At 41.7% G+C, this 72,089-nt stretch overlaps 2 protein-coding genes across 4 annotated transcripts in view; one reads left to right on the top strand and one right to left on the bottom strand.

The window, feature by feature from the left end:
* Positions 1 to 5,795, top strand: part of LOC118562356 — an 8,790-nt gene extending 2,995 nt beyond the window's left edge. For all 3 annotated transcript variants that reach the window (XM_036134669.1, XM_036134672.1, XM_036134670.1), the window contains 11 exons: positions 788 to 896; positions 997 to 1,091; positions 1,175 to 1,447; positions 1,720 to 1,813; positions 1,945 to 2,012; positions 2,098 to 2,349; positions 2,446 to 2,508; positions 2,878 to 3,009; positions 3,381 to 3,426; positions 3,517 to 3,582; positions 4,044 to 5,795. In XM_036134669.1, the coding sequence (XP_035990562.1) occupies positions 788 to 896; positions 997 to 1,091; positions 1,175 to 1,447; positions 1,720 to 1,813; positions 1,945 to 2,012; positions 2,098 to 2,349; positions 2,446 to 2,508; positions 2,878 to 3,009; positions 3,381 to 3,426; positions 3,517 to 3,582; positions 4,044 to 4,051 (1,206 nt within the window). In that variant the 3' untranslated portion in view covers positions 4,052 to 5,795. The remainder of the gene's footprint in view (positions 1 to 787; positions 897 to 996; positions 1,092 to 1,174; positions 1,448 to 1,719; positions 1,814 to 1,944; positions 2,013 to 2,097; positions 2,350 to 2,445; positions 2,509 to 2,877; positions 3,010 to 3,380; positions 3,427 to 3,516; positions 3,583 to 4,043) is intronic.
* A 30,694-nt stretch (positions 5,796 to 36,489) lies between these two features.
* LOC118562352 lies at positions 36,490 to 50,946 on the bottom strand. The gene is made up of 3 exons (XM_036134662.1): positions 50,868 to 50,946; positions 40,989 to 41,178; positions 36,490 to 37,068 (listed from the first exon to the last, which is right to left on the bottom strand). The coding sequence occupies exons 1-3, from the start codon at positions 50,944 to 50,946 to the stop codon at positions 36,564 to 36,566; spliced, it is 774 nt and encodes a 257-aa protein (XP_035990555.1). The 3' UTR covers positions 36,490 to 36,563.
* Between the last annotated feature and the right edge of the window lie 21,143 nt (positions 50,947 to 72,089).

The raw sequence follows: 72,089 nt of genomic DNA, 5'->3' as shown, positions 1-72,089 counted from the left end.
CCCCGGCCTGTGTTTGTATTAATACCAAACCTCCCGCTGTTTTTCCTGCCAAATTAGAGGTGAACTAATACGGCCAAATATGTTGTTTGGTTGAATTCTTATTGTGCTGTATAAATCAATTAATTGTTTTTGGAGGTGAAGTTAATAGTTTACTGAGTTAAACAAATTCCATTTGTCATCAGTTTGTTAAAGGTTACATTTTTACATAAACATCTCAGAGAATTAACCTTAAGACATTCATCTTTAAAGCTTTGCTTCACACTCTCGAGCTTGTTAGTATATAGGAGAAATATTTAAGTGTGAGGATTGTGTTTAATTCGTTATCTACTAGAATTAAAGTTAAAAACGTCATTGTCCTATTTTACAGCTTTTACTCGTTTCTTTACTCATTTCTGGGATATATTTTTTGTTTTCTTTAAGTAATCAAAGTAATTGCAGGAGCTGTTTGATACAACAACAAAATAACAAATGAATTGGAGATGTTTCAGTGTGGTGAAGAAAAGCTTAAAATGTAATATTTAAGTTATTAACTTCAATTAGGACAATGCACATTCATCAACATGTCGGTTTAAAGCAACAATGTCCCCCAGTTTTACAGTGGATGGGGATTTCCTTTTTACAGTTTTTAAAACATTTAACCTCCACTTAGCTATCTGTGGTTGCAGGCCAACAGGTTGTGGTAGACTTTCAGGTACCTGTGGTTTTGGCCCATCTGCTGGCCCAGGTAGCTGCAGACTGAAGTTGTTGTAGTTTATAGTATGCTGACCTTATTTTTCTTTATTTTTAGATGCCTCGCGGCAAAGGTTTTCACCGTACACAAGCCTTTAAAAGGAAGATGGAAGACCCCAAACCACTGGATGTCGAAATCAAAGTTCAAGAAAGCACGTTTGTGGCTTGTATGTGTGTTTAATAGATACTTGTGACATTTGTGCTTTGGTTGCATACTGTTGATTTAACAAGCTTAAACCAAAATATTTGTTGTTTTCTGATTGGAAGGTCAAGGAACAGGAACGCGGCATAGACCTTGGCCGACCTCTTCTGCCAACAATACCTGCAAACTGGTCATTCCACCAGAATCAAAAGACAAGAAAGTAAGTTTATTTTACACATAAATTGACTTAATAATAATAATAATAATAAGCAGTGTTGTAATACTATTTTGTATTTCTTTTAGTTTGTCTTTCTTATAGGAGACTCTCATCTAAGGGCTATTGTGGATGGATTTGCCCCTATTAAAGAAGAGAGTCTTTACTTTGGTTTCTTGGCCGTCCCTGGAGGAGCAGCGTTGGACCTGAGAACCGAAATCTTGAATGCTGTGATACCACGAATACCTGATTTAGTCTGTTTGTTAGCTCCAAGCAACACTTTGAAGAGAAGCACCGTTGTCAGTGAAGCTGGGAAACAGTTTAAAAAGCTCCTAACAACTGTTTGCACACTTTTTCCGAAGGTAAGCTGTTGTGTTGGTTTATGATACAAATTTGTAAGCAGTAAATTAGTAACAAAAAAATACAAGTATATGTAGCACCATAAATGCATGCAAGTAAAACAATTGCTTGACATTTTTAATAAAAACATGCACTGTATATAACTAAAGTGTTTAAAAGCATGGGTATGATTTAGTGTTCTGTAAGGTTCTCATAACAATACCATAAATGTAAATGTTTATAAGATTTTTTTTAGGGACTGTTAAGTAATTTCCTACTTTATATCTTTTTAAAGGTGTTTGTGTTGGATTTCCCTCCAAGACTTAACGTGGATCCTCAGGTTCAGTCTCTTTTACGACAAGAATTTCACAGAGTATCGGTGCAATTGGGTAAATACTGACAATATAGCCTTTTGCCTTGTAAAAATATCACATTTTAAGTATTTCTAAATTAAATGCCTCAATTTGTAACTTACTATTTTAAGAAGTATTTAACATTTGTCTATTTTCTGCATTTCAAGGTGTGTCATACAAATCAGTTGCTCAGCTGTTTCCAATGAGAAAACTGCACCTGTGGAGCAGAGATGGGGTAATGAATTCAAAAAGTTTCATAAAGTATAACTTTAACAAAATTAATTGATTATTAATATGTACAGTTTTTATTTTGTTAAAAGGTACACCTAAGTGACGATGATGGGATGAAAATCCTAAATAAAGCGATATATGAGGCCTCACATGAGCAGATTCACAAGCCAACTGCAGAGACGGAGGTGATGCCCACCATGTCATGCTCTCCTCCAAAGTTGCTTGAGCAGGTTCCCAAGCCAACTGCTGAAAAAGTCTCAAAGTTGCTTTGTACACCTGAGGTTCCAGTTGTGGCCCCACAAAATCCCTTTGAATGGAACATTGTCGGATCTCACAATAAGGTAAAGTAGTTTACTGTTTTTGGCGTAACATTTGAATGTAGTATAAATATTTATTTATTAGATTTATGATTGTCATTCTTTTCTGCCAAACTATAGACCTTTACAACTTCAAGTAAACAAGAAAGCTGTACTTCGCCAAAGAGAGTACTCCATTTAAAGGTTAGTATTTGTAAAACATTTTTATTTAACCATCCATCCATCTTCTTCCTCTTATCCACGGTCGGGTCGCAGGGGTAGGAGCTTCAATAGGGCCAGCTCCTCCGGGGGAACCCCAAGGCATTCCCAGACCAGCTGAGAGACATAGTCCCTCCAGCGTGTCCTGTGTCTTCGTCTGGGTCTCCTCCCGGTGGGAGGAGCTCTATGACTGAGCTCCTCACCCTATCTCTAAGGGAGAGCCCAGACACACTACAGAGAAAACTAATTTCGGCCGCTTCTACCAAGATGCTTGTTGTAATTTTCATTTAAACTTTTTAATTATATTCTTAATAAAACCATAAGGTGGAATAAACTGTTTGCTATTGTTTACAGGTGGAAGAACAAATGGACTTTTCTGTGGAGCTCAATCCAAAGTGGCATGATGGTGAAATGCTGGAAATCTTGGGGGATGGCAACACACCAACTTTTGGAGATGCTTCTATTGCGCCATTTCAAAAAACAAAGGTAATACTGATGGGGAATGTGTTAATATGTATAATGTATAATTTTGATCCCAAACATTTTTGGCACTGTCTTTAAATGAATTGGCTATTAAAATTTGAAGGAATGCCATGTATTAAAAAAAGTATAAATTATTGACAACACTTTTATTCATTTAGAACAAGGAATATAACAAAGTAAATCATATTTTTTTTATTTGTAAAGTGAAATTCATGTCTATTTCATTTAGACATAAATACTTTAATGTTATGTGATGTATTAACTCACTATATCTATGACATGTATACATATTTTTGTTTCACTTTCTAAAGTGGCTACTAAAACATGAAATTATTCTTCACTTCTTCTTAACTTTATGCTTCTCCAACTTCAAGCCAACATCAAAGCTGTGCTTCACCAAAGAAAGCACCACGTCTACAGGCTAGTATTTGTTAACCTGTTTATTTAAGATTGTCAATTATTTCTCAATGAAATCATAATTTGTAATAAACTGTTTCCTATTATTTACAGGTGGAAGAAGAAATGCAGGAGTTTTTGGTGGAGCTGAATCCAACTGCACCGTTTCAAAAAACAAAGGTAATCCTGATACATTATATGCATAATGTATACTTTTGGTTTCAAAAGTATACAGTCAATTCATTTAAAAAATGAATTGCCTGTTAAGATTTGAAGTAATGTCATGTCTGAAAAAAGCAAATTATTGAGAAGACGTCTGAACGTCTAGATAAAATATTATAATTAAGTAAAGAATACTGTTTTTATATGTAAAGTGAAATTTGTATGTATTGGTTCATTTTGCCATAAATACTTTAAGCTTCAATCATGGGTTGTCTCACTGTATATAACATGAATACATAGTGTTTCACTTCTAAATTTTCATATTAAATCATGAAACTACTATGTGAAACGTTTTAGCTTTGTATATAGAACATGTTTAACTTGATTCACACAAAGCATACGAGCAAAGAAGTCAATTAAACATTTCTTGAATTGTACTTATCTCAAACTCTAATTGTACCCTTGTCTTTTTGTATTAGGGCTGTGACAGAGTAGTGGCTGGTGAGGAAACTGTCACCGAAAACGGTAAGAGAAGTCTTCCTGATCACACACTAATTACAAGAGGTTCATTTCACCAGGGCCATGACCACTTTGGTTCAAATAAATCAAAACACTGTGCCACCAATAGTATTACTGCTATCATGACTAATACCATTCACAATGCAAAAACCTGGTCAACAAATGATATTGATAGACTTTTGATAAAAGGTGATAAAATGTACACTTTCATGAAGCAGCATGACATGATTAGTGATGTCAATGGTAGTGGATACGTTTTTGTCAGGGAATTACCCGCAAATTACACATTGGATGGAAACGCATTCACCCTACAATATTTAGACACATTTACTGGACATGTTAACATCCAAGAATAAGATCAGGCTCTTGGCAATGTTGCTATGCCTCTAGATAAGGCTTTACAAAGAGCACTCTGTGACAACAATGCCTGCCTAATCACAATCACAATTAGGAACAACACATGCAGTTTTGAAGCATGAGTCTGGGTTTTCAGTCTTTGATCCACATGCACGTGGTGATGATGGTGGTCTGGGTATAAATGGCTCCAGTATTCTTGCACACCATGCCACAGTTGATTCATTGAACATGCACATCACAAACCTAGTTCAGTCTTTAGTCGGTGATGATGATATGCATGATACAGACCACTTGTTCCATCACTAATAACCTTAACACCAGTAACTTCAAACATCTTCTGCTAGGACTGGTGGACTGGATACTGACAGTGTAGCATTGCATGACAGTTTTGCAAGTATGGCAAGCCCAGATGTGCATGTTGTGTCTTTGGAACCAGGTCATGTAACTGATGACTCTGTGAAGATAGTGTCTCACAGTAATTGCAACAGCCTCACATTTACTCCACTGACATTGACTGAAAAAAGGAGAATCTGCACAAAGCTTAACCATGTCCCAAGTTTTCAGGAAGAGAAGACTGTTACCAGCATTACTGTAGATCAGCCTGTGCCTTGTGCAGCCACAAGTATAAAGTCAGATGGAAATTGTTTTTTCCGTGCTCTGTCCTATGTTTTTAGTGGATCTGAAGAAAAGCATATCGTTATGCTATTGTAAAACAGATGCTTGCAAATCCAGAGATGTACTCAAAAATAATTAGACCTCAGTACACATCTGTGCAACAATATGTAACTACTTCAAAAATGAAGTATGTGGGAACTTGGGCCACTGAAGTGGAAATTCGGGCTGCAGCAGATTTCTTTCATGTTGACATATACACATATAGTGCCGAAAAATGGTTAAGATATACTTCCAGCAATACAGATGTCCATTGCAAGGGACTCTACCTTAATCATTACAACAATTGTCATTATGAAACCATAACCTGTGTAACAGATAAAGTCTCTAATGAGTGTATCGGTTTGACTTCATGTCATGTAAAACACCATAGCATTAACAAAGACGAAATCGCAAGCTGTAGAAAAGTAGATACCAGAGAAAAAAGACAAAAGAGAAAGAGGTACAATTTGGATAACAGGTATGCCAATAATGCAGTGCAACAGTACGGCAAGAGCAAGTATCGCAATGATCTCGTATTTCAGGAAAAGGTCAAACAGTACAGCAAAGATAAGTACACGAATGATCCTGAGTTTCAGGAAAAAAAATCAAGAATTACAGCAAAGGTATAAATGTATATAAATATAAACATCAAACAGACTTAAGATAAGATAAGATAAGATAGTCTTTATTGATCTCACAATGGAGAAATTCACTCGTCACATCGGCTCATACAAGAAGAGTAGGGAAGGTGCATTCAATTATATACAGTGAGTCTTCATATATACAATGGATCAGAAAGAATACCAAAAAAATACAAAAAAAAAAAAAAAAAAAAAAAAAAGGAAATAGGAATGGGCATATGATGTCTCATTTACATTCTTAGTGGTCTATATATATATATATAAACATATCTATATACTTAAATATATACACATATCTATGCGCCTACTTACATACGCACCTACGCGTATGTACGTGCATATACATTGTATACATTTGTACATACATACATACATACATACATGTGGGCTGACTTATGTTCAGGTGATGATAGCAGCAGAAGTCACTACATCAGGATTATTGCACGGGTTGTAGGACAGTGTATTAAATAGATTATTGCACATTGGTTATTGCACGTTAATTATTACAGTTATGGTCACAGTTATAGTGCAGCATTGTAAAATCTTGTAGCAGCAGGAATAAATGACCTCCGGTAGCGCTCCTTTTTACAGACAGGATGTCTAAGTCTTGCACTGAAGGAGCTGCTCAGCTCCTCTACAGTCTGGTGCAGCGGGTGGAAGGTGTTGTCCATGATGGATGTGAACTTGGACAACACCCTCCTCTCAGCTACTTCCTCCACAGAGTCCAGAGGGCAGCCCAGGACAGAAGTGGCCTTCCTCACCAGCTTGTTCAGTCTCTTTCTGTCCCGCTCTGCACTGCCAGGAGCCCAGCAGACGACAGCGTAGAGGAGGGCTGAGGCCACCACAGAGTCATAAAAAGTTTTTAGCAGAGGCCGGCTCACTCCAAAGGACCTCAGCCTCCTGAGGAGGTGGAGCCGGCTCTGTCCCTTCTTATACAGGGCGTCGGTGTTATGTGTCCAGTCCAGCTTATTGTTGACGTGAACACCCAGGTATTTGAAACTCTCCACAGTTTCTATGTCCTCCCCCTGGATGTTCACAGGTGAGTGTGGTGGGGGTCTTCTCCTGAAGTCGATCACCATCTCCTTGGTCTTACTGGTGTTTAAGCACAGATGGTTCTTCTCACACCAGTCCACAAAGTCCATGATGACCGACCGGTACTCCAGCTCGTTTCCCTCAGACACACAGCCCACAATGGCCGAGTCATCAGAGAACTTCTGAAGGTGGCAGCTGTCCGTGTTGTAGGTGAAGTCCGAGGTGTAGAGGGTGAAGAGAAACGGAGACAGGACGGTGCCCTGGGGGGCCCCGGTGCTGCAGAGTGCCACCTCTGACTGACAGCCGTGCAGCCGCACGTACTGAGGGCGGTCAGTGAGGTAGTCCATGGTCCAGTCAGCCAGATGTTTGTCCACCCCAGCGTCCTCCAGCTTCCCCCCTCAGTAGCACCGGACTTTAAAGAAGCTGTCAAACAGAGAAGCAAAGACCATTATGCATCCATGAGTAAAGAATCTAAATTGGAGCTACAAGCCATGAATGTTGAAAGGTATAGAAACAATTCTCCCCATCATAAACGAATAAAACTTTACCACAAGGAATTGTATAATATCAGTATCGATCATGCTATATCTATTAAAGATGCTGTTGGTAAAAGAAGGAATACTATATTCCTCCAAAAACACAACATAGACTTTATCAATCAGTTTAAGATAAAAGTCCAGTCAGGTCCAACCTATGTCTGTTGTGTTTGCCACAAGTTATTGTTTAAACATCAAGTTGTAAAATGTAACTTAAACCAATACAAAAAAAGTGCTTTGGCAGAATCTGTAGCAAAGAAATGCATCACTTATACATATGTCCACACTTGTGGAAATTCTTGTGAAGTAAATTGCCATCTCCAAAAAACCACTGCAAGCATGTTATGGATTTGTCACAACTGCAATAACAAAATTCTTAGAGGGAGGCCAAAACGGGGTTCATGGGCCTGTGACATGTGTGCCATCAAGCAGTGATGCTGTTTGTAATATTCTTCTAAGATTAGATGATCAGGATCTGATGATTAGAGTTAAACTAAAACGTAAACTAACATTCAAGGGTCACTATGAGTATCGGTATGTGAACACGCAAAAAGTTCATAATGCTCTGAACTTTTTAAAAGCCCAGAACAAGTGGTACACTGATGTACATATCAACAACGAGTGGTCTAATCCGTTGGAAAAGGTTACAATTGAAGAGGCTGGCCAGCCTGCTTGTGGCTCTGGGCCTGGCCAGCCTGCTTGTGGCTCTGTTGATGTTCCAGAACATTACACTGATAACCAGCACCATGGAATGTATTTGGATACATGCTTGCAACCTGTTGACATCGCACAAGAAATTCTGGACAATCACTTTGAAAGTATTTTATCTGTTGCTCCTGTAAGATTGCTCAGTGACATTGCTAATGAGGCAAAGTGTTTTCCTGTCTTTTTTCCAAAAGGAACAGGCATGAGTGGAAGGGCCACGAACAGAGAGATCACTGAATTACACTTGCTAAATATCTAAAAAGCAGAATATTAAATGCAGATGGCAGGTTTGGAAAGAATTTGGAAAATATTTTCTATGCACAACACTTGTCTTAAATTAATCAAATGGTTTCCAATGTATCAATAGCTTTGAGAAAAGGATATCAGGGACAGCATAACACTGATGTTGCGTCATCTTCATCTAACAACCCAGACTTTTTGAAAGACCTCTTAAACTATGATATGGGCTACAAGTTTTTGAAACCAATTAGAGGCACACCTGTATTTTGGCAAGGTGTTCAGAAGGACTTGATGGCCATGGTGAGAACTCTTGGAATTCCCACATTCTTTGTCATTTTCTTCTGCTGATTTACGCTGGCCAGAATTTATGGAAGCATTTATGTTTGCAGACAATGTCATAGGCAATATTGCTGACATGGAATGGACCCAAAAGTGTGACTTGTTAAAAAATAATCCTGTAACAGCAGCTAGAATGTTTGACCATAGGTTTCATTGTTTGTTAAAAGAAGTCATAATGTCTCCAGCTCAACCTATTGGAAAGGTCATTGATTACTTTTACAGATTAGAATTCCAGCAACGTGGCAGTTGTCACACACACTGCCTTTTTTGGGTGGAGTCACCTAAGATTGGTGTAAACACCAATGAAGAAGTTATCACATTTATTGACAATTATGTGACATGTGAGCTTCCACCTGAAAGTGACCCCATGCATGAAGTTGTCTCTAGTGTTCAGATGCACAGCAGAAAACATTCTAAAACGTGTAAAAAGAAGGGCACACCATGTAGGTTCAATTTTCCTAGACCACCTAGTAACCAAACCTTTATTTCAAAACCACAGCCAAATGTCTCTTGTAAAAATTAAAAAAAAAACATCAGCTAAAAAACAAAACCAGCCTAACAACACAGATCAGCAACAACTACAAAGTCAAGCGCCACCAGATGAAACCGTGGTTGCCAAACAAATGATGGCCAAAGTTAAAGAAGCACTGACAAATGAAAATGCAACCTATAACACCATTGATGATCTTTTCTATTCCATTGGCATCAATCAATCAATATTTGAAAAAGCTTATCAATTAACTGCACACAAACTAAGTGTTGTCCACAAACGCAATGTAAATGATGTGTGGGTTAATCAATACAATAGAGACCTGCTTCGTTGCTGGAATGCAAATATGGACATTCAATTTGTCTGTGACGCATATGCCTGTGTGGTTTATATAATTTCATACATTTCAAAAGCTGAAAGGGAAATGGGTTTATTGTTAAAACATGCCCAGAATGAAATAAAAAATCAAGGTAATTTGGCAGCAAAAGAATCCCTAAACAAGTTGGGAAGCATATTCTTACACAACCGAGATGTTTCTGCTCAAGAAAGTGTTTACAGAGTAACAAACATGAGATTGAAAGAAGGATCAAGGTAAGTGGTTTTGGTGCCAACAGTAGACAACATTGTTAAAATGAGCCTTCCACTCAGTGTAATACAGAGCAGAACCTTGACCCAACCAATAACCAGATATGGATGACCAATATCACAGATAGATACAAAAATAGACCCAAAACACCTGAATTTAGAGACATGTGTTTAGCAACCTTTGCCTCTGAATACAGATGTGTTCTCAAAAGTCAAAAATCCTCTGTTATATCACTTGATAACAAATGTGGCTATGTTCAAAAAAGGACCAGGTCAGATGCAGCTGTTGTCAGATATGCTCGTTTCTCCCCAATACAAGATCCTGAAAAACATCATCAAAGCTTGCTTCAGTTGTTCTTGCCCTATTACTCAAATGATGAGATTAAACCATCAGATATTTTAACTTTCCAAGAGTTTTATACTGAAGGTTCCTTTACAACTGCTTCCAAACAAATACAACCTGTCAAAGATGTTGTCGAACATAACAGATCAAAATTTGAAATTAAAGCAGAGGAATTGCAACACTGTCAAGATCATGTCGAAGACCATGGATTTCAGGAGGATGGTTGGGCTAACTTGTGTCCTGAGTCTGAGTTAGATCGACTGGAATGCCAAGCAGAAAGTGCTTTAAACAACAATAAAAACCCTGATGAAAGTGAAGAAATTCCAGATCTTGAACTAGTAGAAAAAACACCTTTTGCAGTAGAGTTCAGAAAGCAAAACATCACACACGAGGAAGGCCAATCACTCATGCGTTCTTTAAATGAACAACAGGCTGAAGTGTTCTACAAGATACGACAGTGGTGCGTTGATAAGGTTAATGGAAAAAACCCTAACCCATTTCATGTTTTCATTTCTGGAGGAGCAGGTACAGGAAAGTCACATTTGATAAAGGCGGTGTATTATGAATCAAACAGAATACTTGCACGACTATCAGACTATCCAGATGATACTCATGTTTTGCTAACTGCTCCAACTGGTGTTGCTGCATTAAACATAAATGCAACCACAATACATAACAGTTTTGCAATAGGTAACCAAATTTCCCTACCATATCAACCATTAAGGGAAGAGAAAATAAATACATTGAGAGCCAACTTACACAATTTGCAGATACTAGTCATAGATGAAATCTCAATGGTTGACAACAAGATATTAACATACATTCATGGTAGACTGCGACAAATAAAACAATCATCAGACTTTTCACCTTTTGGTAATGTTTCAGTGATTGCTGTCGGAGATTTTGTTTCAGCTGCCACCTGTCAAAGGGAAGCCTCTTTACAAAGAAGAGGCTGGCTTCTGCTTATGGCATAACACTTTTACACACATTGAGTTAACTGAAATTGTTCGACAAAAGCATCAACAGTTTGCCATGACACTAAACCGCATTAGGAAACACAAAAAAGGCATGAAGCTCAATGAAAATGACGAAAAACTATTGAAACAACGTGAAACAGGTACGTCTGACTTTACAGAAGACCTTCACATTTTTGCAACAAATTCTGACGTGCATACCCATAACTTTAACATGCTGCACAAGGTTTGCACAGACATTGTTCAAATTAAAGCACAGGACTTCAAAAAAAAATCAGCAAACAGGTACTTATATTAGCTCATGGTGCTGGTTATCTCAAACACAAGCTACTCATGAAAACACATATTTGGAAAAACTACTAAGTGTTGGGACAAAAGCTAGAGTGATGCTAATCAAAAACTTGGACATTTCAGACGGTCTGGTTAATGGAGTGTTTGGTACTGTAATTCAAATCAAGTTTTCTGAAAAACGCATTGCACATACGATTTATGTATACTTTGATGACAAGAGAATAGGCAAAAAACTGAGACATAAATTCCCCTGTTCTGATCCAGAACTTAAATATGCAACTCCAATACATCAAGATGAAGACAAATTGGCATACACTGGAGGCATTAGAAGACAGTTTCCATTACAACTTGCTTGGGCATGCACAATTCACAAGGTGCAAGGCCTAACATTAGACAGAGCTGTGGTATCATTCAAAAAAATCTTTGCTGCTGGCCAAGCTTATGTAGCATTAAGTCGAGTCAAATCAGTTGACAACCTTGTCATACAAGATTTCAAACCCACTGCAATTTATGCAAAGCCTGACATAGAAGACAATCTAAAAGTAATGACTAGCTTCATTAGCCCTTCATTAAACCCAGTACCCAACAGCAATCTATCTCTCAGTCTACACAACATCCAAGGGTTATCAAATCATATAAAAGATCTTAAAAGTAACCTTAAGATGTTGGATACAGACATAATATGTCTAACAGAGACATGGCTTGAAGACAATAAACCACTCAACTTTGTAGAAATGCCAGGTTGGATATTCAAACACAAAACAAGATCCCAATCATACATTGACACAGCTAACACTTGCAGCTTGAAAAATAGAAATCATGGTGGTATTGGTGTTTTCTACAAAAATACGATTGCTTGTAATATTCTTGATGTACAGTATGACGATTTAGAAGCAATTGTATTTAATGTACAACCTCATGACTACAACGTGTTACTGTTGTACCGTCCACCATCATATAACATCTCTCATTTTAAGATGCGCTTGGGTAGTGCTTTAAGCCTTTTCGATACCCTTTCTGGACCAAAGATTGTTCTGGGTGACTTCAATAACAATGCTCTGACTTCTAATTCCATACTGGATTTCATGGGTCAAAGATTATACAATCAAATAGTAACCACACCAACAACTGACGGTGAGACTTTAATCGACCACATTTACATTAAGGACTTTGGTCCAACAACAGTCAGTGCTACAGTTATACCGACGTACTACAGCTACCACAACAGCATCTTCATGACTTTCATTTGACCAAAAATAATCTTATATTTTAAATATGCATAAAGCCCCCCCTTTTTTAGATCATTACTAAAAAGGTAAAACGCATATCATGAAGTTCTGATACATTCAACCTCAGACCCATAAAACAAAAATATAACTGTATTCACTTTTCTAATATCTTCAACAACAGTCAATATTTTTTGTGCTCCAAAAACATAAACAAATTACTAAAGTCACATTTGCTTCCACAGGTTTTGATAACTCTTGATTTTTGTTTGCTTTATTTTTGTATATTGTATTCGCATTTATGCTTTTTTTTGTAAACTTCATTTTTTTCTGCGCATTTGTGTTAATTTTTTTTACTTCAGTCTTTTTTTGCAACTTTTTTAAGTTTGCAAATGTATCGTTTTGTGCCACATTTTGCAATTTTTGATTACTTTTTAAAATTTACACTTTTTAAATCTTTTTACAGATTGAAATCTTTTGTATACTTGTTGTCATTTATTAAAGACAACTTTTGACAATCAAATTTTTTTCCCCACAATTTTTTTTATTTTTTCCACATTTTATTATTAGGGTTCCAAGCCCGCAGCGCAGGCGAACGGCTATGCCGTTCGTCTGCTCTGTGAGCAGAGAACCCTATTGTTTTTCGTGTGTTTTTAAATTATTTATTATTATTAGGGTTCCAAGCCCGCAGCGCAGACGAACGGCTATGCCGTTCGTCTGCTCTGTGAGCAGAGAACCCTATTGTTTTTCTCGTGTTTTTAAATTATTAGGGTTCCAAGCCCGCAGCGCAGGCGAACGGCTATGCCGTTCGTCTGCTCTGTGAGCAGAGAACCCTATTGTTTTTCTCATGTTTTTAAATTATTAGGGTTCCAAGCCCGCAGCGCAGGCGAACGGCTATGCTGTTCGTCTGCTCTGTGAGCAGAGAACCCTATTTATTTATCCATAAATCCTGATGAATCCAATCAATTACTTCGACTGCAGTCATGTCTTGATGACATCAAAAGCTGGATGACTTTAAATTTCCTGCATCTAAATTCTGACAAGACCGAAGTTTTAATCTTTGGGCCAGAGTCCTCAAAAAATAAACTTCTTAACCAATCACTTAATCTGGGTGGCATTAACCTGGCCTCTGGTAATAAAGTAAAAAATCTTGGTGTTATTTTTGACCAAGACATGTCATTTAAATCCCATATTAAACAGGTTTCCAGAGTTTCCTTTTTTCACCTCCGGAATATCGCCAAAATTAGAAACATTCTGTCCAGGAGTGATGCTGAAAAACTGGTCCATGCATTTGTTACTTCAAGGCTGGACTATTGTAATTCTTTACTATCAGGGAGTCCACAAAATGCAGTTCGAAGTCTTCAGCTGATTCAAAATGCTGCGGCAAGAGTTCTGATGAAAATCAACAAGAGGGATCATATTTCTCCAATTTTAGCTTCCCTTCATTGGCTTCCTGTTAAATCAAGAATAGAATTTAAAATTCTTCTTCTAACGTATAAAGCCCTTAATAATCAAGCTCCATCATATATCAGAGCTCTGATTACCCCGTATGTTCCTAACAGAGCACTTCGCTCTCAGACTGCAGGTCTGCTGGTGGTTCCTAGAGTCTCTAAAAGTAGAATGGGAGGCAGATCCTTTAGCTATCAGGCTCCTCTCCTGTGGAACCAACTCCCAGTTTTGGTCCGTGAGGCAGACACCCTGTCTACTTTTAAGACTAGGCTTAAAACTTTTCTTTTTGACAAAAATTATAACTAGTGACTCATGTTACTCTCAGCTACCTTTATAGTTTTACTGCTATAGGCTTAGGTTACTGGAGTATATCAGGATCTAATTTTCTCACTATATTGAGTTCTACTGTTCTTCAATTATGCATTATGTGTTGTCATTTCTGCTTTAACTTTCTGTTCTCTCTCTTTTCTCTTCATAGTAGGTACACCTGGTCTGGCGTTCTGTTAACTGTGACATCATCCAGAGAAGACGGCTCACCTGCTACTACCATCTAATGTAGAACAGATTACTAGATCAATGTGTGCTTCTGTGCTTTTTTGTTTCTCTTGTTGTGTCTCTGTTCTGTCTTCTGTAACCCCAGTCGGTCGAGGCAGATGACCGTTCATACTGAGCCCGGTTCTGCCGGAGGTTTTTTTTCCCGTTAATGGGTGGTTTTTCTTCCCACTGTCGCTTCATGCTTGCTCAGTATGAGGGATTGCAGCAAAGCCATGTACAATGCAGATGACTCTTCCTGTGGCTCTACGGTTCCCCAGGAGTGAATGCTGCTTGTCGGGACTTTGATGCAATCAACTGGTTTCCTTATATAGGAAATTTTTGACCAATCTGTATAATCTGACCCAATCTGTATAATATGATTGAACTTGACTTTGTAAAGTGCCTTGAGATGACATGTTTCATGATTTGGCGCTATATAAATAAAATTGAATTGAATTGAATTGAATTATTGTTTTTCGTGTGTTTTTAAATTATTTATTATTACGGGTAATTATTATTCTCTGCTAAAACGCGTTGGGCGGCCCATGCGGATTTGTAACGAATCAATTGGATCAGGTATCCAAGTACAGAATGTGCACCGCTACTCAAACCCAGAAATTCAGACCCCTCAACAACTAGGGGGCGCTATAACAAAGGACAATGCGTTTACGCCTGTAACCACCAAACTACTGGTCCTACACTCAAAAACTTGATGGCACTTTGTTTATTGGATGATTCTGCAAAATAAAGGGAATTGGCACACCCTTTGTTTCCCAGCTAGTTTTCGCGCTACATGGCTACAAAGGTTAAACCTTTCTTGTTAAACTCCTCCTACATTTTTTGTGCAATCCGCGCAAAAGTTTATATATAAGCGTGTCATGGACAAATAAAAAAAGTTATCACGGCGGATTTTTGAATTTTGACTTTTTCGAAAAGTAACGCTAAAATAAGTGATTGTTAGCTAGCTAGCTCTAAATGTAATTGCTGATTATTGTAAAACCATAACAGATTTTGACATGTCCTTCATAACCCATTGTCCAAATAAGATTTTGCACATGTGACCCACATTTGAGGATCGTCCATCACTAGGGGGCGCTGTGATGTCAAGAAATCTACTACGCAAGAATGGCTGATCGGATTTTTACAAAACCTTCTTCATTCCCTTCCAGACATTGCCCTTAACTAAAGTATTAAATATGGTATTTATTGAAACAAGTGGGCGGGGCCTATTTCCAAAAGTGTGGAAAAAAACTTGAAAATTTCAAAAATTCACCTAAAATCACTTGTGTGGTGTAACAAGCTCAGATTTTCAGGATGTATTCCTTGAATAAGGTGCAACAATTCTCTCACTGCATGTATTGAGGTTTCTGAAAGTTGCACACTCTGATTTTTTAAAAGTTTGTAAAATGGAGAAATTAATGTATTTTCCACAAATATTGGTCAATGCCAATAAAAATGGCCTCTATCTGTAAAGCACAGCCAGAATAAACATGTGTTTCAGTTTGGTAAAAATCCAGGTATATTTGACCGATTTACAAGAAATTTAAATTTACTTGTAAAGTACTGTAAAGTTTAATGTTTTTTTTCTCAGAAACCGTTTCATTAATGACCATATTAAAAATCACGTAGTTAGATAAAGCACTCTTGGACATACGTAAATATTTTCAGAATTTTAGAGCAAACCGTTGAATTTTAACAAATTTATGAAGTTTGTGATCAGTTCACAGCTCTCATATTCCAGAGCTCTGCCACGCAGAACTGTGAACAGGGCGGCCATTATGCCCATATTTGGGCACATCACCGGAAGTGACGTCACATCCTGTGTTTTTTCTAAGCGGAGCAGAGACTTGAAATGGGAGGATAGCTTTTAGAGTTTTGAGAAGAACACATAATTTAAAAAATTTAATTGAATATAAAAAAGATCAAGCAGAAGCAAGGAAAGTTATTTAGAAGGCAAAGAAGACAAAATGGAGAGATTTTTGTGATTCAATAGGCAGAACAACTTCTATAGCTGAGGTATGGGGAATGATTAAGAAAATGAAGGGAAATAGATCAGAGAGAACATATCCAGTTCTAAAACGTGAAGAAGGAACAGCATTAACAAATGAATAAAAAGTAGAAGTAATGTCAAGAACATTTGCAAAGATCCATAGTTCAGATATGGATCAGACTTATTCGAAAAGTAACGCTATAATATAATATGGATAGATAGATAGATAGACTTAGAGAGAATTAGAAAACTTTATTTGTCATTTTGTATGCACAGAGTGCGTACAGAACGAAATTCTGTTGCATACAGCTTGTAAATTGCAGTAAAATAAATTACAGTATAAGGTGCAGCAGTGATTTGAAGTAAACAATTGAAATGCAAACAAATCAGGAGAAGTCACAGTGTACAGGTGTGTATTTTTAAAAAACATTTGTATTTGCAGAATTGATTGTGCAGAGGGCAATTTGTGCAAGAATACAGCTTGTAAATTACAGTCAATTTAAATTACAGTATAAGGTGCAGCAGTGATTTAAAAGTAAACAATTGAAGTGTAAACAATGCATGAGAAAGTCACAGTGTACAGGTAAGTATTTTTAAAACCATTTGTATGTACTGAATTGATTGTGCAAAGGGCATTTGTGCGAGAATGCATTTAGAAACTGAGAGTTCGACAGCATTTGTAATGCTAGTTGGAGATGCAATGATGCAAAATGAGTAAATATGCGAATGTTGTGCAAAGTTTATGGGTTATAGTTATAGATAGCAGTGACATGCATTCAGGGGAGGGAATCTTGGAAAGAAAGAAAATATAGAATAATGATTACAATATATATTGTGATTCACTCAGTCATTTGTAATAATTATTATTTTTTTAATCTAATTTCCTTATTTTTTTATCATATTCTCTTTAAAATCGAAGACTTTTGGCTATTTTTAACGTAAATCCTTGGTGGTGCTTGATAGTGAAGCGCCACCAAGCCAGCAATCTTGGCCTCCCCTGGGATTGCGCAATCCCATGTTAACTGCGCTGACTTCCATTCCGTGAATGCATCTTCCTGTCTCTAGATCATAAATTCAATTGTTCAAACACTGATCAACTGATTTTCCACAATTTAATATATGTGGATTACGAATTGTGTTTTGGTCATTAAACTATGTGTTTTTGTGTGCTGCTGGGCGATCATAAAAGCCAAAGAGCTGGTTGTAGGTGAGGCCGGCAGTTCCTTGGCCTCTAGGCAGGGGGCGCTCAAGGGGCACCGCTCTGATCCCCAAATAGTAGAGTCAAAGCAAGTTATGGATGTGTTATAAGCGAGTTTTGCTAAACAAGTAAAGCACTAAAAAGACTCTAAACATACAGCTGGAACAGGACTGATGAAGGAAGGCTTTCCTCCCTGGCAGTGAGCTCCACTGAGACTGAGAAACTTTTAAAACTCAAGAAGATAAAAAGAACTTTTACCGGAAAGTGACCGATATTTTTGTTCAGAGAGAGCGCAGCTGGACTTCATTTCTAAGTAGAGGTAAGACAGCGATAATTATTCATGTTTTGTTTTTGTAATGAAATGTGCGTAATGTAGGTTAGTTTTTGAATGTGTTACAAATGTAGAAATCCATCATAACTCATAAACTGCTACCAATCAAATGACAAATAATTTAGTTTTATTTATTTTTTTAACAAATAATCAATATTTTTTCCATGTCTCTTGGTTAATTGATTTGGCTCAACCAGTCTCCTTCAGCACTTTGCAATGAGTCTACTCTGTAGAGTGTATATATTTGTAAATCTGACTGATGATGTCAGTGCTTCACCAGCAATGAACCCTACCGCACATCACTGATAGATAGATATATCTATCAACATCTGCATACCTTGATTCAAATGAAACAATTTTAGTCTTATTTAACACTACAAGCTACAAGGATAAGAAGAGAATATCTTGGTTGAACTTAGAATAAAAAGGTATAAGCTACGGGAAACATGTAATTCATATATTATGAGTTGTCATGAAAAGGAGTAATAGCATTAATGGTTTAAAGGGTCACTGTAAATGAAGAACATTCATTATATATATATATATATATTAGGGCTGGGCAAGTTAACGCGTTAATTTCGCGTTAATTCATTAGACTATTAACGGCGATATTTATTTTATCGCGCATTAACGCATGTTGCTCACATCATGCTTTCAGTCAGTGTCAGTCAGCACGCGCGCTGACTGCAGCGCGCTGTCACGGCAGCACTCTCCCCCTCCCCTCTCGTACATGGCTCAGCGGCGCCAGCCAATCAGCACGCAGGCTCAGCCTGGCCCGCGCACTCAGCTCTCACACAAACTTAATACACAAACAGCTGAGAGAGAACGCAGCAGCGAAAAAACATGAACAGAGGAAGTAGCACCGTTCGGCTTTATTTTAATACCGTAAATGAAATCAAGCTGTATGTTTTGTAAAAAGCCGGTTCATTTAAGTGGAAACACAACAAATTTATCTAAGCACGTGAAAAAACATGAAAACGTCGAGCCCCAGAAACGGAGAGAGGAGACGAAACTTCTCTCATTGCCCCGACAGACCCACAGACTGACGTCTCTGACTGAGGCGTTTCAGTCCTCCAGGGAACATCCAGGTAGATCAGTGGATGGATGGATGGATGGATGGATGTTACTGGAGCCCACACATAACATGTAATTAAGACCTTGAAAGAACCCAGTACATATATTAAAAAGTGTTATTTAAGATAAGATAACATTAGCTAATCCTTTTTTTATCCCACGACGGGGAAATTTATAGGATTAAAGCAACAGGCAGGTGCACACAACACAGACAAAATTACATAAGGATTGAAATATATAAGAGGTGGATTAGCGAAAAAACACTGAACATAACATTATTATTATTATTATTATTATTATTATTATTATTAAATTGTAATAATAAAATAAAAACCACAAAACCCAAAAGGTCAACAGTTTCATGATACATCAAGCTTAGGGACTGGCTAATATACAGCAGGTCAAAAAAGGCCATATTTTGGCTGCAGTGCTTGCTGTTCTCTTATGAAGAAAAGATCAACTAGTGCACTAAATTCAATAGATGGGTTGAAAATATCCAGTATAAAATAAGTGCTACAAATGTTACAACACTTTTGTTCATATGGCAGCAGAACATTAAAATAAAAGTGCTCTTTACACTACTTTTGAATTCATTCTTGGAGTTTGTAAATACAATGCGATTAATCGCGATTAATCGCGATTAATCAGGGCGATTAATCGCGATTAAATATTTTAATCGTTGCCCAGCCCTAATATATATATATATATATATATATATATATATATATATATATATATATATATATATATATATATATATAATTTCGCGTTAACTCATTAGACTATTAACGGCGATATTTTCTTTAACGCGCATTAACGCATGTTGCTCACATGCTTTTATTTTGTGAAGGTCTGTTGCTGCGGTGTAGGGGTTTGAATCAGAACAGTAGGTGGCGATAATGCGCCAATAACCTCGCTGTCAGCCAAGCCTCGGATTCAGAGGAAGAAAGGTGCTGGCCGGAAAAAAACAAAGCCGACATGCGGAAGGAGGTGTTTCCCGCAGGAATCTGCTTAGGCGAGGCGGTGAGTTGGCGGCCGGAACAACTTTTGTGCGGAGCGGAGCGGGGGGGTCTGCATCGACGCCGTCGGTGAAGTCGCTTCTCGTTTCAAAGTATCCATGTGTTTTTACCTGTTTTTTCCCTGCCATTCACTATATGCACGCGAGAAAGCAACAACAAAAAACCGCGTGTTAACGTCAAATAAACATACAAGCATATCGAGTTAGCAAGCATTTCAGTTTAAAGTTCTTCCAGCATCGAATATGACAGAAACAAGTTAGTTGTAACCACTGCCAAGTTAAACTTTGGTATTGAACATAAAATGGTAATGCTGCTCCCTGCTGTTACCTCAGAAATTGCCTGTTTTTGGTAGATTTTTTCCCCATTAAGAGAATTCCCTGTCAGTGGCAATAAGCTTTAATTTATTATTATTGCTATTTTTTGTTTTACATGTTTAAGTTGAGCTTTACACTAAATATGTGTTACTGATAAGTGCTACAAATGTTACAACACTTTTGTTCATATGGCAGCAGAACATTAAAATAAAAGTGTTCTTTACACTACTTTTGAATTAATTCTTGGAGTTTGTAAATACAATGCGATTAATCGCGATTAATCGCGATTAATCAGGGCGATTAATCGCGATTAAATATTTTAATCGTTGCCCAGCCCTAATATATATATATATATATATATATATATATATATATATATATATATGGGGAACAGTTCATGGTGGGGGTTTGAGGGTCTCTGTTGATGCTATGGGCTGGGGACATGCAGCGCTGGGATGAAATGTCCTTAATAGAGGTTAGAGGAGCCCCTATGATCCCTTCTGCTGTCCCCACCACTCTCCTCATTTTCCACCAGTCGGAGGTGCTGCAGCCTCCACACCACACAGAGAGACAGCTGGTCAGAATGCTCTCTATGGTACTTCTGTAGAAGGTTGTGAGAATGTGTGGGGACAGGTGGGCTCTCCTCATCCTCTGCAGGAAGTACAAGCGCTTCTGTGCCCTCTTCACCAGTGACGTGGTGTTCACAGACCAGGTGAGGTTGACCGGGATGTGCACCCCCAGGAACTTGGTGCTGCTAACCACCTCCATAGCTGAACTGTTGATGAGTTTGTGTCATCTGCGAACTTCATGATGTGATTGGGGGTGAACCTGGGGGTGCAGTCGTGTGTCATCAGAGTAAACAACAGGGGGGCTGCTGACGCAGCCCTAAGGGGAGCCCGTGCTGAGGGTGATGACATCAGAGGTGGTCTGTCAGACCCGGACTGACAGTGGTCAGGAGGTGAGGAAGTGTTGAGGGGTGTGCTGAAGCCCAGATGTTCCAGTTTTTCCACCAGATGCTGTGGGATGAGGGTGTTGAACGCTAAAGTCCAGGAACATGCTCAAAGGGGGCGCGGCGTAGGTGGGCTTGGATGAGGGTGTTGAATGCTGAAGTCCAGGAACATGCTCAAAGGGGGCGGTGCGTGGGCTTGGAACCCGTTAATAACTGCTTGCAGTTCTAGTTTTATTTTTTCAATTGAAAACTTAAATCCCCATTACAATGCCCATTTCTCTATTTCAATAATAACCTCTTGCAATTTCTTTACAATAAAATCCACATTTTTCCCTCTTTTCCAAACAGCTCCATCATCTGCAAAAAGTGAACACCCCATTCCTGTTTCAATATCTTTAAATACATCATTTATCATAATTGAAAACAATAACGGACTTATAATACTCCCTTGTGGAGTTCCATTCTCTACTGTATATTTTCCTGAGATCACGTCACCAATTCTAACTTGTATTTTCCTATTTGTTAAAAAGTCTTTAATCCATTAAATATTTTCCCTTTAATATCCAACATATATAATTTAATTAATAATCCCTCAACCCACATCATATCATACGCTTTTTCTATATCAAAAAACACTGCCACTACACTTTCTTTATTTACTTTTGCTTTTCTAATTTCATGTTCTAGACATAGCGTTGGATCATTAGTACTCCTCCCTTTTCTAAAACCACTTTGATATTTTGACATATATCCTTTATTATTTAAATAATATACTAGTCTATTATTAATCATTTTTTCCATTATTTTACATAGATTTGATGTTAAAGCTATTGGTCTGTAATTGTGTGGGTTTGAATTATCTTTTCCTGGTTTGGCTATTGGTACTATAATTGATTCCTTCCAGTTAATCGGTAATTTTCCCTCCTCCCAAATTTTATTATATAATTGCAATATTATATATTTTGATTTTTCACTAAGTTGACTTATCATTCTATACCAAATTTCATCTTTACCTGGTGCTTTATTTTTTGTCTTTCTAAGTGCATCATTCAGTTCAGCTTTTGTAAACTCGACGTTTAATAAATTATTTGTTTCTTCAACACTCTCTAATAAATCTTTATATTTACATTTAGTATTTTCTCTTCCTTTTCTTCCCTCTTCACTAATATTATTTGAACTGTGGATTTTACTAAATGTTTTTGCCAATATTTCAACTTTGTCTTCATCTTTTATTATATTTATGTTATCTATTTTTAATAGATAACAGATGTGCATCTCCCTGCTCTCATATTGTAATGATAAAATTCTTAATATTCATCTGAACCTCAGCTGTGCTGTTCCTCCTACGCTGTCTTTCGAGCCCCCTCCCATCTCTTATAATCATCCTTTCTCCTTCCCAACATGGCCGCCATCTTAAATAGCATCCCCAGCTCTAAATTCTCCCCGTCTCCTTGATCCCCTTCCCACTGTCCTTGTTAAATCCTGCCTTTCCTCTGCTCCCTCACTTTACAATCATTATTCAGTCCTTGATACCTGGAAATATTCCCACTGTCTTTAAAATTGGAGTGATGACCTTAAAGAAACCTGGCTCTGACCCTAATAATTTCATATCAAACCTTTCATTTATCTCAAAAATCCTTGAAAAAATAGTTGCCTCTCAACTTCACGCCCATTTTACCACCAATAATTTATATGAGCAGTTCCAGTCTGGCTCCCGCCACCCTTTCCTGCCAACCATCTGTGCCATTACCCCCCTCTCACCTCTCCTCTTGCCTGTCTGCTATTAACTTCTGGTTCACTGCAAACCTTCTTAAACTAAATTCTGATAAAACAGAAATTCTTCTAATTGGTACCATTTTAACCCTCTCTAAAGTCAACTATTGGCAATTCCTGAATCTCCCCTTCTCTCCAGGTAAAAAGTCGCAGTGTCATCTTTGATAGCACCCTTTCCTTTCAGTCCCACATTAATAACAATATTCCCACTGCTTATTTCCAAATTTGCTCCATTAACCGCCTCCATCCTTCCCTCAAATCCCCACTTCACTTCTGTCCTTATTCATAGCCTAGTCACCCCCCGTCTTGACTATTATAACTCTCTCCTCTACATCCTCCCACAGAAAACCCTCAATAAACTTTGTCATGGTTTAGTTTTGGTTTGGCTTCTGTTTTTGTAGTAGATTAACCTCTCACAGTACTTGTATTTTCTTGTCACATTAGTTAAAGGGTGTGCTTATATATCTCACAATAAATGTATTCCTATCACTATGATTAAAAGTGTGCCTTAACATGTATCTGAGGGAAATGTGTGTGTCAGTCTTGAGGTCAAGCTGAGAGTTAGACGCACACAGGCAAGGCCAGTCAGACATACATGGTGCACCATGGAAACATCATGATCAGAAATCAAATTATGTTGTATTGTGAACAAAAGATGTATGGTAAAGGTCCAGGAAGAGGAAACGATGTGCAACTGTTTAGCATGGCCACATGATGTTAATACAATGGAGTGTTGTCATCAGCAAGAAGATAATGATGGGGAGCCAGTTTGCAATTGAGGTTAACATAATGAGGAGGGGCCATGTGGAAGGAGGCAGGACAATAAAGTGTTTTAAAAAATATGCACCCTCGGGAAGTTTCCACTGATATGTAACAAAATAATAAAGCTATCCGTGGAAAAGTGATAGAAAATACGTAATAAAAAGGTGGAGCTCAAAGGAGGAGCTCCAAGACATAGGGAATGTATATAAACAGCCCATTTTCTGTATGTTGTCAGATGATGTTGATGTTGTCCGGAGCTCATCTCACGTGTGGTTGTCTTGTGTTGTTGCAATAAACCGCCCTGGACCGAAACTCAGCTACTTTTGTTCACTTTTTGACCACTGTTGGATATTCTTAACTGCCTTATCAAGAACTTAGAATTTTTGAAGGACTTTGTACAAATTATTACGTTGTGGGAAGAACGTTCCACGACATTTTGGCGAGCCGAGCCAGGAGGAAGCTTGATCCCGGACGACTGCTGCCACCGGTTGGAGGCCAGGACTCCCAGGGCCCGATAATCCACCAATACAGGTGAGAAACTAATTTGTTATAATTGTCTAAATTTGTGGGGAACCGGCCTCCGACAGGCGGCTGGTGGACGTCAGGTATCACACAAGCTCTCCTAAAAGAACCTAGAAGTCTAAATTTAGTAACATATACAAAACACTAACATACAAGAAGAACATATATAAAAATAACATACAAGAAGAACAGAAATAGGCTGTGTGTGTGTGTGTGTGAATGTATGGCTATTGTACGTGGCTGCATTATCGTTTTAATGTGTATGAGTGAAAATATGGCTGTTGTTGTTTAAGGTGTGTACGTGAATGGATGGCTAGTGTATGTGGCTGCATGTTTGTGTAAAGTGTTGAATATATGTCTAATGTAAACTGCTGCAATTTTGTTTAAGGTATCAATTGATGCAAAAATATATGTGCATGAATACATGGCTGATATGAACTGATGCATTTTTGTGTAAAGTATTGATTGATGCATGAAATATCCTGTGCACAGCTGAGATAATCATAACAAGCGATGTTATGCATTTTTGCTTAGGATATTGAGTAGTGCAAGAACTGTTTTGTGTCTGAATAGACAATTGTTAGGGAAATAGGGACAGACCGGTCAAAGCGATTGACAGTCTGATGACACAGCCGCTCGGAGCAGTGGATGCACTTAGTGTGTGGTTCATATCTGTGGCATGGTAAGGATATTGGTGACTAAGTGATAGTCAAAGAGTTCTATAAAGTTGTGTTAGGTATTGGTGATTGAGGCCTGGCTAAGTGATAGTCCAGAGTAAAAAGTACCGCTCGAAGGAGACGTCCGTCACAGCCTACCGAGGGGTGACGCCAGACAGCTGGGAAAAACGCGTGTGCCACTGTAAGAGACAGTGAGGAGAGTTATTGTAAGAATAATATAGGCCTGCAGAGTAAAGCACAAGAAGTGCATAGGTGAGAGCTAAAGCTTAAGCAAAACATAAAATATATGTCTGTCTGTTTTTGGTTTGTGTAGAGTGTAGATTAAGTGTTAAAGGGGAAATAAGGGGAAGGGGAACTATAACAATAATACATAGAAGTAAAATAATAATAAATAATAAATCGGCAGTGATAAGGATATATATATATATTCGTAAGAAACAAAGTGTAGAATAAAAACAAACTATAGCAAGAAAACATAGAAGGTAAGATAATAATAGATAAAAGGTTGGTAGTAGTAAAGTATATAATAAAAATTATAAAACAAAGGATAAAACAAAGAAGTCTAGCATATCAGAAATACCCTGACCCTAAATTGTTGAAATATAACAGATTGGAAAAGATAAAACGTCTAAATTGTTGAAATATAACAGATTGAAAAAGACAAAACGTTAAAAAATAGGAAAAATCTATATTGGAAAGAGCAGGACCCAATAAAATCAGATACATAGGGACTAAAAGGTTAGCAAATAGCAGGGCTGAACAATTAATAGCAGTCTTAATATAAACGCAATTTCCAAAATCACAGCGTCATGAGTTGTAACTACTAACAATTAGAGAAGTAGAGTGTCCATTAGGTGTTGGTAAAACGTAAAAAGTGGGGTTGCCTCCACACAAAAGGAAAGGCAGTAGCAGCTGTGAGATAATCTAATTTTATTGCTGAATCTGGAAGCCTCTATAATCATACGTAGCATAAAAAATACAGGTCAATTAATTTAAAGCTAAAATTGCCTGTAGGCTGCATGTTAAGTTTAACAAAAAATTAAATGTCCAAATCAACTAAAGGCTGGTCTCTTGAATAACATTCTAATTGTCTTGGATAATATTCTGATCTTAAAAAATATTTTGATAAATAGAAGCAATAAAGGCTCTAGTTGTAATCAGTTCTTGTGTACAAACATCTTTAGTTATAGGCCATTCTTTCTTTACTTACGATTCATGTAAAAGAAAGTCAAAAAGTGCAACCTAGGTTAAAATATATTTAGGCTAAAACACAATCATTGTTGCTCTGAATTTAGATGCTGTGAGTCCTGTAGCAACTGAGCAGCAGCAGGGAGAAACATAATTAGATTATTTCCAAAGTCGTTCAGCCCTAAGTAAAAGACACAGGCCACAGTGTCTGCTGACTGCTGAGTGCCATGGGAACCAACGGGAGCAAACAGACTAAGGAACTGACGCCTGCTAAATTAGTAATGGTAACACATCCTTCTAATAAACGCAAAATTCAAAAATGTATGATAGAATGGCATAAGATTACATCTGGAAAAAATCGCTGGCCTATAGAAGGTAGCTTTGACCCGTTATGCTATGATGAAGTAGAAGAGAAGCTGCGGCATAACGAGGTGAGAAATGACCAAATGCAGCTGCGTAAAAAACAGAAACATGCTGAACAGAGAGATATCTTGCGATATTTTAAAGCTGACAGTAATAAAAGTCCAACAGCACCTGTATATACGGATCATAAACCACCACCTTATCGCCAGGCAACAGCAGGACAATATCCAGTATTTACAGACCAAAATAGTAGGGGTAAAATCACAGGAAGATTAAAAATAGTAATGGATAATGAGGGGGGGGGGAGAAAGAGGAAATAGAGATAGACAGCAGGAAAAGTGGGAACAGATAAGCCAAGAAGAAAGACTAAGCTGCTCAGTAGATGAAAAGGAAGATAGTGCATGCTTCAGCCCATCAACACCTCCCAGGTCTCGGTGGCCCACATCAGTAGAAAGGCCCACAACTCTCCCTCAGACACTTAAGGAATCAAGTCTAAAAGAAAATTCAAAACTGCTGGAAAAAAGAAAAACCGCAGAGCTGGAGGAATTGAAAGAATGCTCTGCATCAGTCCACAGCTGGGAGAAAGAGAAGGAACACAATGAGAGAAAAAGGGAAGCAGAAAGGCGTAAAAAAGAGGAGGAAAATATAGAGAAATTACGAAGGGGCGTAAGAAAGCAACGAGAAGAAAAGAGAAAAATGGAGATTGAGCTGCGTATGAAAGAAGCAGCCCTAAGTGACTTCACAGACTACCCTGACCAGCACATCAAAACTATGCTCACAGAAGCAGAGAAGGAGGAAGAGGACGAAATAGAAAGAGATATGGAACTGTGGGACACAGCTGAACGTCCAGACGATGGAGAAGATCTAATATCTCCATATTATTTCAGCGGGTCCAGACAGAGCGGGGAGGGCCCAGCTGTAAGACCTCGGGAAGTCATGGAAAGGAGAGCGATGTTTTCAGGTGTGAAAAAACAACTCTCAACTGAATTTGAGGTGGATTTAGAGGTGGAAAAGCACCACAATCACGCAATGGAAACAAGATCGCAGGCACAGATACGTGCAGCAACACAGGGACAGGAGGCGAAGATAATGCCTTTAATTTCCAAGGGGCCTGATGACGACAGGTACATGCCATGGTCATTTATGGACATGATAACGCTTGCAGGAAGACTGACTCCGCTGGCAGACAGAGCAGACAGATGGATAGAAAAGCTAGAGGAAATCACGGGGGGCATCAACTTGGCAGCAGGAGACATCAAAGCACTGCTAATAAAAATGGCAGGATACTCGGCAGCCAAAGAAGTGTTTGTGGAGGCCAGGCTTCCAGGGGTCATGTGCGGACACCGGTGTGACGGGTTACCCTTCAACCATATGAGAACCCGAGTATGGGAAGCCCTGAGAAACAAATACACCTCACGCAGAGACCCAACCAAGCTGAAAGAAGAATGTCTGAAAGATGATGAGAGCCCAGCCCAGTTTCTGCACAAGTTTCAACAAATGTGGAAAGCAGAGACAGGAAGTGAATGGGATGAACAAGAGTCAACCAAGGCACTATTCAAGATGTACGTTAAAGGTGCCATGCCCAGAGAGGTACAGACCAGGCTGGATGGAGTGGTGGGACTCATAAAAATGGACTGGCCTGCATTCTCTGAGCATGTGATACACTATGTCAACATGCACCGAGCTGAAAAACAAGCGCTTGAGGACCAGAGCAAGATGCTGGCCACAAAGTTGGCCCAACTGCAAATTGGAGAATTAACAAAAGCAAAGAAAGAGAGAGAAAAGCCCAAACATCAAGCGGCACTGACAGTGGCAGCCTCTCCCACAGCTGAGAGTGGACCAGCTGGAGGTGATGTCATACAAGCCCCTGTGATATCTCCCACTATCCCTCCACCCACACAGCAGATACAGTATCCAACAGCACCACCTGCAGGAGGGGCCCAAACTCAACAGGTCCTAGCTGTGTACTCTGCTACCCGTCTATGAGAAGTTGTGTTCTCTCTCACCTGCCAGTCAGCTCCTGCATCCTTCACCTCTGCCCGGTAACAAACTCTGGTTCCACTTGCCATCATCACCCACTACCTGCAGTAAACTCTCTTAAAACCTACACTGTGTGTGTGTGTGTGTGTGTGTGTGTATGTGTGCGTGTGCTGTGTCCGGGTACATCCTAGACAAAATCATCACAAACTTCAGTTGGTTCATAATCCTGCTGCCTGTATCATCATCCTAACCTCTTCTTTCCAACACATTACCCCTGTTCTTCAACAGCTACACCGACTTCCCATCCAATTCAGGATCCAGGTTAAGTTACTCCTTTCTGGGCCATCCATAACCTGCTAACTGACTTGTCTGAATATCTCCTTATTCACACCCCCTCTCGCTCTCTCTGGACTTCCTCTTCTGTTTGTCTCTCTGTCCTCTCTATCCGCCTCAAGATGATGGGTGCCAGAGCTTTTTCCTATTCTGCCCCCAGCTCAGGAATCAACTGCCTCCTGACATCTGCAATGTCTACTCCCTTCCCCATTTTAAAAGTCGCCTCAAATGTACATTTTTGGGGGATCACGTGGGCTCTTGGCGAAGATGGCTGCTTGAAAAGTTGCTCCGCAACCCCAAGCCAAATATATTGAAATCGATACTTTATTCCGGCTATCATTGTTGAAAGAATTGCATTTTTGTGAGACTAACACTTACGAAGTCGAACTGAATCAGCAATACCAATGCCTGGACACGGCACTGCAAGGATACAACGCCCCAATCCCCCGGCCAAGCAACAGGCTAAAGCTAACTGGAGGATGGATGCATATGTTAGCAAAGCCCTGAGCAACCTGCATCAGCCCAATGCTAATGCTACACCCAATGCTACGCCAGGAGCTACAGCCAAGGGTAAAGGGACAATAACGCTAGAGTTTCTGGCTCTTCAGATACAGGCAATACGTGACTCGACTACGAACATAGAAAAAGACACGAGAAATATTACATCGTCAATAGGGGAGATCGAAGCAAAACTTGGAACATTGACAACACGCGTGGACGACATGGAGGAAAGAGTGGTGTCACTGTAAGAAAGCAGAGGCCCATCAGAGACCGAGCTGATGACTTTTCGTGAGGAACTAGAAAAAGTGAGAGCCCATTTGGATAATTTAGACAACAGAGGGAGACACTGTAATATTAAAATTGCGGGCCTGCCAGAATCCAAAGAAGGGAAGGACATGATAAAGTTCCTGCAGCACGAGCTTCCAGTGATGCTGGACCACACGTTTGGGGAGCTGGAGATACAGCGTGCACATCGAGTGGGAGCGTCGAGGAGCGCCCAGGGAGAGAGGGAGCACCCACAGCCCGTGATGGTCTATATGCTCCACTATCGAGACAAAGAAGAAATACTCCGTGTCGCCAGAGAGAAAGGTCAGATCATTTGGCAGGGAGTTAAAATTATGTTTTTCCCCGACTACTCAAGGGAAACAACGGATCGCCGAATGTCTTTCAACCAAGTCAAAGCCGCACTGAGAGAGAGGCAGGTGGAATATGCTCTTCGTTTCCCGCAATTCTCGAAATAAAACACAACGGATTTCGTCACAGACTCACTTCACCGGGGGACGCAGCGGAATTTATTGCAAAGAAATTCCCAAAAGACAACTGATCAGTGAACAGAAACCTCCTCCTGTGTGAGTGCTGAAACCCATCCTATCTGCCGTACTTGCTGAAACTTATAATTTGTAGTTTGACTTGACTTTTGGAGAAAGTAAAACAATTATTTTATTTATTTTCATGATTGAAAAACGGCAGATAGAAGAATTTTACTTATGATTAAAACACATATTATTATTTTGTTTATTATCGAGATACAGGATGGAGGGAAAAGGGAGAGAAACAAAAAAGTAAGTTGTCTCTTACTCTGCAGTGCTATTATAAGTACTGTTCTTTCTATTCATTTATGTTTAGACTATGAAAATTCACAAGGAGGCAATATTTTGTTGGTGAGGGACTGCGAAGTTGAGAGCCTGTGATCGCTCAAGGTTTTCCACTTTTTCAGCATGGCCATGCCTTGCTTTTTTTTTTGTTTCACCCCATTCCTGTTCTAAGGGGTGCGTTCAAGTTCTGTTTTTATGTGTTATATTTTTATATTCTACTGTATTGTTTATCTTATGCCACACCCGAGCAGCCTTAATCTTTATCCTTGTATGCAAATGTAATATACATGTTACATTTTATCTAACTTGATGGAAGGTACAATTGACCTGAAGTTGGCCAGCTGGAAGGTAAAGGGTTTGAATAATGTAGTTAAGATAAAAAAGATTTTGACATATTTAAAGTCCTCTAAAGTTGATATAGCTTATGTTCAGGAGACGCATTTAACCAAATCGGAGTCAATTAAATTTAAAGGTTCTTGGATACCAAAAGTGTTTTCGAGCACTGGAACAAGCAATAGTAGAGGGCTGTCTATCATTATTCACAAGGCCATTAATTTTACTAAAACTGATGTATTGCGAGACCAAGATGGTAGATATGTTGTTGTCATAGGACAATTATTGGACACGCCAGTAATTCTTTGCAATTTATATGCACCAAATTCAGACAGACCAGAATTTTTTCATAATCTATCACAAATTCTTCTGGATTCAGATTGTGCTAAAATAATCATGGCTGGAGATTTTAACGAAATCTGGGACAGAGATTTAGACTGGTCGCAACCACGCACTAATACAGAAAGCCGATCAGCAATGGCCATCAGGCAGTTATGCTCTGATAATGGCCTTCGGGATATCTGGAGACTGATGCACCCCGATAGCAGAGATTATTCTTTCTTTTCACCCGTGCATAGCGTTTATACAAGGAGGATAGATTATTTTTTAATATCAGAAACAATAGTAAACAACTCAGTTGACTCAAGCATAGGAAACATTGCAATCTCAGACCATGCACCGGTTTTTCTCTGCGTAAAAAAAATTCTCACAAACTCAGAAAAGCCGTAGGTGGCGGCTGAATGTATCATTTCTTAGGGACAAATCATTCACTAAACTGATTAAACAGGAAATTAAATTTTTTAAGGAATGGAATAAAATGGGTGATACATCTTTAAGTACCTGGTGGGATGCACTGAAAGCCTATTTAAGAGGGAGAATAATATCGTATGCAGCTTTCAAGAAAAAAAAAACTCTAATGAAAAGGTGACTTCTCTAGAAGCAGAGCTTAAAGTTCTTGAGTCACTACACTCCCAAACTAAGAGCAGGACCACTTTGAATAAAATTGTGAATGTGAAATATAACTTAAACACCTTATATACCAAAAATGCTAAGTACGCCTTATTCCAAACTAAACAGGCATACTGGGAAATGGGAGAAAAGCCCGGCCGCCTTCTAGCTTACCGTCTCAAACAGCTTAACAGTATGAACCACATTCCAGGAGTTAGACAATCAGATGGCACTGTCACAATGTCATCCCAACAGATAAATGATAGATTCTGAACTTTTTATAACAATTTATACTCTTCCCAAGGTAAGTTAGGCGATCAAAAATTTTAAACATTTCTTGCGGATCTCAACCTCCCTCAACTCACAGAACAGGATAGGGAATATTTAGAGGCTCCTTTAAATACACAGGAGATCTCTCGGGCCATTAAGAGCATGCCACTGAACAAGGCACCAGGTTTAGATGGTATTCCCTTGGACTTCTGCCAATCATTTGAAGATATTTTAAGTCCTTTGTTATTAGATATCTATAATGAAGCCTTTCATAATGGCTCCCTACCACAATCAATGCATTCTGCACTTAAAACGAAGAAAGGTAAAGATGCTCTAGATTCCAATGGATATCGATCAATTTCTTTACTTAACTGTGACCAAAAAATCCTAGCAAAAGTACTTGCTACTCGATTAAAAAAGGTTATTGGTAGCATAATACATATAGATCAGTCTGGATTCATCCCTAACAGATATGGCTCAGATAATATCAGGAGACTAGTGAATTTACAATATCATGTATATGATTCAACACAACCAACTATTGCTTTATCATTGGATGCAGCTAAGGCATTTGATTGCGTGGAATGGGAGTTCCTTTTTAAGATTCTGGGAAAATTTGGCTTTGGGAGCAATTTCATCACATGGATAAAAACCTTATATCAGTGGTCCCCATTCCTGGTCCTCGAGGGCCGGTGTCCTGCAACTTTTATTTGTTACTCTGCTTCAACACACCTGAGTCAAAAAATTAGGTCATTAGGAGGACTCTGGAGAACTTGACAGCACACTGGGGAAGTAAGTCAGGTGTGTTGGATCAGGGATACATGTAAAACCTGCAGGGACACCGGCCCTCGAGGACCAGGATTGGGGACCACTGCCTTATATGGTAAGCCCCCTGCTTGTGTATTAACTAACGGTCTCATATCTAGTCTATTTCAGTTACAAAGGTCAACGAGACAAGGTTGCCCGCTGAGCCCCAGCTTATTCGTGATTGCAATTGAACCTCTGGCTCAAAAAATTTGCTGCCATACAGCCATATATGGTATTAATGTGGGTAGCATACATCACAAGGTTGTTCTGTACGCAGATGATATGTTGGTTCTTCTAACCAAACCTGAAGAATCTGTTTCCATTTTATTAGATTGTATTTAAGAGTTCACATTATTGTCTGGATACAAAGTAAATTGGGATAAGTCCGAAGCTATGCCCATGTCTGTACACTGCCCCTCCTCTCTATATAAAAACTGGAGATTCCGTTGGTCTCCCAAAACTATTAAATATTTGGGCATACAGATCACCTCTGATTATAACAATATGGTTAAAATTAATACAGGTCCCTTGATTGGAAAAATAACAACTGACTTTGGTAGATGGTCAAATTAATTTGTCCCGATGGGGAAAAATTAACTCTATTAAGATGATGACAGCACCAGTTGTTTTCTATCTCCTCTGTAATATTCCTTTGCATATACAAGACTCTTTTTTTCAAAAAGCTAAATGTCTTAATATTGGATTTTCTATGGGGTAAATCCCATCACCGTCTGAGTCTTAAACAGTTACAAGCAAGTGTTGACAGAGGTGGTTTTTCCCTAATTCAATTCAATTTTATTTATATAGCGCCAATTCATGAAACATGTCATCTCGAGGCACTTTACAAAGTCAAAATCAGTCAAATTATACAGATTGGTCAAAAATGTCCTATATAAGGGAACCAGTTGATTGCTTCAAAGTCCCGACAAGCAGCATTCACTCCTGAAGAAGCGTAGAGCTACAGGAAGAGTCGTCTGCATTGTCCATGGCTTTGCAGCAATCCCTCATACTGAGCAAGCATGAAGCGACAGTGGAAAGAAAAAAACCCCATTAGCAGGAAGGAAAAACCTCCAGCAGAACCGGGCTCAGTATGAACGGTCATCTGCCTCGACCGACTGGGGGTTACAGACGACAGAGCAGAGACACAACAAGACAGACAAAAAAGCACAGAAGCACACATTGATCCAGTAATCGGTTCTACATTAGATGGTAGTAGCGGGTGAGCCGTCTTCTCTGGATGATGTCACAGTTTAACAGAACGTCAGACCAGGTGTGCCTACTATGAAGAAAAAGAGAGAGAGCAAAGAGTTAAAAGCTGAAAGGACGACAGTCATTTCAATGTAATACAATGCAAAACTGGAGAACAGTAGACTGAAGAACAGTAGAAATCAGTAGAGTGAGAAAATTTTAGACCCTGATGTCCTCCAGTAGCCTATGCCTATCACAGCACAACTATAGAGGTAGCTCAGGGTAACATGAGCCACTCGAACTATAAGCTTTGTCAAAAAGGAAAGTTTTAAGGTTAGTCTTAAAAGTAGACAGGGTGTCTGCCTCACGGACCAAACCTGGGAGTTGGTTCCACAGGAGAGGAGCCTGATAGCTAAAGGATCTGCCTCCCATTCTACTTTTAGAGACTCTAGGAACCACCAGCAGACCTGCAGTCTGAGAGCGAAGTGCTCTGTTAGGAATATACGGGGTAATCAGAGCTCTGATATATGATGGAGCTTGATTATTAAGGGCTTTATACATTAGAAGGAGAATTTTAAATTCTATTCTTGATTTAACAGGAAGCCAATGAAGGTAAGCTAAAATTGGAGAAATATGATCCCTTTTGTTGATTTTCATCAGAACTCTTGCCGCAGCATTTTGGATCAGCTGAAGACTTCGAACTGCATTTTGTGGACTTCCTGATAGTAAAGAATTACAATAGTCCAGCCTTGAAGTAACAAATGCATGGACTAGTTTTTCAGCATCACCCCTGGACAGAATGTTTCTAATTTTGGTGATATTCCTGAGGTGAAAAAAGGAAACTCTGGAAACCTGTTTAATATGGGATTTAAATGACATGTCTTGGTCGAAAACAATACCAAGATTTTTAACTTTATTACCAGAGGCCAAGTTAATGCCATCCAGATTAAGTGATTGATTAAGAACTTTATTTTTTGAGGACTCTGGCCCAAAGATTACAACTTCTGTCTTGTCAGAATTTAAATGCAGGAAATTTAAAGTCATCCAGGATTTATGGATATATTTAGCTGAGTGTCATCAGCATAACAGTGGAAATTAATCCCATGCTGTCCTATAATTTTGCCAATCGGAAGCATATATATAGTAAATAGAATTGGTCCAAGGACTGAACCCTGTGGTACTCCACAAGTGACCCTAGAGTTTGAGGAAGATTTATTATTAACATGAACAAACTGGAATCTGTCCGACAGATAAGATTTAAACCAGCCAAATGCTTTCCCCTTAATCCCTACAGTATGCTCAAGTCTTTGTAGGAGAATATTGTGGTCAACTGTATCAAATGCAGCACTGAGATCTAACAGGACAAGTATAGACACAAGTCCATTATCTGAGGCCATTTGAATGTCAATAGTGACCTTCACCAGAGCTGTTTCAGTGCTATGATGAGCTCTAAAGCCTGACTGAAACTCCTCAAGTAGGTCATTACTTTGTAAATGTTCACATAGTTGATTAGCAACTACTTTCTCAAGAATTTTAGATAAGAAAAGAAGATTAGATATAGGTCTGTAATTTACTAACTCATCTTGATCAAGAGATGGTTTCTTAAAGGCATACTATGCAACATTTTTCAGTTAATTAATATGTTCCATACCGTTTTGTATGATTGAATGAGTCATTTCAGGTTGAACTAAGGTTTTCTCGGCCGCCCTGGTGGTCTGTGGGGGAAATACCGCACTTGCAATTGCAGGAGCAGTCGGCCCGCACTCACAGGCTCAGTAGTCTCATGTGCATCGCGAGAGTCGGTCTTGCTTTACGGCGAGAACTGCTACACGCCCGCAGTGAAAGGTGTGCTCGTTGGTAGCGCAGTGGCGATATTTGTGCAGTTATCATGGCGGAACCAGCGAGAAAACAGCGAAAGCCCATGTTGGAGCAGGCAAGAAAGAGGAAAAGGGCTCTGGACAGAGAGAGGAGTCGTACACGGGTGAACATAGAAGGCTGCAAGGCTGACGCGGACCTCGCATTTCTGCTGATGCGATTGTAAGTAACATTGTAGGGTTTCCCTCACGCTACCGCCTCGCCGACATTCCAAAAAAATAATAATAAAAAAATAAAACTAACTCGATATGCGCGCCGCTCCGCTCAGCCGGTCAGCGGCGCAAAGTTTGTCTCCCCCCCCGCTCCGCTCAGCCGGTCAGCGGTGCAAAGTTTGTCTCCCCTCCGCTCCGCTCTGCCGGTCAGCGGTGCAAAGTTTGTCACCCCCCCCCCCGCTCCGCCGGTCGTCCCAAATTCCCAGGGGAAACACTGCATTGGAATGGTTTCTCTCTCTGTCATGATTTGTCTTTGGATGAACCCGGACACAGCACGCACACACAGAGCTGTTCTTGAAGTGAGTTTTATTGTACAGAATGATGGGTGAATGATGAGAGGAACCAGAGTCTTTATGGACGGAGGTGAAGGGTGCGGAAGCTGGCTAGCAGGAGGAACACGGGGAGACTGACTCGGGAGCGAAGGACTTGAACGCGTTGAGCAGAGTTACAGAGCTGAAGACCGTGGAGCGGAGTTGCTGAGCTGAAGATCGTGGAGCGGGGTTGCAGAGCTGAAGATCGTGAAGCGGGGTTGCAGAGCTGAAGACCGTGGAGCTGAGTTGCTGAGCTGAAGATCGTGGAGCGTGGTTGCAGAGCTGAAGACCGTGGAGCTGAGTTGCTGAGCTGAAGATCGTGGAGCGGGGTAGCAGAGCTGAAGATCGTGAAGCGGGGTTGCAGAGCTGAAGACCGTGGAGCTGAGTGCAGAGTTGAAGATCGTTGAGCTGAGTGGCGGAACTGAAGAACGTGGAACCGAGAGCTGGAGAACGTGGAACTGAGTTGCTGGAGTGAAGAACGTTGAGCTGAGTGGCGGAACTGAAGAACGTGGAACCGAGAGCTGGAGAACGTGGAACTGAGTTGCTGGAGTGAAGAACGTTGAGCTGAGTGGCGGAACTGAAGACAGACTGAGACTGAGAGTCAAACTGAGAGACCAAAGAGCCAGCAAGCACCAAAGGGACCAGAGAACACTAGGGGAACCAAAGGGACCAGAGAACACTAGGGGAACCAAAGGGACCAGAGAACACTAGGAGAACCAAAGGGGTCAGAGAACACTAGTGGACCCAAAGGGGCCAGAGAACACTAGGGGAACCAAAGGGGCCAGAGAACACTAGGGGAACCAAAGGGGCCAGAGAACACTAGGGGAACCAAAGGGGCCAGAGAACACTAGGGGAACCAAAGGGGCCAGAGAACACTAGGGGACCAAGGAGCTAGAGAACACTAGGGGACCAAGGAGCTAGAGAACGCTAGGGGACCAAGGAGCTAGAGAACACGGGGGAACCCAAGGAGCTAGAGAACACTGATGTGCCAGAGCACAACTAGGGCGCGGCACATCAGGGAAAGGTACGAGCGCTTGACAGCGCCGGGGGAAAGAGCGAGCGCTTGACAGCGCCGGGGGAAAGAGCGAGCGCTTGACAGCGCCAAAGGGAAGGAACGGGTGCAACACAGCGCCAAAGGGGAGGAACGGGCGCAACACAGCGCCAAAGGGGAGGAACGGGCGCACACAGCGCCAAAGGGAAAGAACGGGCGTTCACAAGGCCAAAAGGGAAGGATCGGGCGTACACAACGCCAAAAGGGAAGGATCGGGCGTACGGAAACGCCAAGGGACGGGCGTACGGAAACGCCAAGGAACGGGCGTACGGAAACGCCAAAGGGAAGGAACGGGCGTATGGAAACGCCAAGGAACAGGCGCACACAACGCCAAAGGGGAAGGAACGGGCGCACACAACGCCAAAGGGGAAGGAACGGGCCAACAGCAGCGCTAAGGAAGGTAACGGGCGTATGAAACGCCAAGGGGGAAAGGACAGGCGGGCTGACACGTCAGAGCTCAACAGCGCAAGAAAACACTGGAGCACAATAACGTACAGAGACACCGGGGGAAAGGAGAGGGCGTGCGAAAACGCCAAAGGCAAGGAACGGGCGTATGGGAACGCCAAGGGCAAGGAACGGGCGTATGGGAACGCCAAGGGCAAGGAACGGGCGTATGGGAACGCCAAGGGCAAGGAACGGGCGTATGGGAACGCCAAGGGCAAGGAACGGGCGTATGGGAACGCCAAGGGCAAGGAACGGGCGTATGGGAACGCCAAGGGGGAAAGGACAGGCGGACTGACACGTCGGAGCTCAACAGCGCAAGGAAACGCTGGAGCACCACTAACGTACAGAGACGCCGGGGGTAAGGAACGGGCGTGCGAAAACGCCAAGAGCAAGGAACGGGCGTATGGGAACGCCAAGGGGAAGGAACGGGCGTATGGGAACGCCAAGGGGAAGGAACGGGCGTATGGGAACGCCAAGGGGGAAAGGACAGGCGGACTGACACGTCGGAGCTCAACAGCGCAAGGAAACGCTGGAGCACCACTAACGTACAGAGACGCCGGGGGTAAGGAACGGGCGTGCGAAAACGCCAAGAGCAAGGAGCGGGCGTATGGGAACGCCAAGGGGAAGGTACGCCGGAGGGTGAGGGAAGCGCTGGGGCCCAAGGGACGAGATCGCCGGGGCGTGAGGGAAACGCCGAGGCACAAGGGAGAAGTTCGCCAGGGCGTGAGGGAAACGCCGGGGCGCAAGGGAAGTAACTCGCCGGGGCGTGAGGAAAACGCCGGGGCGCGAGGCAAGCAACTCGCCGGGGCGTGAGGGAAACGCCGGGGCGCAAAGGTAAGTAACTCGCCGGGGCGTGAGGGAAACGCCGGGGCGCAAAAGAGAGGTTGCCGGGGCGTGAAGAAAACGCCGGGGCGCAAAGGTAAGTAACTCGCCGGGGCGTGAGGGAAACGCCGGGGCGCAAGGAGAGATCGCCGGGGCGTGAGGGAAACGCCGGGGCGCAAGGAGAGATTGCCGGGGCGTGAGGAAAACGCCGAGGCAGAACGGGCGCACGGCAGCGCCAAGGGGTAAGTACAGGCGTACTGATATGCTAGGGCTCAACAGCGTACGGAAACGGTGGAGCACAACTAGCATACAGAAAAGCCAGGGAAGAGGACGGGCGTATGGAAACGCCAGGGAAAGAACTGGCGTATGGAAACGCCAGAGAAAGGTACAGGCGGACCATAACACTAGGGCTCAACAGCGTATAGAAACGCTGGAGCACAACTGGTGTATGGTAACGCCTGGGGAAAGAACTGACGTATGGGAACGCCAGGGGAAGCAAGAACGGAGGGCGTCCTAACACGCCGGAAACACGAACGGATGGCGTCCTAACACGCCAGAAAACACGAACAGAGGGCGTCCTAACACGCCAGAAAACACGAACAGAGGGCGTCCTAACACGCCAGAATCAGGGAATGCGCCGAGCAGCAACTGGCCGATCGCACCAAAGGCTCAGCCGGCGACATGGGAGCGCCGGAGGGCTCTGGTGGCGGCTTGCATGCACTGGGCAGCAACAGGCGGGTGCGCCAGAGGGCTCAGCCGGTGACTAGAAGTGCCGGAGGGCTCTGGCAGCGCCTAAACACAGAAGAAGACATGACAGGAGGACTAGGCCAGGGAAAACAATGGACTACTATACTAAGACAGGGACTACTAGACTAGGACGGTGGCTACAAGACTAGGACGGGGGCTACAAGACTAAGACGGAGGCAACAAGACTAAGACAGGACTCGAGGGGAACTACAGAGGCTAAACGAAAAAAAACCAAAATAAACCAGAAAACTAGGAGGGGGACCGAAACCCAGAACCAAACCACAAAACCAATCAAAACAAGGAGACGAGGGCAGGTTCAACCAAACTGATGAAAAACTAGATAACTACAGCTAAAAATAGGAACACGAGCAAAACAGGAACTCTAAGGTGAAAACTAAAATTCAGAACCAAAATTCGAAAGCCCAAAGGGAAACCTAGAACACTTGAACCGAACTGAAAATAAACCCAAAGCAAAACAGAAACTCAAATACTTTTAAAGAAAACGGAAAAAACCTCCTAAATATTTCCGAAACACAAAATTCCTAGATAAACCAAACTAAGGCTAAACCTATATAAATTATCAGAAAGCTGAACAACTAACCAACCTAAGAACTCTAAAGGAACACTAGAAGACTGTAAAACCAAAGAATGCTAAGTAACTCAAAACCTCGGGACCAAAATAACTCAAAAACAACAACTGAAACTAGAGAACTGGATGTCTAACTAAAAAAAAAACGAGAATCTGGAAAAATAAAGCTGAACTAGGTAACTAAGATCTAAGGTGGGAACTTGAGACACGCAGACAGGAACTTGAGCACGCAGACGGGAAGTTGGGCACGCAGACAGGAACTGAGGCGGGGCGGATCCTACCAGCTTCCGCACCTAGGCTCTGTGCGTGCTCGGGTTCATCCTTGGGCCGGCCCGTAACTGTCATGATTTGTCTTTGGATGAACCCGGACACAGCACGCACACACAGAGCTGTTCTTGAAGTGAGTTTTATTGTACAGAATGATGGGTGAATGATGAGAGGAACCAGAGTCTTTATGGACGGAGGTGAAGGGTGCGGAAGCTGGCTAGCAGGAGGAACACGGGGAGACTGACCCGGAGGAGACTCGGGAGCGAAGGACTTGAACGCGTTGAGCAGAGTTACAGAGCTGAAGACCGTGGAGCGGAGTTGCTGAGCTGAAGATCGTGGAGCGGGGTTGCAGAGCTGAAGATCGTGAAGCGGGGTTGCAGAGCTGAAGACCGTGGAGCTGAGTTGCTGAGCTGAAGATCGTGGAGCGGGGTTGCAGAGCTGAAGACCGTGGAGCTGAGTTGCTGAGCTGAAGATCGTGGAGCGGGGTAGCAGAGCTGAAGATCGTGAAGCGGGGTTGCAGAGCTGAAGACCGTGGAGCTGAGTGCAGAGTTGAAGATCGTTGAGCTGAGTGGCGGAACTGAAGAACGTGGAACCGAGAGCTGGAGAACGTGGAACTGAGTTGCTGGAGTGAAGAACGTTGAGCTGAGTGGCGGAACTGAAGAACGTGGAACCGAGAGCTGGAGAACGTGGAACTGAGTTGCTGGAGTGAAGAACGTTGAGCTGAGTGGCGGAACTGAAGACAGACTGAGACTGAGCTGGAGTGAACACTACGGGCCGGCAACGAGAGCAGAAAGAGGTATGTTTAAATAAGGGTGGGACCAGGTGGAGGCAGTTGCGGGTTAATTGCAGCCTGACAGGTGGAACCCATCAGGCTGCGCAGTAACGAGAGAGAGAGGGAGAGAGGCTCAGCATGCAGCCCTCACGCTGCATCCTGACACTCTCTCTGTGTGCATGTTCATACTTTCACTGTGTTAGTCATTGTTTGTACTGCAGTTTTTTCGACTTTTGTATTCGTTGCGTTCGCCTGTCTGCTAAGCTCAAAACAACCGCGCCTGGCTTGACGGACAAACCAGGAGAACAGCTGAGCATATTTACGACAGTGCACTTTTACTTTCGCCTTCTGGGGGGAGCCTCGCTGGAAAATCAACCCCGGTTGCATAGTATACCTTTAAGTAAAGGTTTAATAACAGCTACTTTAAAAGCCTGTGGTACATATCCATTTACCAAGGATAGATTAATCATGTCTAAAATAGGACCACTGATCAGAGGGAATACCTCCTTAAACAACTTGGTTGGGATTGGGTCTAACATAAAGGTAGAAGATTTAGATGAAGCTAAAATTTTAGATAGCTCAGAAAGCTCTACTGGTTCTAAACAGTTCAGACACTGCGCAGGTTCTAAAGATTCCTCCAATGCTGCCTCACTTACTGAGGATGAGGTAATCATGTTTGGGAGGATGCCAATTATTTTATTTTTAATGGAATCAATTTTATTTATGAAGAATTCCATAAAATCATTACTGCTAAGAGCTAAGGGAATGGATGGATCAACAGAGCTATGACTCTGTGTAAATTTGGCAACTGTACTGAAGAGAAATCTAGGATTATTCTTATTCTCCTCAATTAATGATGAAAATTATGCTGCTCTAACTCTGCGAAGGGTCTTGTTATACAACAATAGACTGTCCCTCCAGATTAGGTAGGATTCCTCTTGGTGTGTAGAGTGCCATTTTCTCTCCAATTTCCTAACATTGTGCTTCAAGGAACGCAGCTCTGAATTAAACCAAGAAGCAAGCTTCCTGTGAATAATCACCTTCTTTTTCAAGGGAGCTACATTGTCTAATGCAGAACGCAATGACGAAGTCATACCGTTTACAAAGACATCTATTTGTGAATTGGTTCCTTTTAGATAAGTTTTTGATCTGTTAAGTTTTGTCCGTGTGAAAGACACCGTCCCAATAGGATAATGGATGGGTAACAGTACAGAAGCTGCAGAGAGGTGTGTTAAACTATGGCTCTGCTTCCTGGTCTGGACCCTGGGTTGTCAGCATTTAGCATTTTACCTGATTTTAAATGGTATTATTGGGCTTTACGTGCAAAACAACTTAGAGTTTGGTTACCCACTTTCAATTCCTTTGATAAACCTTCCTGGTCTCAGCTGGAGTCTGATGCAAATGGAGGTGAATCTCCATGGGCTACTTTATTAGGTGTCAAAACAAGAATGCATAGAGATCACCCTATTATTACAGCAGCCAAATTAATTTGGAATAAATTACACAGAGCAGGTCGCTGGGATTTCATTAAGTCATCACTAGGTCCTCTATGGAATAATAACAACATTCTTATTGGGGGAAAATCAGTCAACTGGCCACAGTGGTTTGAGGTGGGAATCTCCTGTGTATTCCATTTGTTTGATGCAAAAACCAAAAGCTATCTGAGCTTCGATGAGGTTGTTGATAGATATAATTTGCCTCGCAATCAATTTTGGAGATATGTCCAACTACGCACTTGACTGTCTAAATGACTGGGAAGCCCTCTCAGATGCCCTTCAGGCAGCCCTGTAGAATTCTTGCTTTCCAAGCTAGCCAAATGCAAAGGTATTACCTCTAACATATACAAGATGTTACTTATTCAAATGGGCGATCCATTATCAAAGGTTAAAAAACACTGGACTGAAGACATGGCCATGGACATCTCTGAGGTTGATTGGCACTCATGTTTACAAAATGTAAACACAATGTATAAAGAAATGGGTAACAAGTTTATCCAATTAAAAATCATTCACAGATGGCACAGAACTCCTCAACAACTTCATAAATGGAACTTGATTCCCAAAGACACTTGCTGGAGATGCAATGAGGAGGGAGCATCTATTCTACATATTCCCTGGACCTGCCCTGCTCTTCAAGATTCGTGGAAGAATATTATGGAAGTAATTTTCGAAGTACTGGAAAGAAGGTTTAATATCGCTGCCAAGCTTGCAGTTTTAGGCTCCACAGTAGAACTCCCAGACTCATATTTGTCACCTTTTGACAAGAGGTGGCTTGTTCTGGCTCTGACTACAGCAAAAAGGATCCTATTAAGATACTGGATGAAAAATAACTCTCCTCCTCATGATGAATGGCTGACAACTATAGTTAAACTGGCCTTTTATGAGAAAGTGACATACAGGCTTCTAGGTAAAATACATCAGTATGATAGTACGTGGTCTGCCTTTCTCAACTGGCTAACTGTAAAGTAAACTTGGAAAGGTCGGTGTGGCATATCAATATATCTGTTGTATGTTTTACAAAACAAAAATTCAATAAAATTTGCATGAAAAAAAAAATTCTTTTAAAGCCGACTACTCTCTATAAATTATTTATTTTGTATCTGTTTTAGATTATTGATGCTTTGTTGTTGTATTGCCATTTGTTTGGTTTTAATTTTGTACAATTTCCTTGAGCATTGTGAAAGGTGCTTTTCAAATAAAATGCATTATTATTATCATTATTATTATTATTGTCATGGTACAGTTTTGGCCTGGCAGTTTCCCCTTTAGATTTTCAGCAATCTCCTCCTTCCATACACCCAGCTTCTACTCCACAGCAATCAGTCACACCTGTCAGGCTCCAATCAAGTCAGAACTCGCTCCACCTGCTCACCCCCCTACAAAAGCCCTCCTCAGTCTTCTCTTCCCCGCTGGATTATCGTCATTCTTCTCCCTAGCCTCGTCTGTCAGTCAGAGATTACCTCACGTCTGTATGTCAGAGGTTCCCCTGCCTGAGGTTCCCACGTCCACGCCTGTCTGCTGCCTTAAAGTACCACACTGCTGTGCTGCCGGCTTACCTGCAACTTCAGCGCTCCAGCGCGCTCCAAGTAATCATGCTGCTGTGATGCTGGCTTACCTGCAACTTCAAGCACTATACCGCTCCAAGCAATCACGCTGCTGTGCTGCTGGCTTACCTACAACTCCAAGGCGCCTCTAAGGACTCCCTCTCAGCTGTGCTCCTGGTCTTACTGCAGCCCCTGCGTCCAAAGAACTCTCAGCTGTGTGCTTCTGGCTCTCGGCGTCTCCCTGGGTATGCTGCTCAGCACCCGCAGTCCTCCAGCTTCAGTCATCTCCATCATCCAGCTCCTGTTCAGTCAAGACTCTGGTTCGTTCTGTCCACAACTCATCCATACTTCAATAAAACTCTTAAAGACTAGCTCTGCGTGTGGCTGAATTCTGGGTTCATCTGAAACAATCGTGACAATTATCAGTTGCACTTTTAATTCAGTTTAACTACCAGATGACATGCTTGACATAAAAGTAAGTTTCATTTCTGAATGAAAAACGCATTTTGTATAAGAGTTTTTAATTTTGTTTTACTTCATGTAGCTGATATTGCTGCATATGTTAATTCTCCAAAGAATTTCTTAAAAAATAATGTCATGTTATGTCAGCTCAGATGTTCCTAAGTAAAAGTGTTGGCTACTATAATAATATGCAGCTCTACCAAGTTGACTTAACTCTGACCAGTTTTCCAAATATAGTTGTAGCCAGTCAAACGTGGCACCCATACACACCCCTTCCTCTCTCCATCTAAACCTTCCTTATCGGCGCAATACTTCGTCAATATTATATCAATATTCAAGTCAATATTATGGTTTTATGGCTGGTGTTTTGTTTGTGTTGCAGGATATCGGACAGGCAAGGCCAAGCTGAACACAAGCTTAGAATTGCCAGGGCGATTGATCAGTGGGACCGAAATAAATAGCAACATAGACCATGGCGTGAGCCGCCTGCCGCAACACAGTCTCAGCTGCATATAGGGTGACCACCTGCTAATAAGCCCAAGGGGGGACAAGGGGTATGTTTCTGAGGGACAAAGTGGGACACTGCTTGGCGCGGCGGTGCCCCACCTCACGGGCAGACTCACTGATAGGGGTTTACACATTTCTAGCACATACTACCTTACATGGTATATTAATAATGCCCTATTCCCATAAACATGTGTAATTGCTGATGTATGCTCATGAATAGGCCAACCAATGTGTATTTCTTTCTAAATAAAGATTCATAATACTTTGAACATTCAATGAACAGATGCACTTCCAATTCCAATTTACTTTAGCTATTTAATTTTATTTATTTTTCATTACAATTTATTCACTTTAAATATATTATAATTTAAAATTAAAGGATTAACAGGAATTGTAGTTGCTCTACACCACAGGAACTGTAAAAAAGTCTTAACTCACGACTCCAGAGGTTCACAGAACGAGAAGGGGGAGGAAGGATGGTGAACTTGGATGTTGGTAAAGGCAGGCGCAGAAAAAAAAAAAACTGTTAAACATTCTGGGGACACTTTTAGGACTTTGGGGTCACCTTTAGGACTCAAACCTTTTCAAGCCAAAACATGAAGTGGGCAGAATGTTTAGATGTCCACTTATAACATCAGTTTAATCCAAAACATTACAAAATTAACTGACCAGCAATCTAATCACAACGAGCCAACAGCCAGGATGTTTCTGAATCAGACCATTCATCAGCCTACCATCCATAAGGTCGCCGCTGCATGACTGAAGGCTTCCCCTGGAGCTGCAGCATCAGAGCGCTCCGGTGTTGTGCGCTGTTCTGACCCCCGTGTTGTTCCCCCGTGAAAATCTGTTTCCCCCGTGTCGGGAGCGCGCTTTGCAGCCGTTTTCCCGGCGCTTCTAGTTGATTTCTCGGTAAAACAAGTCCTATAATCATGTCGAGGTTGTAACATTCAGTTTAATCGGCAGCTGTTTACAAAATTGTAAAATAAAAATGTCCTCGTACGTTATGAGGCCACTTCTTCATGTCATCCTCTCAGTCATGAATAGTTTGAAGCTGTGGCCATAGTTACTTCCGCGTTCGAAAATAAGATGGATAGAGCGACCAACTTTATTTTGAGAAAGCATTGATTATGCGTGACACGGTCTCAATTTGCGGGACGCATGAATTGGGCTTCAAACGCTGTGCGCGCACGCGCTACGCGGGACGGGTGGTCACCCTAGCTGCATATTTCCGTGACATAGGAATATGCAGCTGTGATCCAGTTCTTCCCTGCCGTGACTGCTTGCTCTCCACCGCAAAAAGCTAAACGCAGTCATGTCGGAGTACCGTATAGACTTTTTGAGCATAGAAGAAAGATTGATTGGACTTTCTGCACAGTGTGTGAGCTGTGCAAAATCACAGGTAAAGACAACGAGGACATTAAAAAGAAAACTCACAGAGCGTTTTTTAAGAACATAAGGTTTTGTGAACGTGACGAGTTGTTACAAAGAGAAGTTGGAGGCATGGCTGTGCTTTTGGAGTTAAATGATTCTCTAGACGAGCTGAAAGAGGCACGGTCATCGGCAGCTGCAGCGAGAGTAGCGTCCCCATCTTTGCCTACAGATGAGTAGGTGGAGGAGAGGGCGTGCTCGAGGGGAGGAACAGGTACCGCTTCTGTCATCGCTGGAGCGTCAGAGAGATCAGGGAACGAAGCCGAATGGCAGGATTCCGCACACCAATTACAGAGACTCTACAGGCAACAGCTGCTGCAATGCTTCCCAAACCGGATTCAAGAAAGATTTCAGGATCAATGGACATGTGGGTGAGCCAACATCTAAATACACACCGAGCTTCAGTAGCCTTGAACACCAAGTTGAAAGCGGTTAGAGGAAAGACTATATTGAAAGTGACATAGTGGAGGCACTAATACGCGCTATTAGCCTTGGACTGAAATTAAGGAGCTATTTAGAGGAAAATTAAATCTCACTTTAGCCAGTCTAAGACAAATACTAGGAACCCATTGTGCAGAAAAGGATGCAACGGTGTTGTACCAACAACTGACCAAGGCTGCACAAGGACCCAATGAAACTCCCCTTGAGTTTCTGATTATAGCGCTTGAATTACGGCAGAAAATCCTTTTTACATCGGAGCTAATCAGTCTTGCCTTAAGTACAACAAAGAGCTAGTACAAAGGCAGTGTTTCCAGTCAATTATGACAGGACTGATAAATGACATCAGGGCAGAAATGAGAATGTGCTTGCAAGATAAAAATAGCAGTGATGATCCCCTATTGCTAAGTGAGGCATGACTAGGTCAAACAGGCCAACTCTTAAAGCAACAACAAATGTTGTTTAACAGGGCGAAACCTCAAATGACCCCTGTATAAGTCAACCTCTGCCAAAACTCTCACAAACACAGCTAAAAGACTGAAAAGGCAATGTGTTGCATAAATGGCTCTGAGATCCCTTTTCGGGGCTGGGTTGAAATTAACCTTAGCCTCTGTGATCCAAAGGGTAAAAGTACATGCTCTGATGAGGTTCTAGTTCCAGTCTTAATGAGTTGTGACATCACATAAAACTAATTGAGTTTAATGACACTGAAGAACTAATAAGACAAAACCCTACTCATTCCAGTGACAGAGTTGCCTTACCCAGACGTCCGCTAAAAGTTGTCATGTTTGCTTACTGATATACTCAGGACACGCACACGGGACTAAAAGTTTAAGAGTCTTTATTGTAAGAGGTTAGCTGGATGGTGGGTGATGAAGACCGGAGGATCAGGATTGCAGAGGATCAGAGTTGTAGGTGACGGCAGGGGCTGAGTTCAGAGTCTTTCAGAGAGTCTGGCAGGACTAACCTTAAACAAGAGAGCAGAAACATAACTTCCAAGGCAAACCAACGACTGGCATGGAGAGGTGGATGACTGAAGACAGCCCAGTGCTCAACTGAAGACAGAGGGAGGTAGAAATAGAGCACTGACAGGTGAAACAAGGGTCTGGGTAATTAACTAGTAAATAGTATTAGGTGTGACTGACTGCCGAGTAAGGGAAGTGAAGATTGACAGAAAATAACTGATGACAACAAAAGCTAACAATAAATAAAGTCAAACCTAACCCAGATGAGATGAAAAAAAAAAGAAAATAACAGAAAAACTAAGCCAAACCAAAACTCAAGCATGGCAAAAGTAAGAAGTGGAAAAACATTAACACTACTAAACCTTGTTCAGGCTGTGACAACTGAAAATGTTACTTACTCAGTGAGGACAGGATGCAGGGCTACTGTAGTCCCACATGGATAAATGCACTGGATTAGCTGTCCTATCAGAACAGACCTAAGAGTAAAAACTGAAATGCGTTTTGAGCCAGATGCAAATCTTGCATTAGATGAGGGGAGAAAGTTTGACTGCCAGCTATTAAGCATATTAAGCTCTTCTCGGAAAGCTATGATTTATTACAGAAACCTGACACAGCATGACATAGTGTCTCCAGCAGAGACTCTGTTAGGTAGCACACAAAGAATAACTCACTGCTACCCAGTAGACATTGAACAAAGTCAGGTTAGTTATGTTGTAGCTGAAGAATCTCAACCAGCAAACTTACCAGACAAAAACTGGGATCCACCTGTCAATTTGGATCATCTCACCATCGAACAACAAGCTCAAGTCAATGAAATGCTCACAGAAGAGGCAGGTTTTTCTACTAGGCATAAAGATGAAGTAGGCTACATCAAAGATCTAAAAATGGGCATCAAACTGACTGATCACATTCCAGTGGCTAAAGCCTACAATGCAGTCCTGCATGCTCTTTATGATGAGGTTAAGACTCACATTCAGAACTTGCAAATCACCATCACATTATGCATCTCCAATGGTACGTGTAAGGAAAGACGATGGAAGACTTTGTATTGATTATAGGGGCCTTAACAAAAAGATAATTCCAGACACCCTATACCACAGGGGTGTGTGTGTGTGTGTGTGTGTGTGTGTGTGTGTGTGTGTGTGTGTGTGTGTGTGTGTGTGTGTGTGCGTTCGTTCGTGCGTGTGTGTGGGTTATTGTGGGATGTGTGGTCATTCTAGAGCAGCAGATCCACAAGTTATAAAATTCCCTCCATTATTGTTACAGTACGGTCTCTGTAACTTCCATCAATTTTCTCTACTCGCTTATCCATGCAGGGTCATGGGGAAGCTGGTGCCTATCTCCAGCGGTCAATAGGGGAAAAGTAGGGTAAACGACTCTGCAATGGTGTTCTCCTATCTTTAATATGGCAACTCTAACAGGTTATGGGCCCAGGAAAGAATATGGACACCACTGGCAACGGCTGTGATTTGACAGAGATCAGAAGAACTAAGAGTTATCTAAGGCAAGGTCTTTCGGCCACCTGCAGCTGCTGGGTCTTAAAGACACAGTACTAAAAACAGAGCTAGGGGATGCAGATGGAGAGGACGATTTCGACGCCTCAAAAAATGAAGAAGCATATGCCAAAGTAATTCAATTTCTGGATGACAAGAGTCTTTCCTTAATAATGAGAGATGGCCTGGATGATGGCAGAAAAGCCCTGCAGATACTGAGGGATCATTACACAAGTAAATGAAAACCTTGAGTGACATTGCTGCAGAAAGCCAACCATGAGAGTGTCACAGACTATATTATCCATGGAGAAACTAAGAAATGTGGGAGAGAGATTAAGTGACGGGCTCCTGATCGCAATGGTTCAGAAAGGGGTTCCGGAGACATTTAAGCTGTTTGAAAGTTATCTCGTCATCAGCTTGTGTTATATGGATGGCAATGACTTTAAAACTAAGCTAAGAAGCAACAAAAACACTGAAAGGTTTAGTATCAGCTGTAATGACGACACTGATGAAAACTGTGAGAATGAAACAGAGAAGAGTCATTGCAAAGATAAAATGCTACACCTGCGGCCAGAGGGGACATAAAGCCCGAGAATGCAGCTGCAGGGTTAAATGTGTGCTGCGGTGCAACTGCATGCGATAGCTCATTAGCGCAAGCGGCAAAGCATCAGCCCAATTTAGGTTAGTAGAAGCACAGATTTTATTCAGCTTAGCTTTCAAAGTCCCATTGATTCTTTCTATAATACCCTGACTCTGCGGGTGATAGACTGCTCCAAAGCGTTGTTTAATTCCTAGCTTTGACAAAACACCTTTTAACACCTTTTGGATAAACGCTGAACCATTATCTGAACTGATTTCTGATGGGATGCCAAATCTCGGAATCACCTCTCTTGTCAGAAACTTAATCACTGTCTCAGCTCCCAATGTCTTTGATGGGACTGCTTCAACCCATCGGCTGAACCGATCGATCACCACCAACATGTACCTTTTTCCTTGCACTGGCTTTATCATGTCAACATAATCTATCACAAGATGTTTAAAGGGTCCCTCAGGGACCGGAATGTGTCCAATCGGTGATTTTATGCCTTTTCGTACATTGTTTTCTGCACATATTTCACATTGGCTCAAGATTTCATCCACCATTGCTTGCATGTAAGGTGACCAATAACCTTGCTTTTTCAACTTCTCCATCACTTTACCTCTTCCACAGTGATCCAAACCATGTGCTTCTGAGATCAACATTGTCAACAATGCTACTGGTGCAACTAAATGTCCACTTTGTGATCTCCACAAACCACTTTACTCATTGTCGCACCTCTCTGCGCCCAGAGAGCGTGCTCACTCGCACCTGCTTCCTGCTGCATCAAAATGATGTCTTCTGGTGTCACCATTGGTTCCAAGGTGACCACTGGTGCCAAGATAGCCATCTGGCACTTTGATACTAGTTTTGCTGCCTCATCTGCGGCGTTGTTCCCTTTAATGACTAAATCATTACCTTTACGATGGGCGTTGCATTTGATCACTGCCAGTCTTGATGGCGGCATCATCGATGCAATCAGCTCTTTTAGCTGTTCTTGATGTAATACTGGACTGCCGTCTGCTCGTTTGAAACCTCTTTGTTTCCAAACAGCAGCAAACAGATAGCACACCCCATGGGCATAAGCCGAGTCTGTGAATATGTTTGCTACTTTTCCTTTTGCTAGTTTGCACGCTTCTGTCAATGCTTTTAGTTCTGCCTTTTGGGCAGAACATGGTTGCTCACATTTTTCTGCTTTGACTGTTACAAAATTGTCTCCTACTTGTTTAACCACAGCATAACCTGCGTGGTTTCCAAGATGATCTCTGAAACATGACCCGTCAACAAAATAAGTGACTTCCGCGTTCATTATCAGAGTTGACTCTAAATCAGGTCTTAGTCTTGTGAATTTCATTGTTTCTGCAAGACACTCGTGTGGTTCTCCTTCACAGTCTAGAGGTACCATGTCAGCAGGGTTGTTCGTTGTACACCTTTGTACTGTTACAACTGGATATGTTAAAAGTGGCATGTACTGTAAACATCTTTCCTTGAGTCATCACAAACTTTCCTTGATTTATCAGTTCTGTGATTTTGTGGTGGGTCTGTATTGTTACCGGGTAACCCATTGTTATGGTTGATGCTTTTTCATAAGCGTAGTAGACTGCTGCTAGACCTTGATAACATGGTGGCCAGCCTTGGGCCACATTGTCTAGTTTAGTGCTGTAATAAGCAATGGCTTGCTTTCGTCGTCCTACACAGGTTTCTTGCATTAGTACTGCTGATGCGTACATGTTTTTTCTGTTGGCTACATACAGGTAAAATTGTTTGTCATAGTTTGGCAATGCCAAAGTTGGTGCCACTTGCATTTCCTGTTTTAGTGTTTCAAAAGCTATTTTAGCTTCTGTTGTCCATTTTAACACTGCTTTTAATGACTGGTTTCCTGTTTCTTGTATTAGCTCTCTAAGTGGTGCTGATTTTTCTGCATAGTTTTCAATCTAGTCTGCATTGAAACCTGTCATTCCCAAAAATGTCATCATTTCGCCGACTGTTCGTGGACTTGGAGCTTTGCTGACACCTTCCAGCTGAGAAGGTGAAATGCCAACTGTTCCTTGTGATATTTGTCTTCCTAGGTAATCTACCTGTGGTTGACAATACTGTAGTTTTTGTTTGGAGACCTTGTGTCCTCCCTCTGCTAATCTTTGTAGAACTTTGATTGAGTCCTGATGACAGTCATTTAGTGTGTTTCCACAGATTAACAAATCATCCACATACTGTAACACAGTTCCAGTTAAATTGAGTCCTTCCAAATCATTTTTTAGCACCTGATTAAATATGTGCGGGCTAAGTTTAAACCCTTGAGGCAATCGGGTATAACTGAGCTTTTTACCTCTGTAGGTAAATGCGAATAAATGTTGTGACTCTTCCGCTAGCGGAATGCTGAAAAACGCTGAACAGAGATCAATAACGGTGAAAAAACGTGCTTCTGATGGTATTGAATTTAAAAGAGTATTTGGATTTGGCACATCCGATTCTGCGTCTACTATTATCTTGTTTATTTCTCTTAAGTCATGAACAAGACGGTATTTGTTTTTGTCTGCTTTCAGAACTGGAAAAATTGGAGTATTACATTGACTTTCTACTTCCACCAGCACACCTGCTTGCATCAATCCGTCAATGGTTTTCTGAATGCCTTGTTCTGCTTCTGGTTTTAATGGGTATTGCTGGCGAAAAGGAAACCGTGCATTTGGTTTTATTTGAACTGTGACTGGTTGTTGTGGGAGTTTTGGGTGGAATATTAAACAATAGTAACTGAGTTCCCATCTTTACTAAATGACGAGACGGTGGTATAACGTTCCAGCACCTTTATTGAGAAACAGAGCAGAGATTCACATAGTTGGAAAGTAATCGCACCCCACGGTTCCGCTGCAGTCTCTGTCTGCCCTGTCTCACCCTGCCTCGCTTTTCGGGCTTCCCCTAATACTGCACCGTGGCCTTCCCATGAGACAAAACAAAGACAGTCTATCGTAAACAATCAGTATCCCTCAGCAGCTGCAGCATTTGGCCTTGCAATCAGAAAACAGTGGATCTTATACACAGACATCAGGTCTCCAGGCCTCCTCTGTCCGAGTGGTGTGAGGCCATAGTGACTTCAGAATAATAATTCTTATAACATTCCTCTCTTTTTTTTTTTGATGATGGCGTCGTCAGCATCAAGACAAAACAAGATGACCCACCACTTGAAAATGTGAACAGAACACAGAGGAACCATTTCTGTAAACTCGTAAAGTGGGACCCAAAGGGTTCCCGTGTTGGAACCGGGCAGTGCTGGAACTTTTAGTACAGATCAACATGAATGCTTCATAGAGCTTTAACACACAAGATCAAAGATTTAGCTTTTGTCCACAATTTAGGATTCATCTAATTAGGTAAGGCCTGTTTTAGGTACCTATGCGCACATTATTTTAAAATTACATTAGACTATGGTAAGCTAAACCCTGTTCATTAACCAAGGTCGAATCCGTCTACTCTTCACCCACCCTGAATACCCTCCTACTCCTTTCTCCACTCACCCCTACGATGGACAATAATCCACCACTCCAAACTTACAACACCAGGAGCAAAGGCAGGAGAGGTTCAGTGCGGGCAGGGGAACCTCCAGAAAACGCTACCCCCCCTAGGGGGCAGTAAAAACTGCAAGGCCCCCTCCCAGGGAGATCTGCTCTCGGCCAATCTGAGCCTGAAAACCCTGTATTGAATCTAAGTGTTAACATTACCAGCTAATGTTAAAGGATCTTTAGAGCCAATCCGATCCTGGTTCTTCCTATATCAAATCAAAAGGTGCATAAACCATAGATCCTTGTGTGTCTGAAGCAAACAGTTTCCATTTTTTACCATAAAACCATATTGATCAACATGATGTAATATTAAAGTGTAGATCTCATAACACAAAAAAATCAAACATGTGAGTCAGTGGAACAGAGCAGTTAAACAAACAGCAACAGAATATGAGGAGAGTCCTAAACGTCAAGAACGCAAAGTTAAGAAAGCCTTCAGGCCATTCAGGCACAAGGCAGAAAATAATCGAATCGCGCTTAGGGTCTCTTCAGGCAACTCCTCCCGTTGAAGAATAAGCAATCAGAGTTCTCTGGCTTCTTCATCCCCAGTCCTCTTCTTGGTTCCTCCTCGCAGGCTGGACGATTGAGCTGGATGGTAATAAGCATTCAGTTCTGGATGGGCACTGAGCATTTTATTTTGCATTTCTCTCTAATAAAACACTTTGTGAAGATGGTCTGCAGACACGAGTCCTTGTTCCCACTAGAGAACAGAAACAAGGTGTAATTAGTGTTCTTATCAAAACCCCTTTCATGTGTCATTTATTAAAACATCCTCCAAGCACTTTCACATTCAAGATATTTCTGTGCACAATTATTTAGCTTTCAGAATTCTGCAATTTAATTATTAATTATAATAGTAATCTTTAAGTTCAAATGTATATGCAGTAAATTCTTAACAGAATGCTTTCAATGTGTGTCTTAACTGTTGTTGTCTGACAGTTGAAGTTCTCTGCAACATAATTTCATCAACACATTCGTTTCATGTCATTTCCCAATTATTTTGAAAACCCAACTGAGAAAAAGAAAGCCTTTCCATGTGAAAGCCTTTTCCCTCTCTCACTCTTTTTTTTTTTTTTTTTTTTTAAAGAAAGCGAGGTGCTGTTCTGCACAGAAAAGACAAAATATTTATACCATGCTGTTACTGTTCAAGGACGCCATGGTTCTACAAACAAAGCAATGAGAGAGAACAGGAGCTTTTGAAAACGCTCTAACATTGTAGAACAACTAAAGCTACTTAAGCAAATCAGAATTAGTTCCCAAATTAATCCTAAAATAAAGTAAACCATACATGTGATTATTTATTTTCTTAAACTGAGGATTAAGGACTTTTATTAAGAAGTTCTTGGGTGAACGCGTCTCTGCGTTCCTATTTGTCTAGGCCTCTGCAATCTGATCTATGATCTATGTATTCTGAGTGCCTGGTCAGGAAAGGTTAAGGTTCTCTGAAGCTTTCTGTTTTCAGCAACCCTGAAAACCCAGAACCCTTTACAGTCAGTGTAAGGTGTCAGATGACATGTGGGACCACCTTGTCGTCCCTCTGGTTCCACCAGCTTTGTCAAGTCCACAGCAGCTCGTCCTGGGTGCCATGCCCCAGGGGTCTCCACACCCCCCTGTGTGGAACGCCTCTTATTGTAAGGATCTCACCTTATGTCCCGTTCAAAACAGGAGTTCCAATGTGGGGTGTCTTTAATGTTCCTCAGAGAAAACCTTCATTCATTGATATCACCTTCAAGCTGTTACCCTTTTATCATCACAGCCCCCCAACCATCCTGACCAGATCCAAAATGTCCCCATAATCTAATCTAATTAAATTAATCTTACTTATTTTCTGTATGTAGGACGATAACCATTAAATTATCCTGATCTAAAAGCCCTCAGGTTAACGGGTTAACTGGTTAAAAAGACTTTTGAGTTATTTGTGTTCTAGTTGAAAGATATTAAATCTCCATAAATATTGCAACCATTTTACCCTGATGCTTTAATCCTAAATTTACCCATGTTAGTTAGTAGGATGTGTCATTATGCTAATTTTATTGCAACATTACCCATTTTAGCCAGTAACCTTTTCTTTGCGTTTTATTGAAGCCTGCCAGAGTAGCAGAATACAGCTTACTCTTAAGATGTTTATTAAATGAAATGCTATTTAAAAGTTCAGATTACTCTACCTATATAGTGAAAACTAATTCATTCATTTATTTATTTAACTGTTGATATAATACCCACTTAATTTATTAAGTTGCTCCATGATTCCATCAAGGTGCTTCTTTAAAAGTTTTCACCTTTACATAATCTTTATGTGTTTTGTAATGTGTGTTTTGTTTTAATTGTGTACAACAAAATCTGAAGTGAAATGCATGAAGTCGTGTCTGCAGAACTCATCTGTGTTTTTGTCGAAGGTTGTCCGATGCCTCAGTCATAGTCCTTCAATGTCCTTTTCCAGTCCAATGTCTAAATTCAGCAGCCCAACATTCTCCTTCTCATCAAGAGTCCATCCTCCAGTCCTCACGCCTGCAAACAGAATGAATTCTGCCAGCATTTTTTGCCAAAGAAAACGCTCCATAGGTTGAAAAGAAATTACAGCAAAACAGTCACAAACATTTTAACTACAGTGTTCCCTCTAACATGACAAACATAAAAGAAACAAAAGGATAAAAAATAAATCAAACTTTGTCTCTGACAAAATAAAACTCAAAACTGGATCAGGCTGAAGTCAATGACATCACCTTTTCTCCTTCTCCCAAGGATCAGCCCCCAGGCCAGAACACACAGACCCAGCCTCGCCATAAACATTCAGATGTTTAAATCATGGTCAGATTTGTTTATCATATCTATTGTCCTTCTCAGGTTATACTGTCCCTCTGAGGATCGCCTCAGCTCAGCATAACTAATAACATCAGATGATTTTGTAACTGATGACGCGTGTAACGTGGCCTTCTGATATTTTGCCGCTTTTCAAAATTTCTCATTAGTTGCATTCAAATTCCAAGCAAAAAATAAATAAAATAAATGAATAGAAAACCCTTAGAAAAGCAATTCATATTTAGTTCCATACAGGTTTGTTCAAAGCACAGTTTTCCCTCATCTATTTAAATCAAAAATCTTGTATATCTAAACTTCTTTCAACTGGAATGGTTATGTTATTAATCATTATTATTACAAGCAATGAGATCTCAGTAATTTTAAATTACTTTAGGGCTAAAAAACAAGTTATAGGATCTCAGCCTAAATTTGTAAAACAGTAAACTTAACAAGCTTATGTAACGCTTATTTCCAATTTCTAACAAAGCTGAAATATTTTCGCTCAAGACATGTTAATCTCTCCGTGTATCAATTTAATTTGGTCCTGATATTTAATGTTAAAAAACAAACTTTGTTATTTAAATCTCTCTTTTACTGTACCTCTATTGTTAACATAGTCCATGCTTAAAATGTCATTTGAATTACGGAGCTGCAGTTCTCCCAAAACAAATGAACATTCTGAAACCATGAACATTACTTTTACCCCGAATTAATTCACACAGATGAACGTTTAGTTACATAGATACATACACACGTACGGTTACATACAAACGATGACATTCAGACAGACAAACACGTGCAGGCCTGCTTTTTCACCATCTTAAATAGTTCTATGTTTTTCATAATTTTTAAACGTCAACGCCGAAAGATGTTTTCAACACGTTAAGTTCCCGCTTAGTTTAAAAGGTGGAGAGCGTGCGCTGGTTACGACCCCCCGATGCTTCGTCCACACGCGGTTTTACGCTTCAGTCCCGCAAGGATACAACTCTGTGTCTCGCAGACACTTGGACGCTTACCCATTTTTGAAAGTTATACGTCGCTATTAGCAGTTTAGACCAATCTTATCCACAACGGAAGTGCCTAATCGGTCCCCACGTAAACGCTTCCCCGGTGCAACGCCTTTTTAGTTTCGTTTCCGTTTCCTTGTTTTTATCGCTTTTCTTTTTTCTCTTAATTTTATTTTTATTATTTAGTAGCAGTACTGCAATAAAATAAAAATAATAGTAATAATAATAATCCCTATGTGAGAAATCTGCATGTTTAATCAAATCATTTCAAATCATTTATGCATGTCATGCGTCTGGGCCCCTACGTTTTTCAGCATGAAATCGAACGTCTCACCCTGGGGCAAGGCTGGACCCTGAAAAACTCTGCCTTTGACCCATTACACTGACTCTTCTGCTTCCAGACTTTTTTTTATTATTATTTTATTTATTTTATCCTTTTTTTGTTTTTTATTATTATTTTTTACGTCCTTAGCACGATCGACCAACTAAATGAAAGGCCTCACATCCGATGGTCGCCTTTTTGGTATAATGGTCGGGGTCCCCACTTATCAAAGCTGCAAACGTCTTCGCAACAGTCAAGGACTTAAGCATCCCTGCCGCTTTCATCCACAACAGAAGTGGACAGCCTCTTGCACAAACCCAAGACAAGAGGACTTTAATGGACCAGCTGCAAACTGCTCAGCCGGTCACCTGTTCTCCAGGTGAAAATCACTCTGCCCCTCCTCCCCCCTTGTGGGAAAGTCCGTATTTCAGCTGAAAAAACGTATTCTAATTGAATTTTGAATTTTAGTTTAATGTTTAAACCTTAGTCACCGTTCGGTATTGCGAACCCTGTTTTATTTGCCTTAAGGATTAAATATAATTCATTATTTCTACCGGCTTTTACTTTTTCTACCTTTTAGGTTTACAGTTTTTAATTTTAAAATTTCTTGAGGTATACTTTAAAATGGGGTTTCAAATTTAAAAGCTTGCAAGCATTTTTTGACCAATCGCATTTGTTTTTAAAAGAGCTGGAAAATAATCCCCTTACCGTCTCATGAAAGAAAGGTTCGGATCTTCGCGCCGACGCCCAGAGACGCTCCGAGACCAGGAGCTCCTCCACATCCCTTGAAAATCCATTCGGGGTACCAGAGGCCGGATAACCTCTCCGGGCCGGCCAAAGCAGCTCCTGTCCCCGGACTCCCCCGCTCGTCGGTCGGAGATCTTGTTCGTTTACGCCAAATTGTTGTGGGAGTTTTGGGTGGAATATTAAACAATAGTAACTGAGTTCCCATCTTTACTAAATGACGAGACGGTGGTATAACGTTCCAGCACCTTTATTGAGAAACAGAGCAGAGATTCACATAGTTGGAAAGTAATCGCACCCCACGGTTCCGCTGCAGTCTCTGTCTGCCCTGTCTCACCCTGCCTCGCTTTTCGGGCTTCCCCTAATACTGCACCGTGGCCTTCCCATGAGACAAAACAAAGACAGTCTATCGTAAACAATCAGTATCCCTCAGCAGCTGCAGCATTTGGCCTTGCAATCAGAAAACAGTGGATCTTATACACAGACATCAGGTCTCCAGGCCTCCTCTGTCCGAGTGGTGTGAGGCCATAGTGACTTCAGAATAATAATTCTTATAACACTGGTTCTGCAGATTTTACTAAACCCACATCTGTATCATGTTTGGACCATAAGTGCTCAGGGACATTTTTTAGCATGTCCTGCAATAATGGTTGATCTTTAGAGGAACCATTTTCCTCAGCCTGATCTTTTAGATCAACAGGCACTGTCACAACTTGTGGTTTTGCTGTCATTGTTGTTTCACATAGGATCTTGATCATTGTTCCATCACTTGATTGAAAAATGAATGGGTTATCTGTGTCTTTCCATGTTGTTTCAGTTGCAAGTTTCATCATTGGTCCCAGATCTTTCGCATGAAATCCTTTATTTACAAACAATGTTATGTGTGGTACTGAGTCTGAAACATTGTACCACTCTGAAATGAAATCATTTTGCTTCACATTTAAAGCTGCACCTTGGTTCCCAATAACAATACATTGTGTTTCAAGATTAACAGTTCTGTCTTTTGTAGAACTGTCCCATTTTTCTTCAAACTCCTTGCTCTTTGAAATGTCATAAAACATGGTGCAGTGGTAATCTATAAAAGGTTTTCTTGCTTCTGGAATTTGAGCTTTAATGTACCGGCCCCAGTTAGTGACTACATCTTCAACTGGGCCTGAAATGTCTCCTAACCAATAAACGTTAGCTTCATGTGTTTGCATGTACATTTGAAGATCCAGACCTGTTTTCATTAGCATGTCATCACCACACATCCAGTGGCAGACAGTTACTGGATGTGTGGTGATGACATGCTAATGAACACCTTACCACTTAAGTGGGTAGGGCTCTGTGCATTAGTATGAATGAAAGTACCAATAACTTTAGTGTATGAAGGGGTAAAAGAATTAGCTCAGATTGAAACAGGTAAAAATAGGTCTCGTCGGAGTCTAGACGATTACGGACTAAATGAAGGAGTTTATTTAAATCTTATTGGTCAACCAAGAGGAATTCCAGATGAATTTAAAGCACAACATGAAGTTAAAGCAGGTTTTGAGTCTATTTTACCTCAAATTACTATTAATAAAAATGTTGAATGGATAAATTACATTTACTATAATCAGCAAAGGATGATAAGTTTCACGGTTGAAGGATTTATGGCACTGGGAGACCAAGTACATGAAACATGTAGAATGGTAATACAAAACAGACAAGCCTTAGATTGGCTTTTAGCAAGTAAGGGAGGTGTTTGTTGTCACGAACCAGAGACAGATGGACCCAGTATTCAACCAGACAAGCAGAGGTTAGGTGAAAGAACATTTATTTACAAAAATGCAAAAACAAAAACAGGCATCAGGCCAAAAAAGGGAAGAATGTGTCTAATAACCAAAAATAACAAAAAGCAGTCACAGATGAAACTACAAAACAGAGGACAGGCTAACTCAAAAATCCAAGAATGGTGAGAGGAGATGAGCGGCTGAGATCTCGCGAGAGCTGTGAGCTGTGCGTAAGTAAAATGGCGGCATACATGTAGTTCAAAATTAAATCCACTCAGGTAAGTAATAACCAATAACTGAAAATTAAAAGTAAAGTTTAAACATTAACAATTGTCTCATTTTCACGAGGGAACAAACTGGAAGAAGAGACCTTGACGAGCCTGGAGAACTACCTGGACGAGTGTTGTGACAACATCGTGATGGGGAAGAAAAAAAATCCCGCAGCCACAAACACACCTTCACTCAAACGAACCCGGTCTAGCTCTACCGGTGCCTCAACTTCCACTCTATCTCCCGACAGGAGCTACAGCGACGTCCTGGAGTCCATCGACAAAAAGCTTACCAGCCTGGACGCTCGCCTCGCCTTGGTAGAGGTGCTCCACAAAGAGTTCCAGGCTTTGAGGGAAGCGGTCGAATTTAGCCAAGCCCAGCTAGCTTCTGTTGCCGCGGAGAACGACGCGCTGAGAGGGAAAGTCACGGAGCTTACCGAGGGGTTGACGCGGCTGACCGGCGAAAATAAGAAGATGAAAGAATCCATTCTGGACATACAGTCTCGAAGTATGAGAGACAACCTCGTCTTTGCAGGCATCCCGGAGCGCCAAGAAGAGGACCCTGAGTTTGCTATACGTGAGTTTCTCCAGCAGAAGCTGAAAATCCCGGCGGAACAGGTAAAAAACATCACCTTCCATCGCGTTCACCGGCTCGGAGGTAAGAAACCCGATAAAATCCGCCCTCGTCCGATTGTAGCCAAATTTGAGCATTATAAACAAAAAGTGTTTGTTAAAAGCTATGGCCGCGAATTGAGAGGAACGGATTTCAGTGTTAATGACCAGTTTCCTAAGGAAATCCTAGACCGTAGGCGAGTGTTATTTCCAATCAGGAAAAAATACATTAATGATGGCGTAAGGGCTAACGTGGCAGTTGACAAACTTTATATCAATGGTCAGTTGTTCAGGGATCAGAAGATCACTCCTTGGCTTTATTAGATGCACAAAGGGTGGATTTATAGCTTGTCACGCTTGAAAAGAAAAAAAAAGTGTTTGGAACACGGTGATAAAAAATAAATAAACGCACAGCTCAAGAGGACGCTTGCACGGTATGGTTGCTAGTCACGGTTGGGTACACGAGGCATGGGTGATGGTTATTTCTCTTTCATCTTTTCTCACTCTTTGCACTTTCTTAATTCTCTGTCTTTCTTTATATTATTTGTCTGCTCCTCTCCTGCTGACCAGGAAATCACAAGCACGTCAGATGATGCTACCTGGGTCTTTGTATAACTATTCTTCTGAAGACATGCACTTTTCAACTTCTCACTTTCACCTATGATGAATGTAAAGTTTGTGTCATGGAATGTGCATGGAGCAGGCACCAGGGAAAAACAGCTAAAGATCTCTAACCAGCTTACAAGATTAAAGGCAGATGTTGTCTTATTGCAAGAAACCCATAAATCAGATACAACTGTAAGTGATCTTAACTCACCTGAGTTCCCTGATGTGTTTGCTGCCTGCTATAACTCTAGACAGAGAAGAGTAGCAATTTTAATCCACAAAAACGATCAAAAAAATTATTGATCCCGAAGGTAGATTCATATTAATTAAAATATCTATTCATAACCAGAAGTTATGTATTGTTAGTGTATATGGTCCAAATGTTGATGAACCCTCATTCTTCCACAAACTCTTCCATGCACTTTCAAAACACGGGGATTGTTCTCTAATTATTGGGGGTGACCTCAACTTTGGTCTAAATGTGGAAATAGACAGGCTGAATACAACAGGGTCTCAGCGTAGTTGGCAGTCATTAAATATAGTCAAACAATACATGAGTGATTTTGGTCTTTGCGATGCATGGCGTTCTCTTCATCCTAATAGTAAGCAATATACTTTTTTTCAAATGTTCACCACTCTTATTCTCGTTTGGACTATTTCTTAATCAGCAGTTCGCTGCTGTCGGACGTTTCAGATGCTGTAATTCATCCTATCGCTATTAGTGATCATGCTCCTGTTACTTTAACCCTAACAAATAAAAAAATAACCCCACAAAACAAGAGCTGGAGATTTAATACATCGTTGCTTAAAGATGAAGATTTTAATACATTTTTCAAAGAAGAGTGGGCTTCATACTTAGAACACAATGATCTGCCAGGCACTTCAGCATCTATACTTTGGGAAGCAGGGAAAGCAGTGATGAGAGGTAAAATAATTTCATTCTCATCTCACAAAAAGAAGTTGGAAAACAAGAAGATTCAGGAATTAGAAGAAAAACTTAAGTTACTAGAAACTTCCCTGGAAGAGGGAAAGTTGGGAAAAATCCGTAAAATAAAACTAGAATTAAACCAGTATATTGAAAAGCAAAACAAATTTCTAATAGAAAAACTTCGATTAGAAAATTTTGAACATGGCAATAAGTCAGGAAGCTTCTTAGCTAATCAGTTAAAAATAAATAAAGAGAAAACGACTATATTTGCAGTTACAGATTCCAATGGGAATACATTACATGATCCAGAATGTATAAATAACACCTTCCGTGATTTCTACAAAACTTTATACACATCACAGATAAATCCATCAGACAATGTCATCAAGCAGTTTCTGGATAAAATTACACTTCCTAAACTATCAGATAACCAAAGAACGACACTGGACTCACCGCTGAGAACAGTTGAAGTTCAGGAAGCTTTAACAAGCATGCCCAATAAAAAGGCTCCAGGTCCAGACGGATTCCCTACTGAGTTTTATAAGGAGTTCTGGAGTATTCTGGCACCAACGTTTCACAGAATGTTGCAAGAAATTCAGGAAAATGGCAGATTTCCAGCTAATATGAACTCTGCCACCATCAGTCTTCTGCTTAAGCCAGGCAAAGAACCTATGTTGCCCACCAGTTATCGTCCCATATCCTTAATCAACGTGGATATTAAAATAACATGTAAAGCTTTTGCAAAACGATTAGATAAAGTCACTCCTTTCATAATCCACCCAGACCAAACTGGTTTTATCAGAGGAAGGCAGTCATCCACAAATACACGCAGATTACTTAATTTAATAGATTATTCCTACAGTACAAATAATAAAACTATTATAATGTCTTTAGATGCAGAAAAAGCATTTGATAGAGTAAACTGGAATTTTTTATTCGCTACTCTGCATAAATTTGGTTTTGGCAATTTTTTTATAAATTGGTTAAAAATTTTATACAGCTCTCCTACAGCCTGTGTCAGGACAAATAATCAAACATCTTCCAGCTTTTGTCTCCAGAGGGGCACTAGGCAAGGATGCCCACTTTCCCCCTCACTTTTTGCCATTTTTATTGAACCTCTAGCAGCAACAATTAGACAAACAAAGGTTATTAAAGGTATAAAATGCATGAATATAGAGCATAAGATTAGACTCTATGCTGATGATGTATTACTCTATCTTCAGCACTCAAACTCTTCCCTTTCTCAAGTAATTAGATTACTAGAATCCTTCTCAAAGGTTTCTGATTACTCTATAAACTGGTCTAAATCTACGGTACTGTCAATTAATTGCTCTTTCCAAAACCCCCTAGATTTACATTTGCGCTCAGGAAACATCACATATTTGGGTATCACTGTGTCGTCTAAACTTGCAGATTTAGTAAAATCTAATCACATCCCACTTTTAAAAAAGATAGAAGATGACCTGGATAGATGGAAATCGCTTCCAATTTCACTCATGGGTAGAGTAGCTTCGATTAAAATGATGGTCTTACCTAGAATTAATTACTTATTTTCAATGATCCCCAATAAACCATCATCTGACTGGTTTAAATCTCTAGACTCTTCAATCTCTAAATTTCTTTGGAAAGATAAACCGCCCCGTATCAGCTTACAGACGCTACAGAAAACTAAAGACAGAGGGGGACTAGATTTGCCTAACTTCCATAAGTACTACTTGGCAAATAGACTACAATATATCAATAAATGGATAAAGCAAAATCCGTTAGACGAGCCCTGGATAGATATAGAACAGAAAATATGCAATAATATCATGATTTCAGATTTGCCGTTTATTAGCTCAAATATAAAACGGCATACATGCTTTAAAAATATCAATATCAGCTCTACTCTGACAGCATGGTGGGAGTTTCTTAAAATGACAAAGTCGTCACTTATCCCATGCAGTCGTACACCCATCTGGAACAACCCTGACATCCTACCAAATAATAATATGATAAACTTTACATACTGGAAGAATAAAGGTATTGAATATCTGGAACATTTACTTGATGGAACCGAGTTCATCAATTTTTCCAAACTAAATATGCAATATGGCATTAGTAAAAATAAATTTTTGGAATATGAACAACTTAAATCTATAATTAGAAAAATATTTAAGCATATTAAAGGTGGTTTACAAATTCCAAGTAATATATTAGAGTTCCTAGATTTAAACCCCCCCAAACTACTGTCTAAATTATACAGGACACTGTCTAAAATAGATGATTCAATATCTCTTCCTATTATGAAATGGGAAGAGGATCTATCAGTCAACTTTGAACAAGACTTCTGGGCTCAGATATGTCTAAGAACTTTCAAATTGACTAGTAACACCAACTTACAACTAATACAATACAAAATCCTTCACAGAGTACACTACACAGGACAAAGATTATTCAAGATGGGTCTGGCACAATCTAATATCTGTCCACACTGCATAGGCAATCATCCTGATAATTATATTCATGCGTTATGGTTATGCACACCAGTCCAGAGGTTCTGGACACAGATATGTAAGGACTTATCAAAGTGCTTGAGCTGTAAAATTACACCTTCCCCATCAGTTTGCTTGCTTGGTAATTTTGAGGAAAGCCCTCTGGGGAATAAAATAGTTTACATGGTTTTCACTGCACTATGTATCGCAAAGAAAACTATCCTCATGAATTGGAAAAGTAAGGAGAATCTCAGTATCAATCAATATAGAGATATTTTGTTGGATCATATTAATCTTGAGACAGCATCTGCATCCACATCTGTTCGATCTCTTTGGGCTCCTTTGATTAGCACTATCACTTAGTGGAATGGGGGGCGGTGGGTTGCTTCCTGCAGGGCGCAGTGGCTGGGTGGAGGGGTTCCTGGGACTCTGGGGGCACTTGGAGTGGGGCGCTTGGTGGGTCTGACTCCAGGGTCTGTTGCCCCCATATGGGAGGAGCTTGGGAGGCCTACGGGTGGCCCACAGCACCGCTTGCGGCGCTCTTGGGGAGCTACGCGGGGACGGACGTGGGTTACTGACCTGGTAGCTGTGCTGTCGCTGGGTGGGTCCTGGGTGGGTCTGGGGGCCTGGGGTCCCTGGGGCGCGCCGCCCTCGGGCGGGGGCCCCGGCGGGGCCTCGGGGGTTCCGGTTCCGGGGGGTGTGCCGCTTGGGGTCTGGGCCGGCGTGCGCCCGGGTGTCCGCCCCTGCACGGGGCCTCTGGTGCACTGGGGGTCCTCAGGGCCTGTTGAGCTGGTAGGGGGGCATGGTCATTAACATCTCAGGGCAGATGCTCTTCCCCTTCTTTGGGTGTGCATTCTGCTAGTGGGGGCAGGGGAGGGAGGGGGAGTAGTGACTTACCCAGCCTGGATGTCTAGTGTCGAATGCATGGTGAGATGTTTGAATGTTAGTGTTGGGGAGGGTTTAAATCTACGGGTGGTGTGGGGGGGGGGGGGGGGGTTTGGTGGACGTTCTGGTGGGCTTGTGTCCGGCCCCCTGTCCTGGTCCTGGTCCGTGTGGTCTCCCGGTGCGGGTCTCACCTGGGGGGTGGGGTTTGGGATGGCTCGTGCGGGCTGGCTGGCCAGGGTCCCCCATCTTATTAATTTATTTATTTAATTATATATTATTATTATTATTATTATTAGTATTATTAGTATTATTATTAATAATTTTTTTTTTTGGGGGGGGGGGGTTAAATACAGTAGGCATGGGGGGTGGGCTGGGGGAATGTTACGGCCAGTGGCCTTTGTCTGTATTGTTTTGTGTTTCTTTCTTGGTGCAAGTTTGCAGGTGTAGGTGCATCTTCCTGCCAGCTGGTGCCACTGTGGGAACCTCCAGACCTCCAACCTTCATGTGTCGCTTCCTGGTCTGCCTACCTCCAGCCTTCATGTGTCGCTTCCTGGTCTGCCTTCAGCCACTCCCTATTGCAAATATCCTCATTTGGATTGGATGTGACCTGATTGCCCCACCAATCTGTGGAGAGACCTTTTTATTTAAACCCAGCTCTCCCACACAGACAGGGCAGCTGTGTTTTAGAGCAGCTTGCCTCTTTGCTGGGTGGTTTAGCCTGTTGACTGTCAGAACAATATTGTTTGTATTTGATACTTTGTGAACCTGCTGACGGTTGTGCTACAAGGTCTTATTCGTAGCTGTCTCTTGAAGGCTTTGTGTAGGCTTTGTTTATTTTGGCTTTTGCCCTTTTTTTATTTTGCTTAAGCCTTGATGCTGTTTGCAGCATCAGGACTAGGTTTTGTGGCCTTAAGTCATTGTGGGTTTTTCTTTTGTCATTTGTGTTGTGTCCCTTGGGGGTGTATGTATTGTTCTCTTTTGTTCACACCCCAAACTGGACAATAAATTACCTTTTTATAAAAAACCTTCCTGGTTGTGATATTTAAATGCTACTTCCCCTCCCCTAGACAAGTTGGGGCGTAACAGGGAGGTAGAGGTGTTGGTCCTGGTGGGTGGTTGGCTGGCGGGCCCTGCAGCCTCTCCCCGGCCCCCGGGCTATGGTGGTGCCGCTGGAGGGGCCCCTTTCTCCGGGTGGGGCTTTCGGGGAGCGGGGGTGCCTATTGGAGTCAGTAGGGGAGCTGGCTCCCTGGGTTGGCTCCCCAGTCCTTTGCTCCCCATCCCCGGACTCCTCCCTCTGCCTGCTCCATCACGCCGCCACACATGTAGGTCCTTGGGGAGAGGGCGTTACTGGAGGTTGCCACCTTTTGGTGACGTCCCTCTCCCCAATTTTATCATGCATTTTTAGACACTTTCACTCCAAACATTTTCACAACGCACATCCATGTAGGCCACGATATGGGGGGGGGGTGGGGGGAAGACGTCTGGGGGGGGGGGCTTATGTTGTGTGAGCCTCGCCCCGGGCGGCTCCCTTCACCCCCTCTCGCATTTAGACATTGAGGGTTCTTCTGGGTCGTTGCTTGGAGGGGGGGCGCTGGCACCAGCTCCCTTCCGGAGGGGGGGTGGGCTGTGCCGTGCACCCCCTTCGGTGCTCCCAGTTTTAAACACACCTGAGAACAACATGCAACAACACAACATCTGAGCGGGCGTAGGGAGGATCGGGGGTCTTTTGCACACCCCCGATCTCCGATCGCGGCACGGAGTCTGGGGCCTGGAGGAGGTGCGGGCCACTGGGTACGGGGTCTTGGCGGGGGGCTGTTGCGGCTGGCCAGCGGCTTACCGGATCTGGGGCTGACGCCTCTGCTCTCCCCAGGAAGGGATGGGGGGCAGGGGTGGCTAGGGTAAGGTCGGGGTGGGAGGGGGTTTATTAGGTATATAGTGGGTGATGGGGGGCTCTGGTCGGATGGCCCGTACGGGTCGTGTCGGCCCCCCCTCTTTGGGGGGCCTGGTCCGGGGGGCGCCTGGTCCGGGGGCGGGGCCGGGGGTCGGGCACAGGCAGTCGTATTGTTGAATTGTGGTGACCCCCCCCCCCCCCACTTGGGATTTTTGGATGTGAATGCTATGTGGGAATGTGTGTAAAGCGTCCTTTTTTTTAATTTATTTTTTATTTTATTTATTTATTTTATTTATTTATTTATTTATTTTTTTGGTGTCTGTGTGTGGCGAGTGGGGCACAATTGAGGGATGGTGTGAATGAGTGTTTTTTTTTTTTTTTTTTTTCAGGTTTGGGTTCGGTCCGCTCCCTCTCCCAAGATCATCTCAAGTCTCCGCTAGGTGCGGAGCCCATCCCCCCACGTCCTGCCCTCCTCCGCTGCGTTGGCGGGTGCCTTGACCCTCTGGCGCGTTGGCGGTCCTCGGGTTTGGGGCGGGTTCCCGGGTGGGCGCCAGCCCATTCCCGGCGGTAGCTTCGCGGGGCCTGGCCCCCCGGGGGGCGGCCGGGGCCCCTGCCGCGGGGGCGGGGCGCCCCTGGGGCCTCTGGCCCCCAGGGCCCATGGCCAGGACCACTTCAGCGCGGCCGGCTGCCGGCGGAGCCCACGGGCTCGTCCCCGCGGCTCTTGAGGGCGTCGGCATTGCGGTGGCTGGGGGATTTCCTCGGGGTCGTCTCTCCTCTTTCCTCAGGGGGGGGTTGTAGATTTCCTGTGAAGGCCCCTCTCGGGCGCACTGTTTGGGGGCCCCTTTGGGAGTCCGGGGTTATGGGTCCCCTGACCCCTGCCTCTGTGCTCGGGGAAGGTGGGTCTTTGGTTCTCCACAATCACTATCAAGCCATTTCCTTCTGGATAATTTTCACCTAAACTAGTGCACTCTCACAATCTCCCACAGGTGCTGGGTCCCAGGTATTAAATGTTCACTTATATACAGAAAGGCTATAATTTATTTACTTTCTTTTACTTTTTTTTTTTTAGGTATCACATTACACATGTCAGCTTAAATAATAATACATATGATTTAGCAATGGTATCAAGGTGTTACACGATTGTATCTGTTGCTTTATGTCTGTTGGTTGTGCTGTTCTTTTTGTGTCTCTTTCCAGGTGATGGAGCAGACAGAGGAAGTTTTATCATTCTCTTCCTTTTATCTCTTCTTTCTTTCACCTCTTCTTTCTCTTTTTTTCTCTTCTTGTTTTTCTTTTACTCTCCTACTTTCCCATTGTAGTGTCCATATAATTTGAAATTCTCCCTGCAGGAATCACAATAAAGCTAGAAAAAAAAAAAAAAAATCCAAAGATAGGTCTGATCAGGAAACAGGCGGGCAGAATAAACTCAAGCAGTGGTCAGTTAAACAGGCAAATAAACGTGGAACAGGGAATGCTGGACAAGACTCACCGATAGGGATTGGAAAGACAAACAATGATGTGGCAGATTGCAGGGGGCAGAGGCAGGTATAAGTAAGGGAGTGATCAGGTGAATGGAGTGAAACTAATTACTGACATGGGTGGAGCTAATCGGGAACAGGGAAGTGCTTGGGGGTAAACTGAAGCCGATTGGATGGTGACTGGTGAAGGGGAGTGACAGGAAGACAAAAGAATGCTGGCAGGTGAACTGAACTTAGACTGGTGACAGAAATGGTCTGAGCAGGCCGGATAAACTTATAACCTAAAACAAAATCAAACACTAAGACAGAACCAAAAATAGAAACTGAACTTAAGGCAGGAGAGTAAAGTAATTCATCAAATAACAAACAAAACACATAACCAAACCCAAATCATGACAGTTTGTCACATGTTCGGTAATCAGTGCTGTACATACATTCCCATGAACACAGCTCCTAAAGGTTCGTTTAGGGCAGTAATGGTTAAACTTATGAAACTTAAAGAAGAAGTAAAAGAGAATGCTGGTGGAAACAACTGGTCGTGGAAAAGTCTGTAAGAAATTTTAGGAGAATGGGGTGTTTTAGCCGCTAAAACAGGACTAACTTTGGTAATAACACTGATTGTAATCTTATTGTTTCTGTGTTGTGTTGTGCCTATTTTGAAAAGGTGGATTGTAGGAACGATGTATAGATGGATGACATCAGGCAACAGCCATCGAAAAGGCTGACATCCCGGCCGCCTGGATACGGCTATGGACTCACACGTATGCTACAGACTCATTCCAAATGGAAAGGAGTACCCGTGATCGAGACGGACTCTCTTGTTTTGCTACGTGTCCATGGACTCATTCAAACCAAGCACACAAACTGAAGACTGACTAACCCTATTAACCTTGTTTAAGTTACTAAATTTAAGACTAAATAAATAAAATATAATACAATAACGCATTAGTAGATAAGGTAGCACAGGCGGCCGGTTAGTTTAATCTGTCATAACATTATATCTTAACATTCGTTTCTGTTTAACCCTCCGTATCAGCTTTATTAGCAAGATAATTTGCATATATATATATAATCCATGTATTTCATATGTTGTTTATTGATGGTTGTATATGTTACATTCTATTAGGTACTCTTGTTGAATGATAAGTGCTGGATTTCATTGCAAGTAGCATGGCTGATTTCCAATTGATGCCGGTCGACCTGGCTGGCGGATGCTCGATGGAGAACCGAGATCCATGGGAGAGTTTTTTCCCCTGAGAACAGTACATGAATAAGTGCCGACAACGGGGTTTTTCGCTTCCATATCAGCTGGATTGATGCCAATGTGAAAGCAATGACTATTTTGCATCTCTCTCTCTCTCTCTCTCTCTCTGTCTCTGTCTCTGTCTCTGTCTCTGTCTCTCTCTGTCTCTGTCTCTCTCTCTCTCTCTCTCTCTCTCTCTCTCTCTCTCTCTCTCTCTCTCTCTCTCGTTGAAATGTGTTATTGATTGTAATTTGCACTTATTACAAGTCAGTGTTGATCAACAATTATGTGGACACCGTGATCACATTAGTATATTATCCATTGGTTGTGTAAGCAATTACATTTTTAGATGTTGTTATTATTACAGCTAAGCTTGATTAGTGTGGAGTCAGATTTTCTCTTTATGCGATGTTTAGTCTATGTACTTTAGTATATAGAGGGTTCCTTAGGAGTGTTACGTAGGTAACGTAACAAGGGAGGATATGCAGGGGGTTGGAAAACATCGGAAGTCTGTTTGTCCTGAAAGCGAGGCGAAGGGAGCACAAGTCCAGAATACGACCAGGACATGACATCCTGTGTGACCCAAACAGAGGTCAACTGACCAGATAAGGTTGTCTGTTTTTCAACGTTTGTGGAGCTGTTCCCAGAAATAAGACCAATGTCTGCCAAAGGAGGCTGGAAGCACGTGGACCAATGGATGCACGTAGAATCTTATTTGTAACACACACCCATCTGTGGGATATAAAATGCATGTACACTATGTTGTAATCAGAACTCTAGCTCACACCCGTTCGTACGTGCTGAGAGGTAAAGCCTGAAATAAAGGGTTCTCCAGTTGGCAAGCAGAAAGACCTCGTTTCCCGTGTCATCATTCTTTTATATAGTTTAATAGTTAAAAATCTCCCACACAGCCTGCAGAGTGAACAGCAGAAACAGTGGTGCATGTTCTGCCGGAGCTCCATTCACAGAAACTTGACCTGCAGAACGAAAAAGAGGGACAATGTGAAGCACGCAGCTGATGATGACAGATATTCATTTGCTTTGGAGATAAGCGACTGCATGGGACATTGTTTAAAAAAAGAGGTCTGATGGTCGACACAGGAGCCAACTCCCACATCATCACAGACATTGTAAAGTCAAAAACCTTTGACGACACCTTTCTGCCAGAAAAGCACTTCATGGAGCTGGCTGATGGAAAACGGACAAGTGGTGTCGCCCTTAAGAGAGGTAATGCCGTGGTCTGTCTGAGGGACAGTGAGGACCGCCATGTCACAGTGACACTGCAGAGGGCGCTCTACATCCCAACATTCCCAGAAGACATCTTCTCTGTCAACGGTGCGACCACCAACAAAGCTGTGGTCCACTTCAAGGAGGGAAAGAACCAACTAATCCACAAGGACATTAAAGAGTATGAGAGATCATCTCAACAC

Source organism: Fundulus heteroclitus, unplaced genomic scaffold (assembly GCF_011125445.2).
Source record: "Fundulus heteroclitus isolate FHET01 unplaced genomic scaffold, MU-UCD_Fhet_4.1 scaffold_88, whole genome shotgun sequence".
Taxonomy (NCBI): domain Eukaryota; kingdom Metazoa; phylum Chordata; class Actinopteri; order Cyprinodontiformes; family Fundulidae; genus Fundulus; species Fundulus heteroclitus.
The sequence above is the reverse complement of the archived record's forward strand: the minus strand, read 5'-3'. Positions and strand labels throughout refer to the sequence as shown.

Bases quoted from the DNA above. Each gene is read 5' to 3' on its own strand.
- LOC118562352 (XM_036134662.1), bottom strand. From the start codon at position 50,946: ATGGCTATCTTGGCACCAGTGGTCACCTTGGAACCAATGGTGACACCA. The intron at 41,179-50,867 runs GTGCGAGTGAGC...GCCGGCCCGTAG, and splicing joins TTTGATGCAGCAGGAAGCAG to TGTTCACTCCAGCTCAGTCT. The intron at 37,069-40,988 runs TTCCGCCACTCA...GTCTGTCTTCAG, and splicing joins CTCGGTTCCACGTTCTTCAG to TTCCGCCACTCAGCTCAACG.